Source organism: Triticum urartu, chromosome 7A (assembly GCF_056163025.1).
Source record: "Triticum urartu cultivar PI428250 chromosome 7A, HENAU_Tu73, whole genome shotgun sequence".
NCBI classification, from domain to species: domain Eukaryota; kingdom Viridiplantae; phylum Streptophyta; class Magnoliopsida; order Poales; family Poaceae; genus Triticum; species Triticum urartu.
Genome location: NC_141879.1, coordinates 358,370,542 through 358,442,630, shown reverse-complemented (window position 1 = coordinate 358,442,630; position 72,089 = coordinate 358,370,542). Strand labels below are relative to the sequence as shown.

General features: G+C 45.6%; 1 pseudogene; it reads left to right on the top strand.

Annotated features, from left to right (window-relative positions):
- The first annotated feature begins 37,131 nt into the window (after window positions 1–37,131).
- Window positions 37,132–40,035, top strand: LOC147959594 (uncharacterized; annotated as a pseudogene).
- The last annotated feature ends 32,054 nt before the right edge of the window (window positions 40,036–72,089 follow it).

Genomic DNA, 72,089 nt, shown 5'->3' with positions numbered 1-72,089 from the left:
TTATGGTGCTACTTTGAAGCACAAGTGTGGTAAAAAGGATAGTAGCATTGTCCCTTCTCTCTTTTTCTCTCATTTTTTAATTTGGACCTTTTATATTTTTTATGGCCTCTTTTTTTAGTCCGGAGTCTCATCCCGACTTGCGGGGGAATCATAGTCTCCATCATCCTTTACTCACATGGAACAATGCTCTAATAATGATGATCATCACACTTTTATTTACTTACAACTCAAGAATTACAACTCGATACTTAGAACAAAATATGACTCTATATGAATGCCTCCGGTGGTGTACCAGGATGTGCAATGACTCATGAGTGACATGTATGAAAGAATTATGAATGGTGGCTTTGCCACAAATACGATGTCAACTACATGATCATGCAAAGCAATATGAAAATGATGGAGCGTGTCATAATAAACGGAATGGTGGTAAAGTTGCATGGCAATATATCTCGGAATGGCTACGGAAATGCCATAATAGGTAGGTATGGTGGCTGTTTTGAGGAAGGTATATGGTGGTTTTATGGTACCGGTGAAAGTTGCGCGATACTAGAGAGGCTAGCAATGGTGGAAGGGTGAGAGTGTGTATAATCCATGGACTCAACATTAGTCATAAAGAACTCACATACTTATTGCAAAAATCTATTAGTTATCGAAACAAAGTACTACGTGCATGCTCCTAGGGGGATAGATTGGTAGGAAAAGACCATCGCTCGTCCCCGACCGCCACTCATAAGGAAGACAATCAATAAATAAATCATGCTCCGACTTCATCACATAACGGTTCACCATACGTGCATGCTACGGGAATCACAAACTTCAACACAAGTATTTCTAAAATTCACAACTACTCAACTAGCATGACTCTAATATTACCATCCTCATATCTCAAAACAATCATCAGACTTCTCATAGTATTCAATGCACTTTATATGAAAGTTATTATTATATCCCTCTTGGATGCCCATCATATTAGGACTAAATTCATAACCAAAGCAAACTACCATGCTGTTCTAAAGACTCTCAAAATAATATAAGTGAAGGACGAGAGTTCATCTAATTCTTCAAAACAAAACCACCACCGTGCTCTAAAAAGATATAAGTGAAACACTAGAGCAAAAGACAAACTACTCCAAAAGTAATAAGTGAAGATCAATGAGTAGTTGAATAATTATGCAACTATGTGAAGACTCTCTAACATTTAAGAATTTCAGATCTTGGTATTTTATTCAAACAGCAAGCAAAACTAAATAAAATAAAATGACGCTCCAAGCAAAACACATATCATGTGGCGAATAAAAATATAGCTCCAAGTAAAGTTACCGATGAACGAAGACTAAAGAGGGGATGCCTTCCGGGGCATCCCCAAGCTTAGGCTCTTTGTTGTCCTTGAATATTTCCTTGGGGTGCCTTGGGCATCCCCAATCTTAGGCTCTTGCCACTCCTTGTTCCATAGTCCATCAAATCTTTACCCAAAACTTGAAAACTTCACAACACAAAACTTAACAGAAAACTCGTAAGCTCCGTTAGCGAAAGAAAACAAAACACCACTTCAAGATACTGTAATGAACTCATTCTTTATTCATATTGGTGTTATACCTACTGTATTCCAACTTCTCTATGGTTTATAAACTATTTTACTAGCCATAGATTCACCAAAATAAGGAAACAACACACGAAAAACAGAATCTGTCAAAAACAAAACAGTCTTTAGTAATCTGTGACTAACGCAAACTTCTGGAACCCCAAAATTCTAAAATAAACTGCTGGACGTGAGGAATTTACCTATTAATCCTCTGCAAAAATAATTAACTAAATATCACTTTCCAAATAAAAATGGAAGCAGTTCTCGTGAGCGCTAAAGTTTATGTTTTTTACAGCAAGATTAAAAAGACTTTCCCCAAGTCTTCCCAACGGTTCTACTTGGCACAAACACTAATTAAACACAAAAAACACAACCAAAACAGAGGCTAGGTAAATTATTTATTACTAAATAGGAACAAAAATAAAATTGGGCTGCCTCCCAACAAGCGCTCACGGACTCGATTACATAGGTATGTGGTACGGTAAGTAAACCGACTCCAAAACAGTATTTAAGGCAATATTTCTCCATTTTGAAATATTTAGAAAAATAGAAAAATAAGAAGCAGTCCGGGAAGGACACGAGGGCTCCACGAGGGTAGAGGGCGAGCCCTACCCTCCTGGGCACGCCCCCCTACCTCGTGGGCACCTCATGCGCTCTCCAGACTCCGTTTTCTTGCACAATACATATTTTGGTCGGTAAAAATTCATTATATAATCTCCCGGGGGTTTTGACTCCCGTATCACGCAATTGTCCTCTGTTTGTGTTTCGAGCTATTGCTGCTGCAGATTAGAGCAAGATGTCTTCGCAAGAGTCAGTCGGGGAGAGCCGGGTGTCTCATCCGGCACCGAGATCAACGACAAACAACAATGTTGACCTCATTGGGCCAGCAACGGAGGAAGAGATGGAGGCTGATTTGAAGAGGATAGATGCCATGGAAGAGGATCAAGAAGTCACTTCCCGCTTTCGAGCTGGATTCACAATGGGAGAACTGCAGAGCTTGGCTATTCCAAACTCGGTTATCCCTTCCAATGTTAGATTTCTTTCTTATGAGAATATGAAAAATAGTGTCACTGGTTCTCCCGCAGCTATGCAGCACCCTTGGGTGCAGGGAGCTTTGGTTGTTACAGGAAAACTCTGAAAGGAAATAATGGACCTCAAGCAGCAAGTCAATAAGCTCGAGGAGGAGAATCGTATACTGAGGGGCATCATCGCCAAGAATATCACATCACCATCCCCGAAAAGAGAGACATAATCACATGGGTATGGGCACTCCCCTTGGCAACTGCCAAGCTTGGGGGAGTGCCCTGGTATCGTATCACCATCACTTTTATCTTTACCGTTTTTCTTAGTTCGATCCTTTTGGTAATATCTTGATCTAGTAGAATAAAGTTTATGATCCTTCTATGTAATCGAGTCCGTGAGCTATATATAATAAAGATTAGTGTTGAGTCAAGGGCTTGATTATTTTGCCATGATCCTAAGTGAATAAAATAAAAGAGAAAGAAATAAAAGGGAAACAAAGAGATCATATGGATCTTATGGAGAGTAATGAGCTCACATGGAAAAGGTATGATGAATAAAAGTTGTTGAGAGTTGACAAACATAGTTTTGGTCATCGTTGCAATTAATAGGAAGTAATAAAGAAAGATAGGTATTCACATATAAATATACTATCTTGGACATATTTTATGATTGTGAGCACTCATTAAAATATGACATGCTAAAGAGTTGACGTTGGACAAGGAAGACAACGTAATGGGTTATGTTTTCTTACATCTGAGATAAATTATATTGTCATGGATCATCCAACATGGTTGAGCTTGCCTTTCCCCCTCATGCTAGCCAAATTCATCGCACCAAGTAGAGATACTACTTGTGCTTCCAATTACCCTTAAACCAGTTCTGCCATGAGAGCCCACCATACCTACCTATGGATTGAGTAAGATCCTCCAAGTAAGTTGTCATCGGTGCAAGCAATAAAAATTGCTCGCTAAATATGTATGACTTATTAGTGTGGGAGAAAATAACCTTTATACGATCGTGTGATATGGAAGAAATAAAAGCGACAGACTACATAATAAAGGTCCATATCACAAGTGGCAATATAAAGTGACATTCTTTCGCATTAAGATTTTGTGGATAAAACCATAAAAGTGCATGACAACCTCTGCTTCCCTCTGCGAAGGGCCTATCTTTTACTTTTATCTCCTACCTTGCATGAGAGTCATGGTGATCTTCACCCTTCATTTTTACATTTTATCCTTTGGCAAGCACAGTATGTTGGAAAGATCCTGGTATATATGGCTAATTGGATGTGAGTTTTCATGAACTATTATTGTTGACATTACCCTTGAGGTAAAATGTTGGGAGGCAAAACTATAAGCCCCTATCTTTCTCTGTGTCCGATTAAAACTCCATACCCATAAGTATTGCGTGAGTGTCAACAATTGTGAAAGACTATATGATAGTTGAGTATGTGGACTTGCTGAAAAGCTCTTATATATTGACTCTTTCCTATGTTATGATAAATTGCAATTGCTCCAATGAGTGAGATTATAGTTTTTTAGTTTTCAATGAAGTTTATGATTCATACTTGAAATTGTGATTGAATTACTCTAGCATAAGAAATCATATGACAAGAATTATGTAAGTTGTTGTTCTAAGAATGATCATCATACCCTCATGTCCGTATTTTACTTTTATCGACACCTCTATCTCTAAACATGTGGACATATTTTTTGATTTCGGCTTTTGCTTGAGGACAAGCGAGGTCTAAGCTTGGGGGAGTTGATACGTCCATTTTGCATCATGCTTTTATATCGATATTTATTGCATTATGGGCTGTTATTACACATTATGTCACAATACTTATGCCTATTCTCTCTTATTTTACAAGGTTTGCATAAAGAGGGACAATGCCGGCAGCTGGGATTCTGGGCTGGAAAGGAGCAAATATTAGAGACCTATTCTGTGCAGCTCCAAAAGTCCTGAAACTTCACGGAAGACGTTTTTAGAATATATAAAAAATATTGAGCGCAAGAAGTTCACCAGGGGGGCCACACCATGCCCATGAGGGTGGGGGCGCGCCCTACCCCCTGGGCGCGCCCCCTACCTCGTGGGCCCCCTGGTGGCCCTCCGATGGCCATCTTCTGCTATATGGAGTCTTTCGATGAGGAAAAAAATCATAAGCCATCTCCTCGGACGAAACTCCGCCGCCACGAGGAGGAACCTTGGCGGATCCAATCTAGGGCTCCGACAGAGCTGTTCTGCCGGGGAAACTTCCCTCCAGGAGGGGGAAATCATCGCCATCGTCATCACCAATGCTCCTCTCATCGGGAGAGGGCAATCTCCATCAACATCTTCACCAGCACCATCTCCTCTCAAAACCTAGTTCATCTCTTGTATCCAATTCTTGTCTCTAAGCCCGGGATTGGTACCTGTCGGTTGCTAGTAGTGTTAATTACTCCTTGTAGTTGATGCTAGTTGGTTTATTTGGTGGAAGATCATATGTTCAGATCCTATATGCATACTAATACCCCTCTGATTATGAACATGAATATGCTTTGTGAGTAGTTACGCTTGTTCCTGAGGACATGGGAGAAGTCTTGCTATTAGTAGTCATGTGAATTTGGTATTCGTTCGATATTTTGATGAGATGCATGTTGTCTCTCCTCTAGTGGTGTTATGTGAACGTCGACTACATAACACTTCACCATTATTTGGGCCTAGAGGAAGGCATTGGGAAGTAATAAGTAGATGATGGGTTGCTAGAGTGACAGAAGCTTAAACCCTAGTTTATGTGTTGCTTCATAAAGGGCTGATTTGGATCCATATGTTTCATGCTATGGTTAGGTTTACCTTAATACTTTTGTTGTAGTTGCGGACGCTTGCAATAGAGGTTAATCATAAGTGGGATGCTTGTTCAAGTAAGAACAACACCCAAGCACCGGTCCACCCACATATCAAGTTATCAAAGTATCGAACGCGAATCATATGAACGTGATGAAAACTAGCTTGACGATATTCCCATGTGTCCTCGGGAGCGCTTTTCCTATTATAAGAGTTTGTTCCGGCTTGTCCTTTGCTACAAAAGGATTGGGCCACCTTGCTGCACTTTATTTACTTTTGTTACTTGTTTCTCGTTACAAATTATCCTATCACAAAACTATATGTTACCACGTATTTCAGTACTTGCAGAGAATACCTTGCTGGAAACCGCTTATCATTTCCTTCTGCTCCTTGTTGGGTTCTACACTCTTACTTATCGAAAGGACTACGATAGATCCCCTATACTTGTGGGTCATCGGTGTGCGTAGGAAATTTTTTGAAATTACTGCGTTCCCCAACATGACCTACATAGACGATGTGCATGCTAGGGTATACAGAGTGTGGATCCTGTCATAGACAGGTAGATATATCATTTGTGTGTAAGAGGAAGCAAGGTCAGTCGACACATATATAAAGAGAGAGAGAGAGAGAGAGATTGAGCGAGTGTGGGTCATGTGGTGGAAAGAGTGAGACAGGTTGGAGAGAGACCTAGATAGACAATGTGCGTGAGGAAGTATACAATATGTCGAACTGGGTCCAAACATGGAGATATTTCGTTTGTTTTTGAGAAAGTGTAACGCCCTCGATGCGGCTATAGCTCCCACGTGTCGAGGCACGACTTAGAGACATAACCGCATTGAAAGCAATGTCGCAAGTTAGGCAATCATCACAACATCCCATGTAATATAAATAATAAAGGGGAGATACATAGTAGGCTTACACTCACCACGTCAATCAAAGTACATAAATAGCATTACAACATTCAAACACTCATGGCCCGACTATGGCGCCAAAATAAAAGACCAACATGCGACACGGTCCCGATCACCCCCAACTGGGCACCACTACTGATCATCAGGGAAAGACACATAGTATCGTTGAGAGTCCTCGTCGAACTCCCACTTGAGCTCAAGCGCGTCACCTAGAGCGGAATCATCAGGCCCTGCATCTGGTTTAATAGTAATCTGTGAGCCACAGGGACTCAGCAATCTCGCACCCTCGCGATCAAGACTATTTAAGCTTAATAGGTAAGGTAAGGTAAATATGTGTGGAGCTGCAGCAAGCGACTAGCATATATGGTGGCTAACCTATTCGCAAAAGAGAGCGAGATGAGGAGGCAAAGCGTGAGCGAGAAACTAGAGGACAACCTGCGCAAGCATTACTCCAACACCGTGTTCACTTCCCGGAGTCCGCCGAGAAGAGACCATCACGGTAACTCACACTGTTGATTCATTTTAATTAAGTTAAGGTTCAAGTTATCTACAACCGGACATTAACAAATTCCCATCTGCCCATAACCGCGGGCACGGCTTTAGAAAGTTCAAATCCCTGCAGGGGAGTCCCAACTTAGCCCATGACAAGCTCTCATGGTCAACGAAGGAATAGACCTCCTCCCGAGACGTTCCGATCAGACTCGGTATCTCGGTTCTTCAAGACACTTCGACAGGTTAAAACAAGTCCAGCAACACCGCCCGAATGTGCCGACAAATCCCGATAGGAGCTGCACATATCTCGTTCTCAGGGCACACTCAGATGAGACATCCTACGAGTAAAACCAACCCTCAAGTTGCCCTGAGGTGGCCCCGCAGTCTACTCGGTCGGGCCAACACTCAGAGGAGCACTGGCCCGGGGGGGTTTAAATAAGATGACCCTCGGGCTCCGGAAACCCAAGGGAAAAGAGGCTACATGGCAGATGGTAAAACCAAGGTTGGGCATTGCTGGAAAAGCTTTAATCAAGGCGAACTATCAAGGGGTTCCCATTATAACCCAACCGCGTAAGGAACGCAAAATCCGGGAACATAACACCGATATGACGGAAACTAGGGCGGCAAGAGTGGAACAAAACACTAGGCGAGAGGCCGAGCCTTCCACCCTTTACCAAGTATATAGATGCATTAAGATAACATGGAAATATAATGATATCCCAACAAGAAAATAATGTTCCAACAAGGAACGGTCTCCAATCTTCACCTGCAACTAGCAACGCTATAAGAGGGGCTGAGCAAAGCGGTAACATAGCCAATCAACGGTTTGCTAGGACATGGTGGGTTAGAGGTTTGACATGGCAATTTGGGAGGCTCGAAAGCAAGTGGTAGGCATCGTAGCATAGGCATAGCAAAAGAGCGAGCATCTAGCAAAGCAAAGATAGTAGTGATTTCGAGGGTATGATCATCTTGCCTGCAAAGTTGTCAGAGTTGACTGGATCCTCGAAAGCAAACTCAACGGGCTCCTCGTTAGCGAACTCGTCTCCCATCTCTACCGAAACAAGACAAACAAGTAAACGGAACCCAATCAACCACGTGCAAAGCTCAAACAATATGATGCAAAGATGATATGCTATGCGGGATGCAATATGTGATGCATATGCAAGATTTGACAAGGGATGCATGAACCTGGCCTCAACTTGGAAATCCAAGTGTGCCACTGGAAAGATGAGATGAAATCGCTTGAAAACGATATAAAGAACGCCGGAATCGGAGCTACGGTTTGGAAATGGCAAGCGATTCAAATATGACCACGTTCTGCGATTTACAGCAAGTAGCCATCTAAATGCAACAAGATGAACATAGTACAGCACCCAAACATGGCATAAAAATACATGGCAGGGATGAACTCATGATGCTTAACAAAAGTCTAGCACTGAGCTACGGCCAATTCATCCATTAACAGGTTCAAACAAGCATGGCAAAAATGCATATGGTAAATAGATTTCAGACAGTGAAATTAACACTTGTCTGGAATTTCAGATCAGATAGCACTCTTCAGAGCATGGAAACTATATGCTACAGGACCTGAATATGGCAAAGTAAAGCCTGGAATGGAGCTATTCAAAGAGCTTAACAAAAGTCCCTTAGAGACCTTGAGCCAAAAGCGATCAGAAAATACAATTGCAAGCATGTGAACATGGCAAAAACATAAACAGATCACAGACTTAGTGAAAACTGGAGCATGCTGAAAACAGATATCAAGTAGGCATGTTTACGAGCTCGATGCACTCACTACAGAGCAAGTCATGATAATCTAAGCATACACCCATCAAGAATACACAAAATACAAGCTAGACATGGCAAGAACAATAACATAGCATGCACGGATCAACTACAACATCATCGGCAAAATCGCTAACAAATAGACAATCTGCCCAGATTCACGAAATAGCAAAAGTAGAGCTCGATTGACTCAAGCTAGGGTACTCCATAATTTCAAACAAAGACATGGATGGATAAAGCACTACAAGATTAACAAAACATCCTTACTGATCATCCTCAAAAGAGGCACGGATCACTAGGAAACAACATGAACATATGGCCATATGAGATAAACAGGTCAAGGACTTAGTGGAAATGCTAAGTCCCTGAAATCAGTATTTGCAAATGCCTCACTTTGCAAGCTTGTGCTAGTCACCACACACTTCACAAAAATACATGGGTTGCACCTCTGGAAAGATGGCAAAACCCTTAACAAAACACATGTAAAGCTCATGGGCATATCATGCACACAATAATCATGGCAAAAATGGCAAAAGTCTAAATGGAGCAGCAGATCTGACAATTATCTCAAGTAGCACTCTTCTATCAGCATTTCGGGCATCAAGATGAACTCAAATGAAAATGATGCAATGAGATGAAATGATGTACTCTCTGAGACGAACATTTTGATATGCTATATGCCCAAAACGGAGCTACGGATGCAAAGTTATAGCACGATGAACAGGGCAACATGAACTAGGGTTTCGGGAGAAAGTCAACCCGAAACGGATCTCAGATCCAGATCTGGGGCACGGACTATGAGATTCGCCGGAGAAGCACGGTAGCCGGCCGGAGCTTCGCGGGGTGTCGCCGGAGAGGAAGAGGCCAGAGTCGGGGACGAGGCCGGCCGGCGTCGGAAGAGGAAGGCGGGGCACACGGCGGAGCGGCGGTCGCCGGCGCGGTGCTGGCGGCGGTCGCCGGCGAGATAGCGGGCGGCAGGTGCGGCGGCGGTGCGGGCGGCGGTCGCCGGCGAGACAGCGGGCGGCGGGCGCGGCGTCGGTGCGGTCGGCGGTGGGACGGGCTCGCGGGGGCCCGGTGCGGGCTTCGCGGGCTGGAGGAGAGAGAGGATCCGGCGGGGACACGTGGCGCAACCGGGTTGGATGCGGGCGGCGGCGGCTTTGTCTGGCCTGACCGGACGTGTCCGGCGGCGGAGAGGAGCGGGGGCTAGGGTTTGGACTGCGGAATGTTCAGAGGGGATCACATATTTATAGGTAGAGGGAGCTAGGAGAGTCCAAATGAGGTGCGGTTTTCGGCCACGCGATCGTGATCGAACGCTCTAGATGATGGAGAGGGTTTTGGTGGGTTTTGGGTCAAATTGGAGGGGTGTTGGGCTGCAACACACACGAGGCCTTTTCGGTCCCTCGATTAACCGTTGGAGTATCAAACGAAGTCCAAATGGTATGAAACTTGACAGGCGGTCTACCGGAAGTAAACCAAGGCCGCTTGGAAAGTCTCGGTCCAATCCGGAAATGTTTAATCCCCACACACGAAAGAAAGGTAGAATTGACCATCGGAGGAGAATGAAGCGCCGGAATGCAAAACGGACAACGGGGAAAATGCTCGAACGCATGAGATAAACACGTATGCAAATGCAATGCACATGATGACATGATATGGGATGCATGACAACGATAACAACACACGGAGACAAAAAACCCGAACCCGAGAAAATAAAATAACTTAAGGCCAGAAATGGCAAGAGTTGGAATACATATTGGGTAAATCACATCCGGGGTGTTACAGAAAGAGTGAGGTCAATCGGGACATACATAGAGAGAGAGAGATTGAGCGAGCGTGGGTCAGCATGAGGTCGAAAGAGTGGGATGGCTTGGAGAGACTGACCTAGATAGACATCTGCATGAGAGAGTATAGAGTGTGTCAATCGAGGCCCGAATAGGGAGATATATCATTTGTGTGTGAGAGAAAGCGAGGTTAATCAAGACTTAGAGAGAGAGAGAGCGTTGGCCGCCGTGCAGATGAAAGAGTGAGACAGTCTTGAGAGAGTTACCTAGATAGACAATGTGAGTGCGTGCACGTGAGAGGGGGAGTCTAGATAGGCAATGCATGTATCTAGCGAGAGAGAGAGAGGGAGAGAGAGAGAGCTCGGCATGGAGTGCAATGGCGAGTGTGTGAGAGAGATACATTTGTTGACATAGTGGAAAAGGGGGGTTGTGTATTTGAGAGAGTTAGAGATCGAAACATGGAGAGAAGAATGAGTATTTTCCAGGAACCAATAGCTTTATAAGGTGGTTAGGGGAGGAAGATTGACTGATGGAGGAAGTATGTAGTGTGTGTGCCGAGTGGGGGGGGGGGGGCTAAAAACAACATTTGAATGTAGATAGTACTGGACTTAATATTGATGTTTCAATTTAGTGTAGATTGTAATTATTTCGAATTTGTGACATACTAAGTTTGGAAAAGTTGATGCACTAATATTGACTCAATTGTTGTGGTATTTTGTATGTGTGTGGTAATATGCTTGAATCCATCCAAAGTTTTATCACTACCATAGTGTTCATCTTATACAGATGAATTTGTAGTAAAAAAGTAGCATGGATACCGTGAAATGCGAAATCCATGTTAGAATTGGAGATCGCTATGTGACACTCTAATTCAAAGAACTCCTCATTAATTAATTTATAGTATCTTGTTTCGAAGGACTAATTATTTGCAAGGAAAACACGGGCATCGTAATACATATAGATTCATTTGCCAATGAAAGAAGATTTGTTTGCATTCTCTAACGTAGGCGCACAAGGCAGACCAGGGTTGTGTCGTGGTGGTTGCCTGTGTCGTACGGACGCTAGCACCCACCCCTCCCCCCCCAAAAAAATGACGACAAAAAAATTCGTGCTTCCATGTTTCGGGTTGAAATATCTGGCGGCCCCAATTTCAGCCCTGCAAAATCTCGCTTCTTCCCCGTCCCCTTCCGCGCCCAGAGCACTCAAATCCCTAATTCTCCACCAACCCAAGCAAAATTTGAATTGCCCCTCATCTCGTCTCTTTCCCCACCTCTGTATCGGATGATAACGACGAAGACGGCGGTCGAGCTTCACCGCCGCACCGGGGCTACCTCATCTTCACCCTCGTCCACCACACCGGGTTGTCCACCGACAACGTCGGACGCCGCAGCCGACAAGCCTCATAGACACCGACTTCCACTACATCAGGTGTGCTTCACCGATGTTGTCTCTGGCCTCACTAGGGCTACTTCACCGAGCACATCGTCGCATCTCCACCCTCCGAGGCCGTTGGTGCTTCACCAACGGCCTTGTCCACCGCATCGTAGTGCTCCGCTGCCACTCAAGATCTGCAACTATACGTGGCTATTCAACGCCAGTGCATCACCCTCAACAGCTCTGAAGTCACCCACACTCTAGGCGAGCATGCCCAAATGCCGGCCTGAACTAAGTATCCACATATTACTCCCATGTGCACTTTTCCGGTGATGTTTGGATATCCTTTTACTGCTCTCTTATCTTACATGCCTATGCAACTTTGACTTTAACTCTTATTTCTTCTGGAGATATCATCTGAAACAAGCAAAACCATTTTTAGCGAAGCATCACGGTGCTACGGGATCTGGTACACATCCTGCATGCCGGTATAACCTCGTAAGTACCTGTCCTCTGGTACTACAGCAAGGTCGACGTGCCAAAAGTGCATAGGGTGGTGGAAGGAGCATAGGGCTTGCACATCTAAGCAAGTGGTGACATGGACTTGTACATGGAACATTCCAAGCTCAAGCAGAGCTGTAGTGAGCCTGTACAACGAGCTAGTGTAAGTCCATGCATTTCATTTAATTCATATTGGCCTATGTGTATGATTTGCGTGCAGTGGCGGATCCACGAATTCAAGTTACCAGGGGCGAAAATCTAACTTAAAAATATGAAGGCACTTGCACTCCAGAAATCAACATAACTTGAGAAATATGAAGCTACATGCACTTTGAAAACCAGCTAACGATCCAAAGTAGTTCCAGATTATAAACAACTAGATGATGTAAGCACCAAAAACACAAAATACAACATGTTGGACAAGGACTAATAACATGGACTATACCTACTTCAATTATTCGTTCTCTAGCCGAAAATAACCATGTCTAATTGCACCTATAACCAGTGTGCAAATTGCATATCAATATATCTATCTTGCACAAGTATGCCAATGGTTTGAAACAACAAATTAGAAAATTATTTATGCTAGGTTGTCATGATACGGGGACGTTGTGGTAGATGGCCTCGGCATTTCCTCAAGCCGTGAAAATGTACTATAATTTGCTTGTCATCAATTCCTGCAAATATCTCTCTCTCAACATAACAGATCATCATTAGACACTAAATCCTTCAATGGAGCTTGCAAAATGCTTGCATTAGATCCCTCATTAGACATATATGTTCATCACGAAGAGCATGTAAAATGTTTGCATCAAATCCTTCATTAGAAGTGTGTTCATTACACACTTCAGGATCAAGAACAACATGAGATTTTATGTTTGCACCGAAAACTTGATTAGACACATCAGGTTCAGCCAGCTCAGTATTGATTGGGGTATTAATAAAATAAGCAGAAATTAGTTTCATTTTCTTATAGATTCCCTAAAATACAAGCAGTTTTACAACACCATTAGGTTTAACTATTGGCCAAAAATTGAACAGTTGAATTAGATATAATCAGGGATGTGATGTGCCTGCTCGTTGCGCATGCTACTCTTGTAAGCTATGACTGTCCATTTGTGCAAGTTCGATGCCATGCTTATGCTGCCACCGCTGCCTCCCACGTAGGCTACACCCAGGGTTGCATCTTCATCTTCTTGTCCTTCCATTCGCTTGAAGCCCAACAACGGCGTCCAAAGAGGGCGCGAGGAAGAGCTTTGTCAGTCTGTCCAGCGGCGGCTAGGTTAGGAGCGAACCAGAATGGAGGCTGGAGTGAACGAATTGGGGATTTTTCCTGATGTCGATCGATAAGTGAGGAGCTCGTTTGGGCTGCGAGCCTGCTATTGGGCATACCTTGCACTTACGTTATTGGCCCATCCAAATTAAAATGTTTTTCTTCATTTTTATACATTGCATGTTCATGCACTGGGCCAAACAAAACTAGCCTGGGCCAACCTGGATGACTAAAACTAGGTGCACACTTTCCAGCCACCCGAGGCGGCCACCCATACCAGTCCCTACGGTGGCGCCGCCCCTTTTTGCGTGTTTGATTGGGTAGTGAAAAATATTCTATTGGTGTTTTTGATTTGCCCACAGAATGTTTGAATTGCTTGCTTCTATGAACTGAATTTGCCAATAATTAGAAGGATCCCCGTCTTTTCATCCTATTGTAGATTGCTTAGATCTCAATATGCCAAATGTAATTGCATGAAATATATAGTAAAAGACAGTGTGATGTGTGTTGCTACAGCTAGTCTGACAACCCGTCCTCATATAACATATCAAGGACGCACCATCTTATCAGATTAACTATTCGACTTACCAATGCAGTGTGGGAAGAAAGAAGTATTTGGACTGCGTATCCAAGCAATTGATGCCATGGACTCCTTCATAGGACCTTGTAAGCGAAAAAGAAGTTGCGGTGTGCCTTTACAAAGAGCTAGCATAGGTTCAGTTACCTGCTTCTCGGAATTTTACTTAGCCACTGATTGCAAAATTGATCAATTACCTTGCTTGGCTTAATTTAGTTTGCTAATGATTACATAATGCCATAGCTTGTTAATCCTATATAGACTGCACCTATCTATATGTTTGATACTTACTGTTTATAGAATTACATGTTTGCTTGAACTTAAATAGCTACATAAACACGTAGATAGCTGGTCATATTTACTTTTAGGGTTCAGCAAAATTCATGTGTAATTTACCTTCTGACACCTTGTTTGTTTAAATGGTTTGCTGTTATGACTTGTAGCACTAGTAATGTTTGCATGTTCATCGATAGACAACTATCATGTTTATATGAGGGACAACGTCTTTGTAACTTATGTGTGTGTGTGTGTCAAAAACATTTTGCTTACATCAAAGAAATTTATAGATGTCTGTGCTGCTGGTAAATGGTACCGACTTGTTAGTTTAATATGTTGCCAAGAACTTGTTAGTTTTACTAGTTCATGTGTAATTGAATATGTTGCCAAAACTAGTTACTTTTATTAGTTTGATGTTAGTTGCTTATGGCTCTTGCAACACTTTATTTATGATTGCTAACATTCAAGTTTGCAGGATACAACTGAAACTTCGATGGCACAATAGGTATGTTTTCAAAAACTTCCTTGTTTACCTGGTTTGCTACTGTAACTTGTTGCTATAATCATGTTACGAACTTCAACTTTTTAGGATCCAATTGGAAGTCCAATTGCACAAGAGGTACATTTACAAAAATTTATTTGTGCAATAGGTTTTCTGTTGTAACTTGTTGCTCTAATCAAGTTAGTGACTAATCAACTTATCAGGATCCAAGAGAAACTCCAATGCCACAACAGGTGCATTTCACAAAACTTCTTTCTTTAACCACTTTGCTGCTACAACCGGTTGCTCTAATCTGGTTACTGACTACTCAACTTTTCAGGATCCAAGAGAAACTCCAATGCCACAACATTTACCTTTTGCAAAACTTGTTTGTTTAACTGCTTTGTTGCTGCACCCAGATGCAATGATGTTAATAACTTATACTTTTTAGCATCCAATCGAAACTTTGTAATTCCTTGTTTGTTTAACTGGGTTGCTGTTCTAACTCCCAGTTGAGATGTTTTGCTAACTTCAACTTTTCTGAATCCAATCGGAACTATAATGTCAAAACAGCTTAGCCCAAGATCAAAGAGCGAGGTCCCAATGGACGTTGTATCATCCTAGAGCAGTGGCACCGGCCCAATCGTGCATCATGAATTGCCAACTGCTGATGCTCTAGAGGCTAAACTATTGGTAGAAAGAGATTCTACTTCTACAGTTAGTGATGAAGTTGACATGTTGAGGAAGCAAACAACACAATCACAAGCAGTACTCGAGACAATTATTAAATATTTGGTGGATTTCACAATGAAGCAAGCTAAGACTGACCACATTTTTAACATCCTGAAGGAAAAATGGAAATTAAAATCACACTTGGTAAATCATAGGTGAAATGTTTTTTCCATCGTTGAATAACCTTTGTGTTGTTTGTTCATGTAATCGATCAAACCATTTGTTTTAGAGATCATGTAATAATTGTTTTTTGTTTTTTGATCTGTATCTTTTTAGCATGAGTTTGTATTAATTTATAAGACTGTGAGACATTTCTTTTTTAGGCAAAGATATTTCATTTTGTTTACTATGCCAGACCTACAAATATGCCAATCGGGTTGAATGTGCATTCAGCAATAGTAGTAGTATAGATGGTCCTTAAGTGGCACGCATCTGAAAGAGCCAAGATGTTGTACGAGCTTTGCTAAAAAATGATGCTCTTCTAGAAAAAAAGTACGGTGGCCTGGCTTATGTATGTTAGTTGGTATTATTGATCCATATACTCTATAAGTGTTTATATGTTTGTTAGTTTTCTACATTATTGGTTGATTGACTCAGTATTTTGAATCTTGAGACGTCGCTTGTGTGCATATCTAAATGGGAGTACACTATATGTTGTGTGTGTCATACATGTTACACTTGAGTTGGACATAAAGTGGTTTCAAATATTCGAATTCACCTTAAACTGGATTCTACCTCAAGGTGGACTACGTCTTTACTGTGCTTTTGAAGATATATAAAAAACATAGAATGTTTTATAAAGATTTGTATAAGAATACAAAATGGATTCGAATTTTGTTGCCATGGTAAACATGAATGCTTATTGTCCCAAAATGCGAAAGAAGCAGCAAAACATCCACTCCCACGTCGGCTACCCGAAACCAGTGTTTGCGAGATGGAAATTACTATCTACCCCTTACACGGACAACCCATCGGCCCGATTTCCACTACTCTCAATAGGGGTAGGTTAGAACTTCAATCAGACGTAACATGACCACCTCTCAGTCCATTCAGAAGTGGTGGGCGGCAAAACAGATTTGATTCAAGCTCGTCCGAAAGACCTCTGTCTCTCCCTCCATTTCCCCATTTATACACGGTGGACGGCAAAACAAACTCGACTTGGCCAAAATCGACGTAGGCAAAAAAATAATAGGGGCAGGTTTGTAACTTGACTCATATGTGACACAACCACCCCACCTATCAGGCCCGTTCATACACCTTGGGTGCCAACTGTGAGCACCAAAACACCCTATCCTCGCCCGAAATCACTCTGGGCAAATGTTGGGGAGATGTGAGATTACCGTCCTATCCCCAACCGACGATAAATCCAAATTTTAAATGGGGGCTAATTCCATAACTTTCCCATGTTTCAGACAGGCGCGTCCCAAAGACATGGTTCCCCATACCTTTCCCTCCATTTTCCCATTCATACACCGTCAGCGCTAGAACACCATCCCCACACTAGCCTCCTCTGTCCGCCACCCCATCCATCATTGTCGTCCTCCACCATGCCAGAGCGCCTACCAAGACCGCGCCGTCCACTTCTAGAGATGGACGTTTCTCATCCACGGCGATGGACCGGGAGCCTTGCATCGTGTCCTCTCATTTCATCGGCGCCATTCTCCTCGTTGTTGGGGCCGCTTTGACGACCTTCTCATCCACTGCAATGGGACTTATCCCCCGATGCCTCCGTCTACCATCTCAGATCTGCATCCATGCCACCGACAGCCATCGCACCCCCGATGCCTACACGGCACCGCAAGAGAGGTGGTACTACCTCATATCTGCTCAACTTTTTGATCTCAACCAGAAAATAGATCGTAACTTGGTTACTGTACTTTCTTTTCAGCTCTTAGAATCTTAGTTCTTAGTTCGAAGAAAACAATGGTTGCTAAGTAGCACTTCTGCGGTTTACAGCTTCAAATCTGCCATGGCACAGTCATAATAGGGTTTAATTGATCATGCTTAGGGTTTCCCCCCTTTTATGATCACTATACGATCGGCCTATGTGCCTCATGTCACAATAGCACTGCTCCACCTGTCAAGCTAATCAAGCTTAGTTGTTCAAATACGAATCCGATATGATGCTGATACTATTAAAATAGAGTCATTTAATTGGTCAACTAAATGTTCCTAATTTGGTTTCGAAATGCATGTATGCCACTGGGGTGGATCTACAGGGTGGCCATAGTGGGCCCCGGCCCACCCTGGGATTTTGGGTCAGCTCAGGCCCCGATTCCCCTCCATTCTGCTATGCTTCTGATCTCTACTCGCCCCCATCCGCTTGCCTCACTGACGACTTGCCGTCCCCGGATGGCATGACTTTAGGAGGAGGCGTCGGACTAACAGGAGGTCAGGAGCTGCTCGCCCAACAGTGTCACCGCTACCCGGGCGCACCGACGTGCCTACCTTCCTAGCCCTTTTAGCGCTTAGGCGTGCAGCACCCACTCAGCCAACCTGATTTATCCTGAGATACGTCCTCAACACTCAACAGCCACTCCCCATCACCCATTTTCTAATTGATTCATTACTCATTAGGCGGGATTGTCAATAGGGTTTGTTGTGTACTAAGTGCTACCTACACTTAATGGTTCAGATATTTCATTAATCTTTAGTATCCGTAAAGTTCAAAGGGTTTCAAAATTCCGGCCCTAGGAACAAACACTAGTCTTGTTGGATTGGTGGTCATAGTGACATTGACCCAGATAACTACTGCAGGCCAGGTTTGTTGACAATTTTACTTGTATTTCTTACTCATTCGATATGATATCCAATTATTCACTTCAATTAGATGCAAACAATAAGTGCTAGACCAACTTCTTGATTCAGATTTTGGACGGTCTCTTACTGCAGTTACGATTCTACATACTTGTCCTAGTAAGCTCACAAGTAATGATTGATTCACTACCTCTATGCTTGCCTTGTCATATTTGTTGTCAATAATCTTTTAGGGTAGACCACCCTGTTTCAAAATACTAGAACCACAGACATTAGTGAATAGTATTTTTCTATGTGATCTCTTGCATTATGTGTGGGCAACGAACACTGCATTGTATAGAAAGAAAAGTGTCATATCCACCTTTTACATAGACTATGATCTTTTACATGGAATACAATATGCCTACTTGTTTTGTGTTGCACTACCAGCACTCCACCCTTGAAGGTAAACATTATGCTAGTCATAATTCTGAAGTTTATTTGTTCAAATATGAATTTGATATTATTCTAATGTTCCTACTTTAGTTTTGAAATGTGTGTCCGTCCCTTATAGAGACATCAGAGGTTTGTATTTCTGTGTGTGGTCTGGTCAGCATGGTTGGCGGATGAACTTTATATACGCAGGGGTTTCTAGGGAGACACAATTTGAGTAGAATCGGCCATGCATTCCATAGATAATCTGACTACCTTTTTATGTTTTCATGAATCTCAGATACTAAACAACATCATAATGATTATGACCTTGCATGCATGAAAAAAATAAAGTAGAACAATGCCATGGTTGTCAAAGTTGGCATTAAGGGACTGAGATCCATTCTGGATGCAATACAATGCAAACGCTCTCCACCTACAATTCGTGTTCAGAATATGATCCTAACAATGATACTGAGCTAGAGGGAGACCTAAGTCAATGTAGCTCCCTGGTGGAGGAGTCAGAGGTAGATGCCCTATCTTATTCACCCATCAAGGTGCTTGCTCTAACTTTGCAAGGTTATATTGGTCGCACATATCTTGCAAATGATGCTTTGCATCGCTTCTACTTTGTTGCACTGCCATTTGCTTAGTTTACACATCGTCTATGTGAATACGCCCTGCCTATCCATTTTCAGTACATATTCCATCTGTCATCATACCATATTTATCCATTCAAATGCTGTTCTTGTGTATAAAATGATCAAAAGGAAGAGGCGATTACTGATCGTGAAGGAGCACGAACAAAGTATTTAGAAAAGGTAGTGACACCTGATAAATCAAATAGCCCATTAGGTGTAGTGGCAATATCACTAGACCCACAAAACACAGCCCTAACTCTAGCAGACTAGCCCTACAACACTGGCCATCTCTAATGCCCCAACTCACCAGACCCAAAACGTAGCAAACAATATGATGATGCCAGTTGACATGGCACTAGCTCTACGACGCAAAACTCCCATTCCAGCAAAGAGTACACCAAATCTAGTTGCCAAATCCCTTTTCAAATGAGAGAGAGCCCCAATTGCAGCAATTAGGACCCCTGTTCCACTTCTTCCCAGTTTAGAAGATGAAGCTTATATTGTTGTCAGGAACTTTGTGCGCATCTTTCCTTCATGGAAAGATTATACCACAAAGAACAATTTCCAATCTTCCTCCGCAACTTACGTGTAAGTAATGTACTAATTTTATTCATGGTAATTAGTGCATATGTTTCTGCTGATAGAAGATAAAAGATTTCATTCTTTTAAATAGGCGAGGACGAAACTGGATAGTCAAGACGAGCAAGGCTTGGTTGCGCTTTTCAAGCACGCGTTGATGAAGTATCGTTCCTACTTGAGGCAAGCGCACTTCGATGATAAGGCTCTAAATGAAATTTCTGTAAAGTTTCCGGTGCTACATTTAGTAGACTGTGACTTGAATAATCTTGTTACACATTGGTATCGTCTGCAGTGTAAGGTACTGTCTATGATATCACATCATAATTTGAACTAAATTTCTTCATGTGCCTTACCATCTCACTTGTACGAAAATTGTTTGCAGAAGAATATTCATTCTCAAGGGACCATAGAATCTCGCAACTATACTACACACTACATTTCTCTTATGAGTACCTCTTACCCTGTATCACCATACTTGCTTTCATAGCTGGTTGATTATGTAGCATCATTGCACATGTTAGCCTCCATATCCTCCAGTTGGTGGACATTATAAGATTCGTATCGACTCTTACATAAATTTAGAATCAACCCAATGCTTTTGAAGAGGTTTAGCTCTGCAGTCCTCTTGTAAGGCCCGGACGTCCTGTATCACTGTACTTACATGAACACTACCCCCTCCGTCCCATAATATAAGAGCATATTGTACATTACACTAGTGTACAAAACACTCTTATATTATGGGGAGGAGGGGTTGGTTCATTGTCTGGCATTACTCTACATCTTATCTCCCTCGCCCACCATTTACTAAAAAATATCAGATCTATATTTAATCTTACCAAAAGGTTGAATACACAGACAATGTCAGTACAGAAGTGTAACCCATTGCTCTTGTTAATACATTTTGCCATGTAGCTCTTCTACTTACATGGATAGTAGTTGATTATGTAGCATCAATATGCATCTAATCTTCATTATCCTCTATCACTTCCAGTATTATCATATCTATAATTACTCTCTATAAAATGTAGAGTACAGGCAATGCTTATGAAGAAGATTTCGTGCTGAAATTCTTGAATTATCCTTCCCTTGACATGGAGAAGCGCATTATAGAGTCGGTGTTAACTGTTATTTTAAGTCAGTCCTTCTAAAGCCTTTATCCTCAACTACTATTTAATTTGCTCGTACGCCCTATCATCAATTGTTGTTTAGTATGTTATTTCTTTTAAAATGCATGTTTGCAACAACTGTAAGTTCCAAGTTTTAGTTGTAAAACCAAATTCCCTATTCATACCGTGCACATTACTCAATAAAGATCCAATGCTTTTATTTAGCCCTGCATGTATGCTTGTTTTTGTTGATCTGTAATCCAGTGTGTGGTGAAGTAGACCACATTTGCACCTTGTCATTTCCTGCTTTATCTTACTGATGTGGCTGGTGATATGAACAACATGCCATGCACATTAACCAAAATAGATACAATAATTATCTTTTGCCCTTCATATATACTTGTTTTGTTGATATGGTAATCCAGTAGTGTGGTGAAGCTCCCCGCATTATGAACAATGCCAAATCATTCTACTGACATTCTGAACTGTCTCTTTATTTTCTAATTTGAAATTGGATGGAATTGACATCACAGTTACAATCTTTGTTTATATACATGTAAAACTTGTCATAATACATGTAAAACTTGTCATCTCTCTGCTTGTTTCAGGGTGATATGCCCGATGGCATGCACAAGTCTGCTGAAGGATGTGAGACAAACCCAACATATATTGCAGCAAAGAAGGCAAAACATCTTGAAGATAGCGAGAAAACCCCAAAGTCATGTCTTGATGCAGTGTTTAAATTACTTGAGACTAGCAGTCACACAAGCTCACGGAATTTTTTACCTGAATCAATTCAACTTTTTCAGTATCAACTTCAAGTAGAAAGGCATTCTGCAACTCAACTTCGACTTGAAGTCCAATCTCTAAGGAAGATCACGGAGAACTCCAATGAGAACCTCATTGCTAAACAACTACAGCTGGAAGCTATGACCGACATGCTAGGCTAGTCTCGCAGCCTTGCTTAGCTTCTTGCGTAGCAGCTCCCGCGCAAGGCTAACCTTTATTAAACTGTCTTGGAAGCGGTCTTGGTTCAGTATTATTTTGTTTCGCTGCAATGGCTCCCAGTTTTTTTAATCTGCTTCTTCATTGCGCTTTATGGCCACTGGTGGTGAAATTTGATGCCTAGTGGATGTAATATACCATAAATCCTTTATTGTATAGTGTAGGTTTATTCTCAGTTACTATGTTGTAATTTCTTTATTGCATAGAGTAGGTTTGTTCTTAATTCCTAGTTACCATATCTGCCATCATTCATATCTGGAAAAAATAGCAAAAAACTGATGTAGGCGACGAGGCCGAAACAGTCGCCTCTAATGGGCTTGCATTTCAGCGGGCCACAATTGGGTCGGCCCGCAACTTTCTTGGGCCTGCGCTGACCATTCATTTAGGCCCTTCATGGACACTATGCGCCAGGCCCATAACTTACATGGGCCTTCATTGGGCCCAATGTTTAGTCGGGCCTTTAGTGGACCCAATGCTTAGTTGGGCCCATGTAGCTTCGGGCCATTAACATGCTGAATATTCTGCTGGCATGTTACGGCCTAGAAGATAGCATGGGCCTTTAGGAGGCCGAAATGCATATTGGGCCTTAATTTTCAATAGTCGTCCATGAGCCTTTAGCAGCCTGAAATGTACACCAGGCCATTATTGGCCCAGTTATATGATGGGCCGTTACCAGGCCGTAACATATCTCGGGCCTTGGTTGGCCCACTGATATCATGGGCCTTTAAGAGGCGAAAGCTTAGTAGAGGCATCAATGGGCCGAATTATACGACGGGCCTTTAACAGGCACAAAGTCAGGTTGGGATGAACTGTTGCCACAGTGATCATGGGCCGTTAGTGGTCCGGATGTCACGTCGGACCATATATGGCCCATGGGCAGCACAGGCCATTACCAAACTGAAAGAAACACCGGGCTGAAATGTGCCCCTATTTGCATCGAGCCTCTAATAGGCCAAAAACTCATTGGGCTGTAATTGGGCCCAAAGACTGGGTGAACAATTAACGGGCCAAATCTGGCGGTGGGCCGTAAATGGGCCATGTTTAAGCAGGCTGTGAGTAGGCCAGCCCACTAGTACCTGAGTAAATCATACGGGCCTTTGACTGGGCCAGCCTTTTTAACCTATATGGGCCTCTATAGGCCCGTGCAACGTGTCGACGTATCATAGGATGGACGACATCTGGCCCATCGCGGAGCTGACATGTGTTCCTCGTGGGTGTTTAGCCTTTCCATGATATCAGCAGAGTTGAGAATTTTGAAATCAGCTCGTTCCCTAATCATCAGAACTAGTGTGTCGAATGAGCTGTCCAGAGATCTGAGCAGTTTCTTCACAACTTCGTGATCAGTGTTGTCTTTGGCGCCCATACCTTGCAAGTTGTTTGCAATGTCACTCACACGATCGAAATTTTTTGATAGCTTTCATTTCTGATTCGCTTGAACCGATTGAACTTCGCCCGAAGAGTATCAATGCGAGCTTTGTTCTAAGTTGAAACACCCTCATTTATGTTTTCGAGAATGTCCCACAATTCCTTTGCAGTTTCACACTAACGATAGCGAAGAAATTGAGCATAAGAGAGATGGCCACCAATTTCATATTTAGCTTGAGTGTCCATCTGAATGAGTTTCTTCTCGTGGTTAGTAGGGACCTGGGGCACTTCAACCATGAATCCAGCATGCACCACATTCCACATATCATCATCAATAGCTCGGAGACGGATCTTCATCTTCTCTTTTCATAAGGGATAGTCCATCCCATCGAAGATGGGAATCTTGAGGTGCGACTTGTAGCTCACTGAAGACATACTTAAACTCCTAGGTGGTTAGACCAAAATGAGCAGAGTCAAGGAGTACCTGCTTTGATACTAATTGTAGAAATGAAGTATTTCTACCAGAGGGGGCGAATGGGAGTTTTAAATTTTCTTTGGAAATATCAAAACTCTCGAAACTCAGGAGCGAGCGAATGAAAACAGTGTACAGTGAGCGAATACAAACTAAGAATGGAAACTAAAAGCATGCATCAAGACAAATCACATGATAAAAACAGTTTGGATGTAAACAGGAGAAGCAGAGGTAACCGATGATGCTCGATGGAGACAAGGAATTTGGTAGACCAATTCGCCCTTCTACAAAAGGACTACGTCTGGTTGGACGGGTTGTGATTTAACACAAAAGATAAACTCTCTTTGCCCTATTCTCCTCAACAATTGGTTTGTCAACCAATGTCGATCACTCATGGTAGATACTTGAGGCAATCTCCGAACCATTACAGACTTCTTCTTTGAGAACCACAATTACTCTTGGTCTCTGAAGAAATTGACACCTATCTGTATAGAGAGTTTTCAGCTCTCAAGAGTAATAGGCGGAGCGTACTGGACTTAGATTCGAGTAATGCTGAACCACTATCTAAGTTTTCGGCTCTGGGGTTTTCTCTCGATGGATTTTAAACTCAAATCACTCAGGAGAGGGGGTTGCTTAACAATCTTCTCACAATCAAATGGAGCAGCCACCGGACAACGCTGGTGTGGGGTGGCTATTTATAGCCGCAGCCTTCCCTGGTGGGAAATGGCCATTTTGGACACGTGGTCCAGCTAATGGCCAACCAACACGTTCACAAAGGTCAGATTTTAAGAGCAACTGCAACATTACTTGAGGATCAAGTAATGCTAACGCCTCGGTCAGAGACAAATCTCTCACAGCGAAGAAGATCACAGTCTCTTGCTGGCAAGTATTTGCTCAGAACACAAATAGATTTCTCTCGCAACTTTCATAGGGTTTGGGTTTAGCATCAGAGAAACAAAGGTTCGAACACTACACTCCTCTTAGTAGCACAGTGGTTATGTTCAATCTTCTTGGTCGCAGTCACTTCCTTCGGACGAGCACCGAACCAATTGCTTTGCGTTAGCAATTTTTGAGGGGTCACTCTTGTTATCATAGTCTTCGGTGATAACCTTCACTTCCACGCAGGGGATTATCTTTGGCGTTTGAATCAAACTCCTGTTGACTCCAGGGACTTGTTATTTTGTGTGCACTAGCAAACACAGAAGTCCCTTACTGTTTATGTCAACAAACTCCAAAACATAAGGAGGCAAATTATTGCACCAACCGGTTCCGTAGCGCGTCATGAGCACCGGGCAAAGGGACAGTTGAGCGACTCAAGCGAACCGCCCTACTTGACTTTGGATAAAGATAGAAAGGAGAATGTTGTGAAGGTGTCCTCGTTATCCACACATCTGGTTGGAGGACAGACCTGGGTTTTCATGAGCGTAGGCGGGTCCTAGACTGCACGTCAAGGGCGCTAGCGCATACCCCAGGGTGATCATCACCACCTGCACCTCACATCTCGGCACAGTTGAACGTGTAGCCCGCCTGCTGTCCAGTGGTGAACCTCTCATTCATCTTCAGTGCTCTCTGAACCGTGCGGGAAGGTACGAAACTTTGAATTTGTGTATGATGAAACTTTGTGTGATGTAAATAGTGTCGTGCTTTAGTTAATTAGGTTGGGTACGATGAACTTTGTTAATTATGTTTACTATATGTTTCTTCCTTCTATTTGCTAACTCTTTCTATTCATGTTGCTCAAGTATATTATGTTGCATATTATTGTTGCTGATATTTTGATTCTATTTGCTAACTCTTTCTCTAAGTGTTGCTCATATATATTATGTTGCATATTATCGTTGAATTCGCATGATGACGATGCTTCTCAAATAGGTACACAGATCATCGATGTCAAAGAAGTGGTATGCCATGTACATAGGGCATGTTCCGGGAGTGTACGATGATTGTCTAGAGTGTCAGGCCCAAGTGTATTGTGTAGCGCCCAAGATGCGATTCTAACCCAATAACATGATGAATTCATGATTGGGGCACAATCGCATTTCGAGCGCATAGCAAGGTGGATATCATTACAACATACCATGTAGTGAATAGATGAGAATACAAGATAATGTCTTACACTCGCCACAAGCTATAACCTAAATACAATAGTTCATCAAAACATAGCAATCATCATACAGAAGAGCAGGATCCGACTACGGATGAAATCAGACGAAAAAGAAGAAGAATGACATCCACCCTGCTAATCCCAGGCTCCCGACCCAGAACCTATCCCTTGATCGAAGAAGAAGAAGAAGCAGAAGAACTCCAAACAAGCAAGCATTGCACTCGTGTCAGACCATCGCATTACATGTACCTGCAACTGTTGTTGTAGTAATCGGTGAGCCATGAGGACTCAGCAATCCCATTACCATGGGTATCAAAACTAGCAAAGCTTAATGGGTATGGAATGGATAAGTGGTGAGGTTGGAGGAGGACTAAGCATTGTATGGTGGCTAACTTACGAGTACAACAGTAAGAAGAGTAACTACGCATACGGTCGCAAACTAGTAATGATCAATAAGTGATCCTGAACTATTTACGTTCAAACAGAACCCCACCGTGTTCTCTTCTCGAACTCATTCGAAAAGAGACGGTCATGGTTACACAGGCGGTTGGTGTTCGCACACGAACACGTCACGTGTACCCTCGACGCCGGGGGTGATGCACAACATCTCACGTCGAAGGATTCTCACCGGAAGCGCGATTCGCAAGTCGACCAATGAGAGCTTTTGAGGACCTGAAACCCTACACTCCTAGGAGGGACCCCGTCAGGGAGTGCGGCGACTATGGGCTTCCCTAGGTCGGCCAATCCGCCCCTAGAGCCTCGCGGTTCGCAGCTCTCCAACACGAAGAACGACAAAGAACGAGGGAGCAAGAACGAGGGAGGGACAAGACATAGATGAAAAATTTGTAGATGCGTTTGCGATTGTGTGTTGTTGTTCAATCGGCCGTCACCCCTTAAGTATATAAGAGGCGGCTGGACTTCCCGTGCAAGGAAAAGGCTTCAATTCACGTCCAAAACCCTAGTCCAATTCGGATTTGTTTGGTCCGAACTTTCCAAAACTGTTCGGTAAAATCTAGTTGCACCTTGCGGGCCATGTTTGGGGGAGCAAACGATCTCAGATGGAAATGAGCCCAAAAGCAATCTTGACCGTTTCGACGAGACGAACAACATTCATGTTGAACGTTTTTTTGATATGAGGCCATCTTGAGGGGGTTTTCGGCTGTTTTCCGAAGTCTGTAATAGCGAAATTCAAAACCAGGACGAACATACCCGGAGTGTCCGACCATCCACAGAGAAAATCAAAACCCGGATGGTTTTCCCTGGAGTGTCTGGCCACCCAGTGTAGGAGCGTCTTGTACTGGCTATAACTTTTGCATACGGCCTCGGATTAAGACGATTTTCATATCAGAAATTTGTGTTGATCATTTTTCCATATGAGGAGGTCTTAATTGGGTTCCAAGCCATTCTTTAATCTGGTGTCAACATGAGCATCTCTGAACTTGTCATAACTTTTGCATCCGAGCTCCATTTTAGACCATCTTCATATCCATCTTAATCTTCTCAAAAAGAGCCATCCCATGATGACCTCCAATCATAAGTTTGAATTAATCTTGACATAGCTTAAAGCAACTTTTACCATTGTGCCACTTTTGAGCGTCAACACATGCCCCCCTGTTTTTCGGCAAAGCTAGGGTGCCGAAAAATAACTTGTACCATATTTTTTCTAAGGACGATGTCAACACTCCATCGGCCATTTATATGTTCTTAGGGCGATAATTATATATCGGCCATGTTTATGCTAAGGGCGATAGTTATATATCGGCCGTTTGCCTATCTAGGCTTCTTGCCCACACTTGGGTGATACTTCTTTAAATATTTGCCATTTAGAGCTCGAGGTAATAATGTGCCTTGTACGGATTCCACCAAATATGAGTTTTCGGGAACCACTCTTGTAATCTTAAAAGGACCTTCCCAACTTGGAGACCACTTCTCGAATTTTCTATCTTTTGAACCAATTGGTAGAATCACCTTCCACATGAGATCGCCAACTTGAAAATTCTTCAACTTGACCTTCTTATAGTAAGCTCTTGCCACCCTCAACTTATCTCTCTCTATGGCATTCAAAGCAACCAAACATTTATCGGCAACTTCATCAATATTGTCCCTCATCAAGTTATAGAAGTCTATCACCGGTAAATCATTTTGTTTGGCTATCCTCAAAGCATTCAAATTCACTTCCACTGGTAAAACGGCCTCTTGACCATATACGAGCTCATATGGAGTTACCTTTGTAGCACCATGCATTGAGATTCTGTGTGCCCACAAAGCTTTGGACAATAGCTCATGCCATCTCCTTGGATTATCCTCAATCTTGTTCTTAATGAGCTTGATTAATACTTTATTACTAGACTCAGCTTGTCCATTGGTTTGGGCATAATATGGAGAGGAATTGAGCAACTTTATCTTATATGATTCGGCAAATTCTCTGACTTGATGTGACATAAAGGATGAACCTTGTTCTTAGTTAATGTTTGAGGAATGCCGAATCTATGAATAATATGCTCAGTTATGAATTGAATTACCTCTGTATGCGTCATATTTTTGAGTGGTATTGCTTCAGACCATTTAGTGAAATAATCAGTTGCCACCAACACGAACCGATGCCCCTTTAAAGAAGAAGGATGAATCTCTCCAATAAATTCTAATCCCCAACCTCTAAAAGGCCACGGCTTGATAATATGATGTAACATAGCAGCAGGAGCTAACTAAATATTAACATTTTTTGACAAGCTTCACATCCTTTATAGTACCGGAAGCAATCACTAACCATTGTCGGGCAACATCTCTAAGTCGAATAAAAATGCTTCATATTCGGCTTGATTATTTGTGCAACTAAGCGGCATGAGGCTTCAAAAACAGCACCATGAGGAGATATATAAACAATACCAACACCATGGCCATTGCTACAAACTGAACCATCAAAATATAATCTCCATGGTACTAACGAGACAAGATTTATATCAATATCATGCTTGTCATCAATCCGATGCTCAACAATAAAATTAGCAACGATTTGGCCTTTCATGGATTTCAGAGATTCATAAGCCAAATCATATTCAATTAAGGCATAAGCCCATTTGCCAATTCTACCACTAAGAATTGGCCTATGCAACATGTATTTGATGACATTGGTTTGACAAGCTATAATGCAACTACTAGGCACTAGATAATGTCTCAATTTTGTGCAAGCATAATTTCTCAATAGATGTATACTTTGTCTCGGCGTCCAATAATTGTCGGCTCAAATAAGTAATAGCATGCTCCTTTCCTTTGGTCTCTTGAGTCAAAACAGCACCAATAACACCTTCCTCCACCGCAATATAAAGCTTAAAGGGCTCTCTATGTTTGGGAGCTTTCAACACCGGAGGAGTGCACAAATAACTTTTTATCATATCAAACGCTTCTTGCTGTTTTGCCCCCCAAGTAAAATTGGCATCATCCTTTAACCGAAGGATGGGGTGAATGCATCAACCTTCCCTGACAAGTTGGCTATGAATCTCCTTAATAATTGACTTTGCCAAGGAACTTTTGTATATCTCTCTTGCATGTTGGAGCCTCCACCTTTTGTATAGCTTCTATCTTTTTGGGATCAATTTCTATGCTATCTTGATGAATAATGAAACCCAAAAACTTTCCAGCCGATACACCAAAAGCAAACTTCAAAGGATTCATATTTAGTCCATATTTTTTCATTCTCACAAAAGCTAAGCGCAAATCGGCTAGATGGGATTCAAAAGCATCCGATTTGACAACAATATCATCAATATAAACCTCAAGTATAACACCAAGTAAATCGTGAAAAATTAAATTCATAACCCTTTGATACGTGGCACCGGCATTTTTTAATCCAAAGGTCATCATTGTCCACTCAAATAAACCAATGAAACCAGGACGTCGAAAAGCCGTTTTGGACATGTCCGCTTCGGCCATAAAAATCTGGTTATATCCCGCATTACCATCAAGAAAGCTAATGACCTTATGTCCAGAAGCATCATTAATAAGCACTAGTCATCAACCCGTGCACTTGCACGAGCTAGTACTTTTTTATTTACACATTTACGCAAACAATCACAAAGAAAGTATTGTATGTTGCGAGTGAAATATATAGAAATAATACAGAAGAAACTTGCATGTTCATTATTTCGAACCACGTGATTTTTGCTCAACCATAGGACTAAAAGGAAGTAGATTCCTTCAAATAGTTCCTCATTCATAGTTTCCTTAAATTAGTGCTCTCTTCCGTTGAATGGTACTAAGTGAACTGCGTCATTGATGAGCTTTAAGAGATGGGAGAGAATTGGCCAAAGTTCTATGCCCAGCCCACGTTTACACATGATGTATTATTGTACTATAACATATTTTGAAACTTACTTTTTCCCATTGATACATCAATATGTTCTCTCCCTAGTGAAAAACAAAACCAATATATTTTTAGGCATTAAAAAGCCATTTAGTTATATAAATGCCTAAAGTAGAGAATAATAATGTTTGAACCAAGGGGGTGTAAACCAATAAAAAATTAGATAAAAAAACTGTATTAAACCATAATTACTCAAGGTAAATATGCTGAAGTGTAGACAGACAGAGAGACAGAGAGATAGATAGATAAGACAGAGAGACAGACAGACAGACAGAGAGACAAACAGAGAGACAGACAGAGAGAGAGACAGAGAGACAGATAGACAGATAGACAGATAGATAGATAGATAGATAGATAATGGACTATATGGCAATAGTCATAAATCTATATGTATCGACGTACGACTGCATAATGAGTCCTCAAGATACAACGGTTCCTAAATCTCAACCACCTTGCCATCTTGAGTGCTACTCGATCATCCAGTCTCCTGCAACATATATATTTGATGAAAAACTTGGTATATGTATGCAAATTGCAAATACAATGCATCAAAATAGGTAGATGCTAACAATAATACACACGTCACATGCTATTCCATGATCCTTTTTCCAACAATATAAATTTGATGAAGTCAAGAATTTAGAATAGAAATATACTGTTCATCAATAATACAAAGATGCTGGCAAAATATATACTGTGATAACTAATGAAGTATATATGTGGAAAGGTCCCGCCCATGTCACCTGATAAAGCCCGCTTTACCATTGCATACAGAGTTCACATTCATGCATGTAGATAAGAGCCTGCAACATATTTGTCCTCTAATATGTGAACGCATGGATGTAAAATATATTGGAAAATGAATTCAATGTAAAAAATAATCATGCATATGCACATCATGGATATCTTATCATATGCAACAAATCAAATTGTAAGTTAGGCACTGGGGAAATTACTCTTGGTAAGGAACAACAGCAGGCAATTTATTTGCCCTTTTTCATAAGCTGATGGTTGCCCCTCTAGATCCACCATGTGATGTGCTGGAGAGGATCATATCTACTGAGGAGCTTTTTGGGTGTTAGCTACAACCTTTTGGAACAGCATCTACAGAAGAGTTAAATAAGATATAAGAAACTTCATACGCGTATGGTGTATAAAATTACAAATAGCAGGAACTTCCTTCTAACTTCGATAGAAATTGATGTATAGTTAACTGTTTCGTAGTGGGCTATTGCATTCAGAAACATGGTGTGCATAAAAGGGTAGCATAATAGAAGTGAACATTAATTATGTTAAGAATACTACAAAATAATATTTTACAGCAAAAGGAGATTAGACAGAGGCTTCAACTTTGATTGATATTATGACTGTTGCCTCATAAAGCACCATTCAGCCATGAAAAAACGACATCCCTCCTTTCATGTGAGACTTGCACTAAGAATATTCCAAACAGACCTCTGGCTTCACTAAATACACTTATTGGTTTAATTCTTTAAATTTTAGTCTTCGTAGTATTTATAAAAAGTAAATTAATAAAGTAGAGAATTTGAAGATTGACACTTAAAACCTAAGATATTCGTAGGGATAACATAACTAACTCAGTTCTGAAAAAAGCTTGGAGTAACTCTTATTTGTGTGCTGGCTCGCTTGGGGGAAGGAATGTTTTTTCGCAATAGAAAAATAGTTGTACATGCTTCACATTTATGAGAAAAAGAACAGTCCGTGCAATTTATTTCTGTTAATTCGCATGCATAAACTGTAAGAGCGTACTAAACATATAATGAAATCATAAAACTTTCCGCATCAAATGACTAATAATCATACATAGACTGGAAATTAGATCCATTTTACTCCATGGTCCTCAAATAACGAAGCATCAGGCAAGGCCAGTAGATCACGATGTGTTGTTTCTACTATCTCAAATCTCACAAATTTAGAGGAATATGCAGCATACCATGAAGTAACTATTACCAAACATCAGCTATTTGTCGTCTCCATGATAGCTAATAATGTACGCACATCAGGGACAACTTTCAACATGATGGGAAAACACAAAATTAGTCTAGCCCAATAACATCAACATCCAGTGCACATGCAACAAATCTAGCTTGATGAAGTTTTGCTTGTAAAATCTATGTTGTGTCCAGGATATCAGAGATAATATTAATATGATTAAATGTTAACTGCAGCATGGAACTTAAGATACACACTTCCTTACCTTCAGAGTGGTCGCATGAGTAGCAGGCAATGAATGTCCATGGTGTGAATAGATGCGCCATCGACCCATCGCAACTCTTTCCCTCGGGATCCTTAATACTCTCATGGATGGTGCCATGGCATCACCTGTGAGAATGATTTTAATCAGAATAATGATGTCTTTCATAGTTTAGGAAAAGTTTTTTGTTTCTCTTTCAAATTAGTCATATATCAGAAGGATATTATGTAGCTGATCAACAGCGTGCAAAAAGGAACATTTAATAAGATAGCCTCAATCTCTATTGTTGGAAATAATTAGGTTGTTATAAACAGGGTAAAAAATATATTGCCTTGGTGTTGTTTCCTGAGATGAAATAACTATGGAAGTACTACAATATGCAAAAGTGGAATATCAGTTGAACTGACAAATACTCATGGGGTGCCTTGGTGTTGTTTCCTTGGAGGAAAAAACTGTAATAAGCAGCACAATATAAAAATGTAATTTGGAATATCGGTTGAACTAACATATATTCGATAGGCATACAAAAATGTTTTAATTTAACATCAACCAAATGGTGAAGAAACCATTTTTCCACCATAAATAGAATAGAAACAAAAACAAAAAAGATTAATGTATCATGTAGAGTAAATTGATAATTTACTCTGTAACATCTGATATACCATAATATTCAGAAACATTTGTCTATAGTAAGCCTATCACAAATTTAACATTTACGATGTGAATTAGTAGATGCTTGATTGGAGATATGCTCAGAGAAGGCAGCTCCAGGAGGATCTTACTGGGTGTCAACGTCAACTTCTAGCAATAGTATCTAGACCAATGCAGATCATAAATTGAACCACAAACTTTAGATATCTATGGTGAATATTATTATAATCAACAGGAAACTTCCAGTGAAATGCAATTGTAAAAATAGCTATGAATTAATATGACTCGTGATATTTAGTGTGCTTGTTCGCCTTGTCGTACAGTCTCCGTTCATTCAGCTAGCTGATGAATAATAGGAAATTTATTGTAAAATGCTTCACGCATGTAAGAATTAATGCTTGTTGCAGTTCTTTATTCTGTGAATCATGTGCACAGTCCATCACCATAACTAAAACTAAAAGCCTAAAAAAATTATAGGTAGCTCATAATAAGACTAATCTATACAGGCTGGAAACTAAATCATGTTGAATGCTAAGTCATCCATACGAAATTATCTGTAGATAAGAAAAGAATATCTTGGACTGAATTCGCAAAAGAAAAAAGAATGTATCATACTATTTTCTCTACCAGATTAGATGTCACAAATTTTGTTGAGTATCTAAAATATAGCAGAATGGATACCCTGAAGTAATTTTTATCAACCATCGTATATATAAGTTGCCAGTTCATACTATATATGTGATAAGGACCATTTTTCTGTTGTAATAAACATTGATGGAAGATCTCAGAAATAGCAATGGACGTATTAGAGATATATTATGCAATGCACTTGGCACAAATCTGGCTTACAAAATTGCAGAAATAGCACTAACAGATAGATACTACCTGTTGAGTTGATACAGAGGTGACCATCACCAAAAAACAAAACGAAGGTAGCAGCAATATTACCTCAAACTTCACAGCCTCGTTCAACAAATTTGGCTCGGCAGCCTCGTTCTCTGTACATATTACCTCAAGCATGGACGGATCAAAGATTGGAGCTGGGCAGGGGAAATAAAGGGCCACTTTGCATAGGTTAGTGTTGTACTGGAAGGAGTGCCATTGGATCACCACCTCCTGCTGAAGCTCCTCAGACGTCTCAGCCGCCACCCATGTGTGTTGCTCGAGGCAGGGCGCGCCGTAGGACTATAGCCGCTACGCAAGGCGGTGGCTCAGCACGCACCACATGGGCGCCAACACATGCACGGCTCCGTCATTCCTACCTCCCTCGACGGTGAGAGGCACAAAGGCGCTGGATCTTTCAGCAGGCGGCCAAGCTAGGATCTGGCAATGACAGCTACCGGCATGATCGATTCGAGATGAGGACGGACGGCGGGAGAGCATGCGATGGAGCAGGGCGTCGATCCAGCTGGGGCGGCGTCGTTCCGCGTGCCAGCGGTGCCTCGGGTCCCTGTGGATGCGAGGCAGAGAGAGGTGAGAGAAGTGCATGGAAGGATGGGAAAAAGGCAAAGTAGGAGGGCAGCGCGGTGGCTACTGCTCGATGGAGAGCTCATCGGCATGCGAGGGATGCGCCGGCGTCGCACCCGATGCAGAAGAGTCGAGGTGGCGGCGGGGTGAGGACGGATGGTAGGAGAGCAGGCGATGGAGCAGGGCATCGATCCAGTTGGGGCGGCGTATTTCCGCGTGCCGGCGGCGTCCCGGGGTCCCCGTGGATGCGTGGCAGAGAGAGGTGAGAGAAGTGTAGGGAAGGACGGGAAAAAGGCAAAGTAGGTGGGCGGTGCGGCAGCTACTGCTCGATGGGGAGCTCGCCGGCATGCGACGGATGCGCCGGCGTCGCACCGGACGCGGAAGAGTGGAGGTGGCGGCGGGGTTCGCAAGTTCCAGCGGCGCGACAGCTACTACTCGATGGGGAGCTCACCGGCATGCGATGGATGTGCCGGCGTCGCACCGGACGCGGAAGAGTCGAGGTGGCGGCAGGGTTCGCAAGTTCCGGCGGCGCGGCTGCTCGGGGCCGAAGGAAAGACGCATGGATTTTTTTTCTTTTGTTTCTATGGAAGGATGCGGCTGTAGCATATGAGCTGGTACAATTTTTTGGTCGTGAAAGAGATCTTTAGTTTTTTGAAATTTAAAGATTTGCTTTAGTTTTTTGAAATTTAAAGATTTGCTTTAGATAGGGCAGAATAATCGGTGATTAGTAATAGTACAATCGTGTTTTAGATGGATTCATTTTCACAGCCGATGTAAAAAAATTGTGTGCTTCGGAGCGTTTTTTTTACCACGGAGCAAAATGTTAACTGAATCTACACCGTAATAATCTGGTCCCACCAGATTAACGGCTCATAAATTCTAATTAACGTGATAATTTATTGGGAGTCTGTAATTAGTAGAGGTATAGATAGATAGATAGATAGATAGATATCAGCTATTGGCATAGGATACTCATCTTTAGGTGTAGCTCTATTCAAATCTCTGAAATCAATGCACACCCTCAACTTGCCGGAGCCTTTCTTCTCTACTGGTACAATGTTAGAAATCCACTCGGCATACCTGCAAGGCCTAATAAAATTAGCTTTAAGCAAACGACCGATCTCTTCCTTGATCCGGTCTTACGTTTTTGGATTAAACTTTCTGGTCGATTGTGTGTATGGTCTAAAACCGGCCTTTATAGGTAACCGATGCTCCACTAGCTCTCGGCTTAAACCTGACATCTCATGATATTCCCATGCAAAGCAACAAACATATTCTTTCAACAGCTCGATCAACTTAGCCTTATAATCGGCTCTTAAATTTTCGTTTACAAATGTCGGCCTAGGAATTGAACCATCTCCTATATCTATCTCTTCTAATGGATCGGCTGATGTAAAACCTTGTCCTAATTTATCCATATCATCAAACTCTTCTATGGACTCATACATATCGTTCTCATTGGACCAATATTCTACAAGACGCTTTTGTAACCACTGTGAGTTAGGATCCATTTAAATACATCATACCTTCGAGCCGATTATCACCAACTGGCTTTAAAGAAACGGGCATGAAACCACATTTTGTAGCGCTAAGAAAATCAAATTCTGATAAGTCACGCCCCATCAAGCAAGTAGCATTGGGATGTTGCCAATCCACCGATGCATCGGCCAAAGCAACACAAGCCGAATTATCCGCATGAGTGACCTCCACTTCATCATCAACCCATTGAATCAAAAACTGGTGCATAGTAGATGGCACACATTGGTTTGCATGGACCCAATCACGGCCTAATATCACATTGTAGTTACCTTGCACCTCGGTGACAAAGAATGTGGTAGCCAAAGTTTTTCTTCCCACCGTAAGCTCCACATACATTACACCTTTGGCTTCAATTTTCTCTTTGCCTTCAAATCCTTTAAGCACCATGTTGGTCTTTATTAACTCTTCATCACGCAACCCTAATTTTTTGAAGACTGAATATGGCATAAGATTCACCACAACACCACCATCGACAAGCATTCTAGCAACCGGCGATCCATTAATATGACCTTTAAGGAACAATGGCTTCAAGTGCTTCACCGGTTCTTTTGGCTTCCCGAATATAGCATTTTTAGGACCAAAATCTAGCTGAGCTACTTCCCCTTCTTCATCTATAGCACGAAATTCAGCGGGTAAGTAATACACCATATTAATATCCATACCGTCATGAACCGGTGTAGACTCATAATCAAGCATTTCATCTCCTTCTGCATGTTAGGGAACGTAGTAATTTCAAAATTTTCCTATGCACACGCTTAGGAAATGGTCCCAAAGGCCTCAAGAGGAAGGATGGAACAGAAAAGTGACGTATGGGAAGGGCGACTGGAAGCGGCGCGGGAGGGGCGACCACGGGGCCTTCGCCTCCATCCTCCGGTGACCATCGGAGGGTGGGCGGCCGGTTCTGGGCCTTAGCCGACGATGACGAGGAAGATGGAGAAGAGGGCGTGGATGAGACGTCGCCACCTCCGCCATCGCCGACGCCGTTCGACTTCTTGTGTGAGTTTTTGAATGAAGGTTACGATGAAGATGAAGTGGCAACTACGATCGACAAAGTTCTGCCCCCCCCCCCCCCCCCGATGATCCGGCTAGGGTTGGGCTAGATGCGGGAGAGAAGACGGAAATGCTTCGACGCGTGGTTCATCGGAGGACGTCGGCGGCGACGGTCCGGCCATGGAAGGGCCCCATTCCTAAGGTACGGCTCCCTAACCTCACGCTTTTTGATCTGATCCGGCCGGAGTCGTGGATTACCGTCAAGAGTAGAAGGAAGCCATGCCGGGCAGGGCCTAGATCGGCACCGGAGGTGGCCGCGGCGGCGAAGCCAGCGGCCATGGCGATCTCGATCCAGGCGGCTCGCCAGGAGCGTTTGAAAACGCTCCTGGGCCGAAGTGGGTTGTGTGTGGGGGATGGGCTGCAATGTTTTGGTGGGCGGGGAACTGCTGGGTATGAGGCCCAGTCAGGTCCAGTCCAGAACGGTTTTGTGGGTGACGTAGCATGCATAGATCGATCGACGTCCCCAGCCTCTCCCTCGAACACTAGGGTTTTTCGTCACCGGAGTCCACATCGCCGTTCTGCTGGGGGAGGACGTGCTCGGCGAATTCTTCCACTTGGGGCCATGGCGGGCCGCAGTGATGCGCTGCCGCCCGGGAAGAAGCCCGCAGTGCCTTCCGGGTCAGGATACGTCGGGGCTGCGCCGCCGCCGGGCGCTGGCGGTGGCCTCGGCGCGTTGCCGCCGTCGGTCCCTGGGTCTGGCCGCGGAGGGGTGACTCCGGTGGCTTCGGTCGCGGGTCGGGGCACGGCGACGGCCGGTGCGGCTGCGGGCCGTGGTGGCGCGTTCCCCGGTGCCCGCCCGCCGGCGACTGGCTCGGTTGCGAGTCCTGCGGTCGGGCATGGTGGGCTGCTTCCTGGGCCCCGTCCACCGGCGCCTAGCTTGGCCGGGAATGCCGTTGTAGGTGGCTTGCTTGGGCATGCCGCTACAGGCCATGGCGGTGCCGCGCCGAGGCCGCCTGCGCCGGGGAACGCAGGGCTGATGATCGGGCAACTGCCACGGCCGGCCCCGCCAGCTCATCTCGTCGCCAAGCCGTCGCAGAGTAGGGCTGGGACGGTGCATTCACAGGCACCGCCTCCACCTCAGAACTCCGGTGTTGGCGGTTCTTCTGCCGCACCCCGGGGTCAGTGGGGAGATGATGGTTTCAACACATATGGGGTTGGTCAGCACTGTGGATCCTCGTCGATGGGTGGTGGTCGAGGATATGCTTGGCAGAGCGATGGCTCAGCGAAGCGACTGTTTATGGGACCCCCGGGAGGTTTTGTTGAGGGGAAGACTGGCCCAGACTATCGACAGTGGTGTGGTTTCTGCGGTCATCGTGGTGGTCGCGGTGGTCGAGGTGGGCGGTACCGCCCACGACAGCCGCCTTCGCCCGTTGTCGAGCACACGACCGTTGATGGGTCTGTTGCGGAGCCGGTCTTGTCTGGTCAGGCTATGGAGGTGGTGTCGGCACTAGCTAACGCTGAGATTCCCAAGAATGAGTCCGTGTTGACAGCGTCAGTGGAGGCGACAGACAGGGCTGAGTCAGAAAGGGCGTCCAAGTGGGCGCGTAAGAAAGAGAAAATGTTGTGGTACCGCTATGGTGGGAAGGGTCATTTTATTGCTGAGTGTGTGGCTGAACTTTGTGGTACTTGTGGCAAACCAGCTCATGATACGGGGGATTGTCCGTTTTTGCGAGATCAGGCACCGTCTCTCATGATGTATGGAGTGTACTGTGCTGAACTCACATTGTTTGAGTCTCCTACTGAGAGGGAGGTTCCGGACGAGACCCTGAGTTTGACCACTGGGATAGTAAAAATTACCAGAGGAGAGGTTTCTGAGACACGGGTTGTGTAGAGGCTGAAGGAGTTAGCTCCAGGGGACTTCCAGTGGGAGCTTGTTAGGCTCGAGGAAAAACTGTTTAGGGTCGAGTTTCCTTCGGTTGAGGACTACAGAGACTTCTGAGTTTTGGGATGTGCAAAGTGCCGGGTACTGATTGTGTCCTTGAGTTTCATGAGTGGAAGAGGGTTGAGCCTCAGGGTAAGCCTCTAACTCAGGTTTGGTTGCATTTTTTTGGGCTCCCTCGAAGCCGATGCAAGATGCCAGGGTTGTGGCTAGCTTGGGTATTATGGTGGGGCGTCCGGAGCGAGTGGATATGGACTTTACCAGAGCTCACGGGATAGCACGACTGCTGGTCAGTGTTCTGGATATTGAGTACGTGCCTGAGGTGATCAAGTGGGCATATCGAGGCCAGATCTATAACCTCGTGATTGAGTTTGAGGACGAGAGTCTGTTCGCAGAGGCGGTTAACGGAACTGATATTAATATGCATGAGGGAGATGACAGTTCGAGGCTTAAGGAGGCGCTGGTTCATGGTACTGGATGTGAGTCGTCCACTGCACCGGGAACCATTTCTCAGACGTCAGGGGATGGGACGGTACCACCCTCCTCAGTGCCTACGACTACTCTGAGTTTTGGGTCCTTCAAGCCGGTTTCTGTGCCTCTGAGGCTTTGGAGTGAGCGGGTGGAGTCTGTTGAGGAGTTTGAGCACATGTTACCTGTTTTGGATTTTGAGGATGTTGTGAGTCCACTACTTGGGGTTTCGCCGATCCCGATCAAGAGGGAGGAGGAGGAGGTTCTCTCCCACCTTCTCGTTGATTCCCCTCAGGTCGAGGGCCCGGCGATGGAGGTATTTCTCCCGGAGGGGGTCCGGGGATGGTGATCTCGGTTCCCTCTCCTTCTATCGCGATGCCGGAGCTGCAAGAGGCGGTTCCGTCTTCTGAAGGGGGCTCGGGGCAGGCGGCCTCGGCGCCCTCTTCTTCTCTCGCGGTGGACGTGGTCTCGGTGGTCGAGGTTGTTTCTGCGGGAGGGGATCCGGGGCAGGTGGCCTCGGCACCTTCTTCTCCTTCCGCAGGGCCGATGATGCTGGCGGCAGCTCCGCTGTCCAGAGGGGGCTCAGGGCAGGTGTCTTCGGGGCCCTCTTCTCTTGCGGCGCCTAGGGGGGCCGGCCCTCATGGGGCGCCGGTGATCCCTGCTGGCTGAAGGGCTGGGGTGGACGAGGAGATCGGGTAGGTGGCCCGGGTTCCACCTTCCCCCGGCATGGTGGAGTCTCTTGGTGGGGGCGCGACCAACGTCGCCAGTGCCGCTCAGCGCCCCTTCACTTTCCGGCGGTCCAGCTGGTTCGTCGATGGAGGTTGACCGGCTGCGTGTTCGGGGTGGGGCAGGAGGCCCCACAACGAGCAGGGTTACTCGGGATGAGGTGATTGCGTTCGGTGGTATTCCGGATCCGGTCTCTGTGGGGCGACGGGTGAGTAGCCGTCTCCAGGATCATCCGGAGGTGGATGACATACAGCATCGGTGCGCCATGAGGGCGGCCACGCTTTGTGGCGTTGAGGTCACTACTGGTATGTCCGTTAATACCTCTAATTCTATTTTGCATTTTTCTAATGATGAGATTATTAGTAATGCAAACCAGCTAGGAATTTCACTAGGTAGTAATGATAGTGAAATCTCAACCTCGGTTAATGATATGCTGGATTTAGAGGCAGAGCGGGCGTTAGAGATGATTCGCAACTTAGCTGTGGTTAAACCCATGAATGATTTCGATATTGATGCTTTGGGGGTCCGGGTATTCGACAATTTTTGTGCGGATCTTGCTCCTCCTCTTCCTGGGCCTGAGGAGGAGGAGGAGGAGGGTGTGGAGAATGTTGAAGTTCGAACTTCTGAGCCTGGTCGTGAGGACCGGCTAGAGAGTAAGAACATGTCTAAACGCAAATGGAAGTGGAAGATCTACCTGGATTCCGCAGTGCGTAGGAGTGCTCGGATCCGAACGGCTAAAAAGTTCCATGACGAGAGATGAAAGGAATCTTTTGGAATAGCAGAGGTCTAAAAGACTTGGCTAAAAGAAGGTTTCTTGCAGAGGCATCTATTGAGCATAGGTTGGACTTTATCGCATTGTCGGAAACTGGTAGAGACAACTTTTCTCCACAATTTCTAAATACTCTTTTGGGCAGTATTGATTTTGACTGGCATTGTCTGCCACCGCGAGGAAGATCGGGAGGGATCTTACTCGGGGTTAGATGTGATCTGCTAGAAGTCCGAAGTGTGGTCATGGGAGATTTTGCTGTTAAGTTTAGGGTGCGGTCGAAGGCTGATGGGTTTAACTGGGCTTTGGTGGCGGTATATGGTGCCGCACAGCCCAAACTAAAGCCGGATTTCTTGGCAGACCTGGTGAGGATTTGCGGTTCTGAGCAACTTCCTATCCTGATGGGGGTGACTTCAACATTATTAGAAGGCATGATGAGAAGAATAATGATAATTTTGACGGAAGATGGTCGTTCATGTTTAATACTATCATTGAAAGCTTGGATCTAAGAGAGATAGAGCTTTCGGGCAGAAAGTTTACCTAGGCTAACGTGATGCCAAATCCGACGTTTGAAAAGTTGGATCAAGTCCTGGCTAGTGTCGAATGGGAACAGAAATTCCCCTTTGTAACAGTTCAGGCACTATCTCGTGGTATTTCTGACCACACGTCGTTATTTCTTGACTTCGGCGAGGCCACCCACTTGGGAAATAAAAATTCATTCTCTTTCGAGCTTGCTTGGTTTGAGAGAGAAGGCTTCTTTGATCTCATAGCCAGAGAGTGGGTTAAGGATGCAGGAGGTAGGTCCGCGCTTGAGCGTTGGCAGAATAAATAGGCACCTAAGAAGTTTCCTACGTGGGTGGGCTAAGCATCTGAGTGGGATTTATACGGTAGAAAAGGAACAACTCCTTACACTTATTCAGTCCCTAGATGTTAAAGAAGAAACCACGGTTCTGCCAGCCTCAGAGCTTCATGCCAATCTCGACGCCGAGATGAGACTGAAAGAGCTTCTTCGTGAGGAAGAATTAAAGTGGGCGCTGCGGGCCAAGGTCCAACGAGTAGTCCAGGGGGACGCGAACACTCAAATCTTCCACATGATCGCTAATGGAAAGCATAGAAAGAAGAGGATCTTTCAGCTTGAACAAGATGAAGGAACGATTCTTGGTCAGGAGAACCTAAAATTATACATTACTGAGTATTACAAGCAGTTGTTTGGGCCTCCAGAGGATAACTGTGTGTCGCTGGATGAGTCTAGAATTGAGGATGTGCCTCAACTTACTGTTGTTGAGAATGATATTTTAGCTGCTCCTTTTTCTGAGAAAGAGGTGTTTGAGGCTATTTCGCAGATGAAAAATAATAAGGCACCCGGCCCGGGTGGATTCCCGGCTGAGTTTTATAAGAAATGCTGGCATATTATTAAAGGAGATTTGTTGCCATTGTTCCATGATTTATTGTCTGGCCAGCTTCAGCTTTTTCAACTGAATTTTGAAACGATAACTTTGCTTCCGAAGAAGACAGAGGCAGTGAGAATCGAGCAATTCAGGATCATCTGTCTTCTTAATGTTAGTTTCAAAAAAATTACCAAGGTCGGGACGAATAGGTTCACACAGATTGCGCATGATGTGGTGCAGCCTACTCAAACTGCTTTCATGCCGGACAGGAACATCCTCGAAGGGGTTGTGGTCCTTCATGAAACGCTCCATGAGATTCACATGAAAAAACTTGATGGAGTTGTTTTCAAGGTGGATTTCGAGAAAGCGTACGATAAAGTCAAATGGCCTTTCCTTCAACAAGCCTTATGCATGATGGGTTTTGATGAAGCTTGGCGACGCCAAGTAGAATCTTTCACGCAAAAAGGGAGTGTTGGAATTAAAGTGAATGACGACATAGGTCATTATTTCCAGACACATAAGGGCCTGATGAAGGGAATATGCCCTAGAGACAATAATAAAGTTATTATTTTATTTCCTTATATCATGATAAATGTTTATCATTCATGCTAGAATTGTATTATCCGGAAACATAATACTTGTGCGAATACATAGACAAACTAAACGTCACTAGTGTGCCTCTACTTGACTAGCTCGTTAATCAAAGATGGTTATGTTTCCTAACCATAGACATGTGTTGTCATTTGATTAACGGGATCACATCATTAGGAGAATGATGTGATTGACATGACCCATTCCATTAGCTTAGCACCCGATCGTTTAGTATGTTGCTATTGCTTTCTTCATGACTTATACATGTTCCTATGACTATGAGATTATGCAACTCCCGTTTGCCGGAGGAACACTTTGTGTGCTACCAAACGTCACATCGTAACTGGGTGATTATAAAGGAGCTCTACAGGTGTCTCCAAAGGTACATGTTGGGTTGGCGTATTTCGAGATTAGGATTTGTCACTCCGATTGCCGGAGAGGTATCTATGGGCCCTCTCGGTAATGCACATCACATAAGCCTTGCAAGCATTTCAACTAATGAGTTAGTTGCGAGATGATGTATTATGAAACGAGTAAAGAGACTTGCCGGTAACGAGATTGAACTAGGTATTGAGATACTGACGATCGAATCTCGGGCAAGTAACATACTGATGACAAAGGGAACAAAGTATGTTGTTATGCAGTCTGACCGATAAAAGATCTTCGTAGAATATGTGGGAGCCAATATGAGCATCCAGGTTCCGCTATTGGTTATTGACAGGAGACATGTCTCGGTCATGTCTACATTGTTCTCGAACCCATAGGGTCCGCACGCTTAACGATATGATGACAATTTCATTATGAGTTTATATATTTTGATGTACCGAAGTTTGTTCAGAGTCCCGGATGTGATCACGGACATGACGAGGAATCTCGAAATGGTCAAGACATAAAGATTGATATATTGGAAGCCTATGTTTGGACATCGGAAGTGTTCCGGGTGAAATCGGCATTTTACCGGAGTATCGGGAGGTTACCGGAACCCCCCCGGTAACCTAATGGGCCTTAATGGGCCTAGTGGAGGAAGAGGAGAGGAGGCCTAGGGGCTGCCGCACGCCCCTCCCCCCCCCCAAGTCCGAATTGGACAAGGAGGGGGGGCGGCGCCCCCCCCCCCTTTCCTTTCTTCCCTCTCCTCCTTCCCCCCAAATCCTAATCCAACTAGGGAAAGGGGGGGAGTCCTACTCCCAGTTGGAGTAGGACTCCTCCGGCGCGCCTCCTCCTAGGGCCGGCCGCACCCCCCTTTTTCTCCTTTATATACGGGGGCAGGGGGCACCTCTAGACACACAAGTTGATCCTCGTGATCGTTTTCTTAGCCGTGTGCGGTGCCCCCTTCACCATACTCCTCGATAATATTGTAGCGGTGCTTAGGCAAAGCCCTGCGACGGTAGAACATCAAGATCGTCACCACGCCATCGTGCTGACGGAACTCTTCCCCGACACTTTGCTGGATCGGAGTCCGGGGATCGTCGTCGAGCTGAACGTGTGCTAAAACTCAGAGGTGTCGTAGTTTCGGTGCTTGATCGGTCGGGCCGTGAAGACGTACGACTACATCAACCGCGTTGTCATAAAGCTTCCGCTGTCGGTTTACGAGGGTACGTAGACAACACTCTCCTCTCTTGTTGCTATGCATCACCATGATCTTGCGTGTGCGTAGGAATTTTTTTGAAATTACTACGTTCCCCAACAGTGGCATCCGAGCCTGGTTTTATGCGTTGATGTTATTTGCACGAGTAGAACACAAGTGAGTTGTGGGCGATATAAGTCATACTGCTTACTAGCATGTCATACTTCGGTTCGGCGGTATTGTTGGATGAAGCGGCCCGGACCGACATTACGCGCAAGCTTACGCGAGACTGGTTCTACCGACGTGCTTTGCACACAGGTGGCTGGCGGGTGTCAGTTTCTCCAACTTTAGTTGAACCAAGTGTGGCTACGCCCGGTCCTTGCGAAGGTTAAAACAGCACCAACTTGAAAAACTATCGTTGTGGTTTTGATGTGTAGGTAAGATTGTTTAACGCCCTCGATGCGGCTATAGCTCCCACGTGTCGAGGCAGGACTTAGAGGCATAACCGCATTGAAAGCAATGTCGCAAGTTAGGCAATCATCACAACATCCCATGTAATATAGATAATAAAAGGGGAAGGTACATAGTTGGCTTACACTCGCCACGTCAATCAAAGTACATAAATAGCATTACAACATTCAAACACTCATGGCCCGACTACGGCGCCAAAATAAAAGATAACCCAACATGCGACACGGTCCCGATCACCCCAACTGGGCACCACTACTGATCATCAGGGAAAGACATGTAGTATCGGCGTGAGTCCTCGTTGACCTCCCACTTGAGCTCAAGCGCGTCATCTGGAGCGGAATCATCAGGCCCTGCATCTAGTTTGGAAGTAATCTGTGAGCCACAGGGACTCAGGAATCTCGCACCCTCGCGATCAAGACTATTTGAGCTTAAAAGGTAAGGCAAGGAAAATATGTGGAGCTGCGGCAAGCGACTAGCATATATGGTGGCTAACCTGTTCGCAAAAGAGAGCGAGAAGAGGAGGCAAAGCGCGAACGAGTAACTAGAGGACATCCTGCGGCAAGCATTACTCCAACACCGTGTTCACTTCCCGGACTCCACCGAGAAGAGACCATCACGGCAACTCACACTGTTGATTCATTTTAATTAAGTTAAGGTTCAAGTTATCTACAACCGGACATTAACAAATTCCCATCTGCCCATAACCGCGGGCACGGCTTTAGAAAGTTCAAATCCCTGCAGGGGAGTCCCAACTTAGCCCATGACAAGCTCTCACGGTCAACGAAGGAATAGACCTCCTCCCGAGACATTCCGATGAGACTCGGTATCTCGGTTCTACACTTCAACAAGTTAAAACAAATCCAGCAACACCGCCCGAATGTGCCGACAAATCCCGATAGGAGCTGCACATATCTCGTTCTCAGGGCACACTCAGATGAGACTAACTACGAGTAAAACCAACCCTCAAGTTGCCCCGAGGTGGCCCCGCAGGCAGCTCAGTCAGACCAACACTCAGAGGAGCACTGGCCCCGGGGGGGGTTTAAATAAGATGACCCTCGGGCTCCGGAAACCCAAGGGAAAAAGAGGCTAGGTGGCAAATGGTAAAACCAAGGTTGGGCATTGCTGGAAAAGCTTTAATCAAGGCGAACTATCAAGGGGTTCCCATTATCACCCAACCGCTTAAGGAACGCAAAATCCGGGAACATAACACTGATATGACGGAAACTAGGGCGGCAAGAGTGGAACAAAACACTAGGCGAGAGGCCGAGCCTTCCATCCTTTACCAAGTATATAGATGCATTAAGATAACAAGGCAATATAATGGTATCCCAACAAGTAAATAATGTTCCAACAAGGAACGGTCTCCAATCTCCCCCTGCAACTAGCAACGCTATAAGAGGGGCTGAGCAAAGCGGTAACATAGCCAATCAACGGTTTGCTAGGACATGGTGGGTTAGAGGTTTGACACGGCAATTTGGGAGGCATGATAAGCAAGTGGTAGGCATCGTAGCATAGGCATAGCAAAAGAGCGAGCATCTAGCAAAGCAAAGATAATAGTGATTTCGAGGGTATGATCATCTTGCCTGCCAAGTTGTCAGAGTTGACTGGATCCTCGAAAGCAAACTCAACGGGCTCCTCGTTAGCGAACTCGTCTCCCGGATCTACCCAAACAAGACAAACAAGCAACAAGGACACAATCAACCACGTGCAAGGCTCAAACAACATGATGCAAACATGGTATGCTATGCGGGATGCAATATGGGATGCATATGTAAGATTTGACAAGGAATGCATGAACCTGGCCTCAACTTGGAAATCCAAGTGTGCCACTGGAAAGATGAGATGAAATCGCTTGAAAACAATATAAAGATCACCGGAATCGGAGTTACGGTTTGGAAATGGCAAGCAATTCAAATATGACCACGTTCTGCGATTTACAGCAAGAAGTCATCTAAATGCAACAAGATGAACATGCTACAGCACTCAAACATGGCATCAAAATACATGGCAGGGATCCATTCATGATGCTTAACAAAAGACTAGCACTGAGCTACGTCCAATTCATCCATTAACAGGTTCAAACAAGCATGGAAAAAATGCATTTGGTAAACAGATTTCAGACTTAGTGAAATTAACACTTGTCTGGAATTTCAGATCAGATAGCACTCTTTGGAGCATGAAAGCTGAAAGGATCGATATGGTTGACTAGAGAAGGGTGGGTGAATAGGCAACTACCAATTTTTAGCTTTTCTTTACCAAATTAACCTTCGCATCAAAGTAGGTTGTCTAGATGTGCAACTAGGTGAACAACCTATATGATGCAACAACAACAAGCACACAAGCAAGCAAGGGAACAAACACTAAAGATCTTGCGCAAGTAAAGGTAAGATATAACCAAGAGTGGATCCGGTGAAGACGAGGATGTGTTACCGAAGTTCCTTCCTTTTGAGGGGAAGTATGTCTCCGTTGGAGCGGTGTGGAGGCACAATGCTCCCCAAGAAGCCACTAGGGCCACCGTATTCTCCTCACGCCCTCACACAATGCGAGATGCCATGATTCCACTATTGGTGCCCTTGAAGGCGGCGACCGAAACTTTACAAACAAGGTTGGGGAAAACTCCACAACTTAATCGGAGGCTCCCAACAAGACCACGAAGCTTCACCACAATGGAATATGGCTCCGAGGTGACCTCAACCGTCTAGGGTGCTCAAACACCCAAGAGTAACAAGATCCGCTAAGGATGAGTGGGGGAATCAAAAATCCCTTGGTGGAAGTGTAGATCGGAGCCTTCTCAACCACTCTCGAGCAAATCAACAAGTTTGATTGGCTAGGGAGATAGATCGGGCAAAAGGAGGGTTGGAGTATTTAATGGAGCTTGAGCAATAAATGGTGCTTGGGCAATAATGAAGCTTGGGGGAAGAGGTGGGTCAAAGGGGGGAAGAAGACACCCTTTTATAGTGGGGGGAACAAACCAACCGTTACCCCCCACTCAGCCCCGCAGAGAGCGGTACTACCGCGGGGGCAGGGCGGTACTACCGCTCAAAAGCGGTACTACCGCTCCCCCTCAGCGGTACTGCCGCGCTAGAAGAGAAGGGGCTGGGGCTGGGACCCAGAGCGGTACTACCATGGAGGTAGGGCGGTACTACCGCTCACAAGCAGCACTACCGCCACTACTACCGCAGCTAGTACCGTAAAACCCGACACGAGAAAATGCGCACTCGAGTCGAGGCGGTAGGAGCACGGAGCCGCAGCGGTACTGCGGCTAAGGCCATCAAGCGGTACTACCGCTCCGAGGAGCGGTACTACCGCTTACTGAGCTTCAGCCGTACTACCGCTATACTGCAGCTAGTGCCGTAAAGCCCAGACACGAGAAAGAGCGCACTAGGGTCGAGGCGGTAGGAGCACGGAGCCGCAGCGGTACTGCAGCTGAGGCCATAAAGCGGTACTACCGCTCCGAGGAGCGGTACTGCCGCTTAGTGAGCCTCAGCGGTACTACCGCTGTGGCCCGCGGTACTACCGCTGGGTCCAGGAAAAGACAGATAGGGGAGAAAAGAGAAGCTCCAGAGAGGCGGAAAGAAACGGTGGGTGTGAGAAGGACGTGTACGTGTTGATTCCACCCAGACCATACCGAAGAAGATCCCCTCTTGATAGTACAGTGACTACTATGAAACTTAGTCCACCAACAATGTCACGAAAGAAGCTACACCGTCTTGAGTAGAGCGCCGAAGGGAAATAATCGTTTCGTGCCGAAAGATGAATATCTGAAAGAACTCAAAGCACCCGATTAGTCCGCAAATGCATTGTCATCAATCACCAAAACATCATAGGGATAAATATGCCCTTACAATCTCCCCCTTTTTGGTGGATTGATGACAATATGGGATTTGCACAGAAAAGAGTAATGACATAGAATGCAAGAGAACCCACGCCTCTTAAAATATAGACAGGCTCCCCCTAGATGTTGTGCACACTAGATAAGTGCTTTGGACTGCACGGCACACATACTAGGATCACGGCTCCCCCTATATTTTAGAGACCAACAACCTAAGCAAGATATATGAGAACACATATATGATAGGATAAGCATGCAAGTTATAAGGTACTGAGGTGCATAACACATAGATAAGATAACAAAGGTAGCATATGTCTTACACCATATGTCTGGAACTTAGGTCTCACAACAAACCAAACCAGGAGAAACGCACAGGAAACCAGGAGAAACGCATAGGAAACCACAAGACTAAAACAAAGCACGACACAAGAGGCAAAACAAGCAGCACGACACAAGAGGCAAAACAAGCAAATCTACACTCTCTCCCCCTTTGGCAGCGAGACACCAAAAAGGGCAGAGAGGGACACTACGACTCCAGGTGATCATCACATCTCTGCATCTGCATCGTGAGTTGAAAACTGCTCGGCAACGGAGTCGGTCCAGTGGCAGTTCTGATGAATCCAGTCCTCTTCTTCAGTGATCTGTCCCTCAGACCCACTGACAACTGTGGCGCCCAACTGACGCATGATCTCCTTGTGGCGCGTCCTGGCATTCTTCTCCGCCACATGAGTCAAGTACTGACCATGGGACTCCATGCAGAAGAGATTCTTCATCTTGCGCTTGAGCTTCTGGGCCCATGATGGTTCTGCACTGGAGTGGCCAAAGTCCTCATTGTGGGCATCAGTAGCAGCCTCACCCTCAGTTCCCATGGCAGCAGCAGCAGCAGACGGGCCCCCTGTGGCAGCAGTAGTAGAAGGACCCCCTGTGTGAGGCGCTGTCTAGTTGTCCTTCTTCCTCAGACGCTTGATCTCATGAGAAACCAAATCTCCAGTTTCTAGCAGCACTCTGGGATAAGTCTGTGCCCAGGCCCTCTCAATGAGCCTCATGATGAAGGGACCATAGATGGGACACTTGCGCTCAGACACGGCAGACAGAAGTTCAGACCACATGACATGAGAGATATCCAGGCTCTCTCCAGTGTTTGCTTCCTTCTCATGCTGACAGAAAAGGAGCATGTCCACGAGGTAGGAGTGGACCTGATCCAGATTCCCAATGCGAGGGAAGAGAGTCTCACGGAATATGCGATGAAGAATGTCCAGATACGGATACAGCTCGTAGGTCTTCTTCTCAGTGACAGGGTGAACCTTCACAGTGTAGTAGGGCCAAAGGGCTTGCTTGTGGGTGGATGTAACATTGCGGTGAGGACAGAAACCGACAGGAGTCTCAAGCCCGTTATCCACCACATCAAGTAACTCCATGAACGCCCACCACTTGACAGAAAGCAGCTTGCCATTGGTCATCCAAGTCAGAGTCCTGTCGCCATCTGTTCCAAGATGGACGGTGGCATAGAATTGAGCCACCAAATCCGCATCGAAGTCCTTGTTGAACTGCATGATCCTGAGAATGTTCAGCTGAGTGCACATCTGAAGGGCTTCTCCAAAGTACTCTGGGTCCTTCTCCATACATCAGTGTCAATGGAGCGAACATCAACAAACAGATTCTTCTTGGCCTTGATCACATCAAAGTAGATGGCAAACTGAAAATGGTTCCAGAACGGGCGGTTGACCAAAGTGGGTTCTTGGTCCACCGCATAGGGGTTGCGGCGACGCTTCTCCCAAAACTCCTTGTTGTTCATCTCAGACACAGTCTTCCCTTTTGGCTTGTTGGTGGCTCGCTTCGATTGTTGTGGAGGTGGAGGAACACTTGCAGAAGCACTTGCTGGAGGCGGTTGGGTGCTCGAGGAACCACCGGCAGGCTCTGAGGTCCGGTAGCGCTTGGAGGTGGCACGCCCGGGGTTGATACAGCGACCTTGCTGCTCGGAAATGTCATCACCGGCATCCATGGCAAAGGACGTGGTGGGGATCGACTCCACCGAAGGAAATGGAGAGGAACGCCCCGGAGGAGGAGATCCACCGGAGCCCTTCCGCGGCGGAATGGTGCTGGAGAGAGGGAGAGACACGAGGGGGCGAGCAAATGGGTATGAGGGAGAAGAAACCTCCCCCTGCCCCGATAAAAACCCCTTGGCCCCGCCCCGCAGCAGTAGTACCGCACTGGTGGGGCGGTAGTACCACTTACCATGGTAGTACCGTCCACCACCAGTGGTAGTACCGCTTAGCAGCGGTAGTACCGCTCACCAACCGCGGCAGTACCGCCCAGCACACCGCGGCAACTAGACAGCATGGCTTAGCTCAAAAAAAACGGCGCCGAAGCCACCCGCAACGAAAAGCAAGAGAACACACCAGCAAGAGGTCAAGAAACCGCTCATCAAGAGAGGGCGGTGGCCGAAGCCACCTATGTTTGAGTTTAAGAGGTATGGCGCCGCGAAGATTTTAACCTTGGGCCCATGACCAAAACTCGTCTTTTAAGCACACATGCCATCAACAATGGCTAAAGTGAAAGACTTGATCAATTTATGCATAATGGGGGGAGGGAGAGTTCATTGAGAGAACAACACTCCCCCTATGTCCATGCCTACACCTAAACTAGACAACAAATTGAGCGAGGTAGGGTGTGCACGGGTTCAAGCAACATTGCTCGAATCAATGATATTTAGCTCATGCCTTAACTCGCGAAATCTTGCTTCATCCAAGGGCTTCGTGAAAATATCTGCAAGGTTGTCATGAGTGTTGACATAGTTGAGCTCGATCTCTCCTCGCCTAATGTGATCCCGGATGAAGTGATACCGAATCTCAATATGCTTCGTCTTGAAGTGTTGCACCGGGTTGAGAGAAATCTTGATGGCACTTTCATTGTCACACCAAAGAGGCACTTCGTCACAAGTGACACCATAATCCTTTAAAGTTTGCCTCATCCATAAGAGTTGTGCACAACAACTACCGGCCGCAACATACTCCGCTTCGGTGGACGAGAGAGACACACAACTTTGCTTTTTGGAAGACCAACTTACCAAAGAGCAACCAAGGAATTGGTACCCTCCGGAAGTGGACTTCCTATCCACTTTGTCTCCCGCCCAATCGGAATCCGAATACCCTACAAGCTTGAAATTTGATCCTCTTGGGTACCCTAAGCCAAAGTTTGGGGTATGAGCCAAATATCGAAAGATTCGTTTGACCGCCACATGGTGACTTTCCTTAGGTGCGGCTTGAAACCGTGCACAAATTCCCACACTCAACATGATGTCCGGTCTAGATGCACAAAGGTAAAGCAAGGATCCAATCATGGAACGATATACCTTTTGATCCACCACTTTACCATTGGGATCTAGGTCAAGTTGGCACTTGGTGGGCATTGGGGTGGAAGCCGGCTTGACGTCACTTAGCTTGAATCTCTTGAGCATGTCTTGAGTGTATTTGGACTGATTGATGAAGGTTCCTTCTCTTCTTTGCTTCACTTCGAACCCTAGAAAGAACTTCAACTCCCCCATGGAGGACATCTCGAACTTTGAGGTCATGAGAGCGGCAAATTCCTCATTGAAAGCTTTGTTAGGATAACCAAAGATAATATCATCAACATATAATTGGCACACAAACAACTCCCCTTTGACCTTCTTAGTAAAAAGAGTGGGGTCGATTATCCCAACTTCAAACCCACGGTCTTGTAACAACTCGGTAAGGTGGTCATACCACGCACGTGGGGCTTGTTTAAGGCCATAGAGTGCCTTATCGAGTTGATACACATGATCGGGAAAGTAGGGATCCTCGAACCCCGGGGGTTGCTTGACGTACACCAATTCATTAATGGGACCATTAAGAAAAGCACTCTTCACATCCATTTGATGTAACTTAAAGTTATGATGAGAAGCATATGCAATCAACATGCAAATGGATTCAAGACGAGCAATGGGAGCAAAGGTTTCACCGTAGTCGATACCCTCGACTTGGGAGTAGCCTTGTGCTACCAAACGAGCCTTGTTGCGAATGATAATCCCATGGGCATCTTGCTTGTTCTTGAATATCCACTTGGTTCCAATGACATTGTGGGTCCCCGTTGGCCTTGGCACCAATCTCCACACTTTGTTGCGCTTGAAGTTGTTGAGTTCTTCATGCATGGCATTGAGCCAATCCGGATCTTCTAGCGCCTCATAGACCTTGTGAGGTTCCACACAAGAGACAAACGCGTGATGCTCACAATAATTTGCTAATTGTCTACGAGTGCTTACCCCCTTTCTTAAGCTTCCAAGCACATTCATCATGAGATGATCCTTGGTGGAGAGCTTGGAAGCAACTTTGGCGGCACGACGCTCTAATTCCTCCTCGGTGGTGAGTTGAGGAGCGGTTACTTGATCATCTTGAGCGTTGTCATGAACTTGTTCTTGGTCTTGAACTTGCTCGGGGGAGAGAACTTGACCTTGGGCATCACTTGGTGTGTCAACACCGTCTTGAGTATGATCTTGCCCTAGGTCTTGTTCACGAGGTTGAGGGCCTTCACTTTGTTCTTCAGAAGCGTGTGGGCCTTGGGTTGGTGATGGCTCCACTTGAGTGGAGCATTGTCCTTCTCCTTTGGCCACAAGGGGTTCCTCAATGGGTAGGATGAAACCAACACCCATTCTTCTTATGGCTTGAGGAGGAATTTCATCACCTACATCACAAGTGCCACTTTGCTCCACTTGGGAGCCATTATTCTCATCAAACTCCACGTTACACGTCTCCTCAATAAGTCCCATGGATTTATTGAGGACACGGTAAGCATGAGAGTTTGTAGCATAACCAACAAATATGCCCTCATAAGCTCTAGCCTCAAATTTAGACAACCGAACACCTTTCTTGAGAATGAAACACTTACACCCGAATACCCCGAAGTACTTGAGGTTGGGCTTGTTACCGGTGAGTATCTCATAAGGAGTCTTGTTCAAACCCTTGCGGAGGTAGAGCCGATTTGATGCATGACACGCGGTGTTGATGGCTTCGGCCCAAAAGTTGTACGGAGACTTGAACTCTGCCATCATGGTCCTTGCCGCATCCATCAACGTCCGGTTCTTCCTCTCGCAACACCGTTTTGTTGAGGGGTGTATGGTGCGGAATATTGATGCTTGATTCCCTCATCACTAAGAAATTCATCCAAGGTGTAGTTCTTGAACTCGGTGCCATTGTCACTTCTTATTGTCAAGATCTTTGCATTGTGTTGACGTTGTGCTTCATTGGCAAAGTCAATGATGGTTTGTTGGGTCTCGCTCTTCCTCTTGAAGAAATACACCCACGTGTACCTTGAGTAGTCATCCACAATCACCAAGCAATACTTCCTACCTCCAAGACTATCAAAGGATGGAGGCCCAAAGAGATCCATGTGAAGGAGCTCCAAAGGCCTCTTTGAATAAATGATAGTCGTGGGAGGGTGAGCCTTCTCATGTAGCTTTCCTTCGATACAGGCACTGCAAGCACGATCTTTAGCAAAACTAACATTCGTTAGTCCACGGACATGGTCCCCCTTTAGGAGACTTTGCAAAGATCTCATATTGACATGGGCTAAACAGCGATGCCAAAGCCATCCCACATCAACTTTAGCCATTAGGCATGTCGCGGTCTTAGTGGGTCGCTCCGAAAAGTTAATCACATATAGACCGTTCTCGACATGCCCAACAAAGGCTACTTTAAGAGTCTTGCTCCACAAGAGGGCCACGGTATCGATATCAAAGAAAGTGGCAAAGCCCATGATTGCAAGTTGACGAACGGAAAGTAAATTGTATGCAAGGGACTCAACAAGCATGACCTTCTCGATCGTGAGATCATGAGAGATGACAACCTTGCCAAGTCCCAATACCTTAGAAGATGAGGCGTCACCCCACTCGACATTGGTGGGCATAGATGGAACCTTGTGCACGTCCACCACCAAGTCCTTGCTTCCGGTCATATGATTTGTAGCTCCACTATCGAGCAACCATGATCCACCACCGGAACCAAACACCTACAAGAGATCAATGCTTGGTTTTAGGTACCCATTTTGTAATGGGTCCTTTGATGTTAGTAACAAGGGTCTTAGGAACCCAAATAGACCATTCAATGTACTCATGAAGAGAACCAACAAATTTGGCATAAACATGCCCATCACTAGCACGGCACAACACCTAAGAAGGATTAAAATCGCCGGCTTTGTTGGGTGAGGTGACATTGCCCTTCTTGACTTTGTTCTTCTTCTTCTCCTCGGGGACACTCTCTCCCGCCCTCACAAAGGTTTGCATGAGGGGAGGAGGTCGTTTGGTCTTGTCATTCTTCTTCTTGTTTTTGGAGTCGGGGACGTACCCAACCCCTTCCTTCGCCACACCTCCCTTTTGGTTGATCAAGAGATCATTGAGTTTCTTCTTGCCTTGTATGCAAGTCGCAAGGCCTCTCTCAAGTTGCTCCTTCAACTTAGCATTTTCCTCAACAAGATGTATATGCTCACAACACGGGTTAGTAGCATTTGCATTATCAATTAAAACCATATGAGGAAAAGTTGCTTTCTCCTTAGTTAGCTTCACTTGGAGTTGATCATGAGACTCCTTGAGACTAGCTGAATACCCTTCAAGGCCTTGTGGGCCTTGTCAAGTATATCAAACTCCTCTTTGAGTCTAGCAAGATCAACTCCGAGTTTGGCCTTCTCGGAATTTAGCACACGAGAAACAACGAGGGCATGATCATAATCTTTCTCTAACTTAGCATGATCAACGTTGTATGACTCCTCAAGAGCCAAACGAAGACCACGCTCTTCCTCAAGAGCATTGGAAAGATCAAAAATCTCATCGGCATAGTCACGACTATGCCCTTCCATCCTTGAGATGGTGTCTTCGTGAGCCTCGATCATGTCATTGGCCTCACCAAGTTGTTCCAAGAGAGCAACAAAGTGCTTCTTGGATTTTCCCTTGAGTTTGCCCATAAAGGCCTCAAACTCGTTAGCCTCCACATTAGCTCCCTCAACTTCATTAATGCTCTCCGATGGGGAAGGATGATTAATGATGGTAGTTTTGATGTTGGAGTTTACCTTGTTGGTGCTTTCGCCATGAGGCACTTGGCGTTGATGCTCTCGTTAGGTGAGTCGAACAGAGACACTCGTGACATTGTGGCAATGGCGACGGAGGCCATGGCAACCGACTCATCATCTTCATCATCTTCATCATCCTCATTTTACTCTTCTTGCACAACTAAGGCCTTGGGAGGAGTCTTCTTGGTGAAGTTGTTCTTGTTGGGGAACGGCTTGGCCTTGTCCTTTCGGATGAGTTTGCCACCATTGTCTTCCCTCTTCTCATACGGGCATTCCGCAACGAAATGACTCACGTTGCCGCAATTGTAGCAAGTCCTTACACGTTGCTTGCCCCTCGTGCCACTCGAGGTGTTTTTGCTAAAGTTGGGCCTCGAGTTTTTCTTGCTCCAAAATTGCCTTGAAGCAAGTGCCATGTGTTCATGATATGCATACTTTGTATCTTCGGGGTTGCTCTCTTCCTCTTCCTCTTCTTATTATTCCACGGTGAGCTTGGCCTTCAAAGCAAGGTTAGGCTTCTTTGCCCGTTGAGAACGGAGCACCGCATTGTCGGCGGTCTTGTCCAAAATGTTCATGGCCACAAACTCATCCAACACCTCGCTTGAGGTCAAAGTGTGGAAGTCCGGTCTTTGGCGGATGACGGAGGACATGGCCTTGTGGTAGGGCATCATTGCCTTGAGGAATTTGCGCTTGATCCAATTGTCATCCGTGTCCTTGCTCCCGTGATCTCATAGTGAGACCGCGAGTTTGGTGACTCTCCGATAAAGCTCACGAGGTTCTTCATCTTCCTTCATTGCAAACTCATCGGCCTCATCTTGTACCACTTCATAGTTGGAGCGTTGAATGCTTACGCTTCCCCGGTAGAGAGACACGACACAATGCCATGCATCTTTGGCCAAGGCGAAGGGACGAAGATGAGGTAGGTCTTCGGGTGGAATTGCATCTTGAATGATGAAGAGAGCATTCTCATTGAATTGATTGTCCGCGGCTTCTCGAGGAGTGAAGTTGCTTGGATCATGTGGGTAGAAACCTTCTTCAATGATTCTCCAAAGGTTAGTGTTCACATGATTTAAATGACGCTTAAAGCGGTAAACCCAAGAATCAAAATCCTCATTTTTCACAATCTTAGGAGGAGGACCGGCATGATTCAAATGAGTAGAAGGAACCGGTCCACCATACACAAGTGGTGGTTCCACATGGGCAAAGATGCCGGTGCCATTCTTGCCACTAGAAGAAGGAGCCTTTTCACTACTAGCTTCCCCCTTGTCGGGGATAGCATCCGACACCTTGTTGGTGGGATCCCCCACTTTCAACGGTGCGGTGGATAGTTTAAGCCCCTCAAGAAATTTAGTAAACATGTTTTCAACTTCAGTCATCATGGAGGTTTTCAATGTCTCTAAGGCTACATTGAACTCCTCACAAGAGACCGAAGTTCCCCCATCGCCCGTAGACGAGATCGGATTCACACCGGAGTGTTCCTCCACACCGTCTACGGTATCAACCATACTCTTTGGACGGTAAAGTCCTTAATAAAGAGACGAGGCTCTGATACCAATTGAAAGGATCGATATGGTTGACTAGAGGGGGGGTGAATAGGCAACTACCAATTTTTAGCTTTTCTTTACCAAATTAACCTTCGCATCAAAGTAGGTTGTCTAGATGTGCAACTAGGTGAACAACCTATATGATGCAACAAAAACAAGCACACAAGCAAGCAAGGGAACAAACACTAAAGAGCTTGCACAAGTAAAGGTAAGAGATAACCAAGAGTGGATCCGGTGAAGACGAGGATGTGTTACTGAAGTTCCTTCCTTTTGAAGGGAAGTACGTCTCCGTTGGAGCGGTGTGGAGGCACAATGCTCCCCAAGAAGCCACTAGGGCCACCGTATTCTCCTCACACCCTCACACAATGCGAGATGTCGTGATTCCACTATTGGTGCCCTTGAAGGCGGCGACCGAACCTTTACAAACAAGGTTGGGGCAAACTCCACAACTTAATCGGAGGCTCCCAACAAGACCACGAAGCTTCACCACAATGGAATATGGCTCCGAGGTGACCTCAACCGTCTAGGGTGCTCAAACACCCAAGAGTAACAAGATCCGCTAAGGATGAGTGGGGGAATCAAAAATCCCTTGGTGGAAGTGTAGATCGGAGCCTTCTCAACCACTCTCGAGCAAATCAACAAGTTTTATTGGCTAGGAAGATAGATCGGGCAAAAGGAGGGTTGGAGTATTTAATGGAGCTTGAGCAATAAATGGTGCTTGGGCAATAATGAAGCTTGGGGGAAGAGGTGGGTCAAAGGGGGGAAGAAGACACCCTTTTATAGTGGGGGGAACAAACCAACCGTTACCCCCCACTCAGCCCCGCAGAGAGCGGTACTACCGCGGGGGCAGGGCGGTACTACCGCTCCCACTCAGCGGTACTGCCGCGCTAGAAGAGAGGGGGCTGGGGCTGGGACCCAGAGCGGTACTACCGCGGAGGCAGGGCGGTACTACCGCTCACAAGCAGCACTACCGCCACTACTACCGCAGCTAGTACCGTAAAACCCGACACGAGAAAATGCGCACTCGAGTCGAGGCGGTAGGAGCACGGAGCCGCAGCGGTACTGCGGCTGAGGCCATCAAGCGGTACTACCGCTCCGAGGAGCGGTACTACCGCTTACTGAGCTTCAGCCGTACTACCGCTATACTGCAGCTAGTGCCGTAAAGCCCAGACACGAGAAAGAGCGCACTAGGGTCGAGGCGGTAGGAGCACGAAGCCGCAGCGGTACTTCAGCTGAGGCCATAAAGCGGTACTGCCGCTTAGTGAGCCTCAGCTGTACTACCGCTGTGGCCCGCGGTACTACCACTGGGTCCAGGAAAAGACACACATGGGAGAAAAGAGAAGCTCCAGAGAGGCGGAAAGAAACGGTGGGTGTGAGAAGGACGTGTACGTGTTGATTCCACCCAAACCATACCGAAGAAGATCCCCTCTTGATAGTACGGTGACTACTACGAAACTTAGTCCACCAACAATGTCACGAAAGAAGCTACACCGTCTTGAGTAGAGCGCCGAAGGGAAATAATCATTTCGTGCCGAAAGATGAATATCTGAAAGAACTCAAAGCACCCGATTAGTCCGCAAATGCATTGTCATCAATCACCAAAACATCGTAGGGATAAATATGCCCTTACAAAAACAATATGCTACAGGACCTGAACATGGCAAAGTAAAGCATGGCATGGAGCTACTCAAAGAGCTTAACAAAAGTCCCTTAGTGACCTTGAGCCAAAAGGGATCAGAAAATACATTTGCAACATGTGAACATGGCAAACAATATAATCAGATCTCAGACTTAGTGAAATCTGGAGCATGCTGAAACAGATATCAAGTAGGCATGCCTACGAGCTCGATGCACTCACTACTGAGCAAGTCATGACAATCTAAGCATACACCCATCAAGAATACACAAAATACAAGCTAGACATGGCAAGAACAATAACATAGCATGCACGGATCAACTACAACATCCTCGGCAAAATTGCTAACAAGTAGACAATCTGCCCAGATTCACGAAATGACAAAAGTAGAGCTCGATTGACTCAAGCTAGGGTGCTCCATAAATGCCAACAAGGACATGGATGGATAGAGCACTACAAGATTAACAAAACATCCTTACTGATCATCCTCAAAAGAGGCACGGATTACTAGGAAACAACATGAACATATGAATGAGATAAACAGATCAAGGACTTAGTGGAAATGCTAAGTCCCTGAAATCAGCATTAACGAAGCACCACTTTGCAAGCTTGTGCTAGTCACCACACACATCACAAAAAATACATGGGTTGCACCTCTGGATAGATGGCAAAACATATAACAAAACTCATGTAGAGCTTAGGGGCATATCATGCACACAATAATCATGGCAAAAATGACAAATATCTAATTGGAGCAGCAGATCTGACAATTATCTCAAATAGCATTCTTCTAACAGCATTTCGGGCATCAATATGAACTCAAATGAAAATGATGCAATGAGATGAAATGATGTACTCTCTGAGACGAACATTTTGATATGCTATATGCCCAAAACAGAGCTACAGATGCAAAGTTACGGCACGATGAACATGGCAATATGATCTAGGGTTTGAGGCAAAAGTCAACCGAGATATTTTTGGATCTGAGATCTGCACGCCTCCCGAGGTCGCTGGAGCTGTTCGCCGGAGAAGAAGCCGAGGTGGCCGGAGTTCGTTGAGGAAGAGGCCGGAGAGGCGCTCCCGGGCCGGATCTCGCCGGATCCGGCCGGCGGGGAGCCGGAGTGGCGGCGGGGCGGCGCCCACGGCGCGGTGCGGCGCGCAGGATGCCGGGCAGCGACGGCGCCGGCTGGTCGGCGGCGAAGGCACTGCGGCGGCGCGGTGGAGACAGGTTGAGGCGGCGGCGCGCTTCGGCCGGGGCGAAGGAGGCGCGGGCGCGGCGGATCGGCGGCTGGGCCGCGGGGGCCCGCTGCGGGCCGGGCGGGCCGCGGCGGTGGGAGGAGGCGGCCAGCCACGTGGCGGCTCCTGAGTGGCCGGGCGCGGCGGCGCGGGCGTGTCCGGCAGGAGTGGACACGTCCGGCGGCGGAGGAGACGAAAATTTTAGGGTTTGGAAGGGGAGATCCGGAATTTCGAGAGGGGGAGGTATATATAGGCATAGAGGGAGCTAGGAGTGTCCAAATGAGGTGCGGTTTTCGGCCACGCGATCGTGATCGAGCGCTCTAGATGATAGAGAGGGTTATGATGGGTTTTGGGCCAACTTGGAGGGGTGTTGGGCTGCAACACACACGAGGCCTTTTCGGTCCCTCGGTTAACCGTTGGAGCATCAAACGAAGTCCAAATGGTATGAAACTTGACAGGCGGTCTACCTGTAGTAAACCAAGACCGCTTGGAAAGTCTCGGTCCAATCCGGAAATGTTTAATCCCCAAACACAAAAGAAAGGTAGAAATGACCACCGGAGGAGAACGAAGCGCCGGAATGCAAAACGGACAACGGGGAAAATGCTCGAATGCATGAGATGAACACGTATGCAAATGCAATGCACATGATGACATGATATGAGATGCATGACAATGATAACAACACACGGAGACAAAAACCCGAACCTGAGAAAATAAAAAAACTTAACGCCGGAAACGGAAAGAGTTCGAGTACATATTAGGAAAATCATATCCGGGGTGTTACAACACTCCACCACTACGGAAGGATCTCGTCCCGAGATCTAGGACTGAAAGAACGCCGGGTAATCAGAACGGAGGTGATCCTCGCGTTCCCAGGTAGCTTCATGGTCGGAATGGTGTGACCACTTGACATTGAGGAATTTGATTGACTTGTTGCGAGTCTTGCGTTCAGTCTTTTCAAGAATAGCAACGGGGTGCTCACGATAAGAGAGATCTTCTTGGAGCTCGATGTCCTCGAAGTTGACGGTGCGGTCAGGAGTCTTGAAGCACTTTCGGAGCTGAGAGACATGGAACACGTCATGAACATTTGCAAAGTTTGAAGGAAGCTCGAGTTGATAGGCGAGATCGCCTCTCTTGCTGACGATCTTGAAAGGTCCCACGTATCTGGGGGCAAGCTTCCCTTTGATACCGAAGTGACGAGTACCTTTCATAGGAGAGACGCGGAGGTAAACATGATCTCCGATCTCGAAAGCCAAATCACAGTGCTTACTATCATAGTAGCTCTTCTGGCGGGATTGGGCTGCTTTGAGGTTATCTCGAATGACTTTGCACATTTCCTCTGCCTCTGAGATTAAGTCATTACCCAAAAGTTGGCGTTCACCGGTTTCAGACCAGTTGAGAGGGGTACGGCACTTCCTGCCATACAGAATTTCAAATGGGGCCTTGCCCGAACTTGCTTGAAAACTGTTGTTGTAGGAGAATTCAGCGTATGGAAGACAATCCTCCCACTTCATGCCGAAGGAGATCACACAAGCCCTGAGCATATCTTCAAGAATCTGGTTGACACGCTCGACTTGACCGCTAGTTTGAGGATGGAAAGCTGTGCTGAAGTGGATGTTGGTGCCCATGGCCTTCTGAAAAGAATCCCAAAACTTGGAGGTAAAGATGCTGCCACGGTCTGAAGAGATCACTTGTGGAATACCGTGTAGAGAGACAATTCGAGAGGTATAGAGCTCCACCAATTGAGCTGCAGTGATTGACTCTTTGATAGGCAGAAAGTGAGCCACTTTAGTGAGTTTGTCGATGACCACGAATATAGCATCATTGCCACGTTTGGACTTTGGAAACCCAGTCACTAAGTCCATCTCAATGTGGTCAAACTTCCATTCTGGAATGGCAAGAGGTTGGAGGAGACTAGCTGGCCTTTGGTGTTCTGCCTTCACTCTTCTGCAGACATCACATTCATTCACGAACTGAGCAATCTCGCGCTTCATTCGAGTCCACGAATAAGCCTGCTTGAGGTCTTGATACATCTTTGTGCTCCCAGGGTGGATGGAGAGGAGAGAATTGTGAGCCTCGTTCATGATCACTTTACGAAGGTCACCTTTGGGCACAACAATACGATCCTCGAAGAAGAGAGTATCCTTGTCATCAAGGCGGTAGCACTTGTACTTGGGTTGACTCTTGGCAATCCCAATCTTCACCTTTTTCACCATAGCATCAAGAAGCTGAGCTTGGCGAATCTGGTCTTCTAAGGTAGGAGAGACTTGAAGGTTGGCAAGGAAACCTTGAGGAACAACTTGTAGATTAAGTTTGCGGAAAGCTTCACAAAGCTCGGGTTGATAAGGCTTGAGAATCAGACTGTTGCAATAAGCCTTTCTGCTCAATGCGTCAGCAATCACATTGGCCTTGCCTGGAGTATACTCAATACTCGGATTATACTCTTGAATCATTTTGACCCATCGAGTTTGCCTGAGGTTGAGATTAGGCTGAGTGAAGATGTACTTGAGACTCTTGTGGTCAGTGAAAATGTCCACTTTTCTTCCCAATAAGAGATGTCTCCAAGTCAAAAGAGCATGCACAACTGCCGCCAACTCGAGATCATGAGTGGGGTAGTTCTTCTCGTTGGGCTTCAACTAGAGAGAGGTATAAGCCACAACTTTCTTCTCTTGCATCAACACTGTGCCAAGACCTTGGAGAGAGGCATCACAAAAGACCTCGTACGGCTTGGATTCATCAGGCGGAGTCAGAACTGGAGTAGTGACCAACTTCTCTTTCAAAGTGTTGAAAGTAATGTCACACTCCGGAGACCAAACGTACTTGACGTGCTTCTGGAGAAGATTTGAGAGAGGCTTCGCGATCTTTGAAAAGTTTTCAACGAATCTTCGACAATAGCTTGCAAGACCGAGGAAGCTACGGAGTTGCTTCACATTCTGAGGTGGTTCCCAATTCACAATTGCAGACACCTTCTCAGGATTCACCGCAATGCCCTTGGCAGAGATGATATGACCAAGATAAAGAACCTCATCGAGCCAAAATTCGCACTTGGAGAACTTGGCGTAGAACTTGTGTTCCCTGAGCTTATCAAGTACCAAACGCAAGTGCTTGGCATGATCTTCCTTGTTCTTCGAGAAAACCAGAATGTCGTCGAGATAGACCAAAACGAAGTCATTGGTGTAGGCGTTGAAGATGAAGTTCATCATGCGAGAGAACGTTGGAGGAGCGTTGACGAGGCCAAAAGACATGACAGTGTATTCATATGAACCAAAGCTTGTCCTGAAAGCCGTCTTGGGAATATCTTGCTCGCGGATTCGAATCTGATGATAACCCATACGGAGCTCAAGCTTGGAGAATACTTGGGCACCTTTGAGTTGTTCGAACAGCTCATTGATGTTGGGAAGTGGGTATTTGTTCTTGATGGTCTTCTTGTTCAATGGACGGTAATCAACACAAAGTCGGTCTGTTCCATCCTTCTTCTTCACAAAAAGAACACCACAACCCCACGGAGAAGAACTAGGTCAGATGAGGCCCATTCTCTCTTGAACATCGAGTTGCTTCTTCAGCTCCTTCAACTCTTCAGGTCCGAGCTTGTAAGGACGCTTGCACACAGGTTCCGTGCCGGGCTCAAGATCAATGACGAATTCAACTGGCCGGTGCGGAGGCATTCCTGGAAGCTCTTCTGGAAAGACGTCTTGATATTCGCAAACGACTGGAATTTGCGAGATAGCGTCCAGTTCACCCTTCTCACTGAGAGAAAACAGACGGATTGTATTATCCCGAGCGGCAAAGACAATTACATCCTCAGACGAATGAGTCAATTGAATCTGCCTGGCTACACAATCAAGCTGAGCCTTGTGCTTAGAAAGCCAATCCATCCCGAGAATAAGATCAATATCCGAGTTACCAAGGATCATTGGAGAAGCCAGAAACTTGAAATCACCCATCATGATAGAAATATCCGGAATCATCATACTAGAACTCAGACGCTTAGCCGGAGAGACGACTTGCATAGCTCTAGGTAATGCCTTAGTACTAAAATTGTTCTCCAATGCAAATGGGAATGACATGAAGGAATGCGATGCCCCCGAGTCAAAAAGTACTTTTGCAGGAACATCGTTAACAGGAAGGTTACCCATGATGACATCTGACGAGTCCTCTGCCTGAGCTGCGTTCATCAAGTTGACCTTGGCGTGCTTGGGGTTATGCTTGACCACAGCTGTACTTGCCGATCTCACAGGAGGAGGGGGAGGAAGACGCCTCTGATTGAAGCATTTTTTGGCATAGTGACCCTTCTATTAGCACTTGTTGCACGTGATCTCTGAAAGCAGACGGTGATACGGAGCACTCGATCTTGGAGCTTGAGACGAAGTCTTGTTCTGAAAGCCAGGGTTGGGTGGGTGGGAAGATCCACTGCCACCTTTGCTCTTCTGATACGGCTGACGGAACGGAGGAGGAGGAAGCCAATACTTCTGTTGCTTGGCCACTTGAGTAGAGGAAGAAGGAGTAGTGTCTCTGACTCGCTTCTTGGAAGCATCACACCTCAGTTGAGCGGCCTCTTGCTTCAATGCCATGTTGTAGAACTCATCATACCTCAAGGGTTCAAAGAGAACAAGAGCTAGCTGGATTTCTTCTCTGAGACCACCCCTGAACTGGTATATCATGCTCTTCTCATCAGGGACGTCCTGCTTAGCAAAGCGGGCGAGCTTCTGAAACAGCTTGTTGTAGTCATAGACAGACAAAGAGCCTTGCTTCAGGTTGCGGAATTCCTCACGCTTGCTTTCAACCACGCTCTGAGGAATATGATGAGCTCTGAAATCTTGACGGAATTCATCCCAGGTAATCGCACGACCTCCTCTGGAATCCTTGTACTGCTGGAACCATTCTGCAGCTTGATCTTTGAGTTGGAAGGAAGCGAACTTGACGAAGTCCTCAGGCCTGACGTTACTGCACTCGAAATGCTTGCACAGATCCACGAGCCAATCGTCAGCATCAGTTGCCTCAACACAATTGCTGAAAGTATTTGGCCCGTTAGCAAGGAACTAGTTGAGTGTAGCAAAGTGATTCTGATTGTTGCCTTGGTTGCCTTCGTTCACTTGATTGCGCTCTTGAAGAATTTGCATGATCAACTGTGTGTTTGCATTGGTTGCGGCCATCACAGCTTGCCATGCCTCCGGAGGAGGTGGAGGTGGTGGCGGATCCTGATATTGATTCTGATTGGTGCTCTTAGCGGGAGCCATCCTGAAGAGGGTGACAATCGTTAGCACATTGACAGATAAAATGAAGCTGAATCAAACAGGTTGAAATTGCAACATATAGTCTTCACATCCGAACAAAATGAACGAATGCATTCCACTTGAAATGGTCACATATCCATAAATTGAGAAGCCACTTAGAATTTAGGTAGAGGAATAAATCAACAAGGTACGGATCAAGAACGAATACTCGGTAAGAAATCCCAATCTCAAAGCAAATATCCGTGGAAGAAAAGCTAGAGCTACAAGAATTCCCACCTATGAAACTCCCGAACCTTTCCGGTTATGCAATCAGGTGTTGGGGATACAGGGGAAGCATAATATCTCACCCAAATCTAGCAATTCCTACATCCAACTGTATCCATCCTTCAACACATAACCGAGAAAAACTTCGGAAACCATCTACCTCAACCTTCGAAAAGCATCCGTTATACAAGTTATGGCGATACTCCCGAACTCCCGCCCCAGTACTGGGTGGCGTCGAGGTTATCTCACCAACGAACTGCATAAAAGAGATTTTCGATGTCGGCATACTAAACTCAGGTATTCCAGAACTGTAACGATAAAATTGTGACGACAACACCTCGGAGCTCAACTCCCCGGGACATTGCCACAACCCCTAAAGACAGGAGGCACCAAGAACAATATTCTCGTCACAAAACCATCGGAACGATTCCAAGATACCCGCGTGATCCTAATTTTTTTTTTGTGAAATTTGAGAAGAGAATAGTCAAAACTCTACGTCAGGATGCCTTACCAGAGCGACGCGGAGACTAGGGAGTAAAAAGAATTCCTAAACTCTCCGATATATAATTCCTAAATGACTCAAAACATTTTTCTAGACACAACTCGGCCGCTAATAATGATCAAGCAATGGGGGCTCCTAGGGTCGGGGAAGGCTCTGATTACCAACTTGTAACGCCCTCGATGCGGCTATAGCTCCCACGTGTCGAGGCACGACTTAGAGGCATAACCGCATTGAAAGCAATGTCGCAAGTTAGGCAATCATCACAACATCCCATGTAATATAGATAATAAAAGGGGAAGGTACATAGTTGGCTTACACTCGCCACGTCAATCAAAGTACATAAATAGCATTACAACATTCAAACACTCATGGCCCGACTACGGCGCCAAAATAAAAGATAACCCAACATGCGACACGGTCCCGATCACCCCAACTGGGCACCAGTACTGATCATCAGGGAAAGACACGTAGTATCGGCGTGAGTCCTCGTCGAACTCCCACTTGAGCTTAAGCGCGTCATCTGGAGCGGAATCATCATGCCATGCATCTGGTTTGGAAGTAATCTGTGAGCCACAGGGACTCAGCAATATCGCACCCTCGCGATCAAGACTATTTGAGCTTAAAAGGTAAGGCAAGGAAAATATGTGGAGCTCCGGCAAGCGACTAGCATATATGGTGGCTAACCTGTTCGCAAAAGAGAGCGAGAAGAGGAGGCAAAGCGCGAATGAGTAACTAGAGGACATCCTGCGGCAAGCATTACTCCAACACCGTGTTCACTTCCCGGACTCCGCCGAGATGAGACCATCACGGCAACTCACACTGTTGATTCATTTTAATTAATTTAATGTTCAAGTTATCTACAACCGGACATTAACAAATTCCCATCTGCCCATAACCGCGGGCATGACTTTCGAAAGTTCAAATCCCTGCAGGGGAGTCCCAACTTAGCCCATGACAAGCTCTCACGGTCAACGAAGGAATAGACCTACTCCCGAGACATTCCGTTCAGACTCGGTATCTTGGTTCTACAAGACACTTCGACAAGTTAAAACAAAGCCACCAACACCGCCCGAATGTGCCGACAAATCCCGATAGGAGTTGCACATATCTCGTTCTTAGGGCACACTCAGATGAGACTAGCTACGAGTAAAACCAACCCTCAAGTTGCCCCGAGGTGGCCCCGCAAGCAGCTCAGTCGGACCAACACTCAGAGGAGCACTGGCCCCGGGGGGGGGTCTAAATAAGATGACCCTCGGGCTCCGGTGTCACATCCCTAGTTCTGGTATGACCTAGGCTAGCTAGTCATGTGTGCATCACGTTTAAATTTCATTTAAATTTGAAATGGGGATTTGTAAAACCCTCAGAAATCATTTCTGGAAATGACCCAGATAAAAATTGCTCCAAAAGGGTCCAAGAAAATGTTCATGTCTCTCTCTGAAAATATTGGGCAGAGGTAAAATTTCAAACCAATATTTTTAGGAGCTCATAAATATTTATTTTGGCCATTTGGAATTAATCCAATAATTATTTGCGTTGGATAAATATTTATATATATATATAATATTGTCCAATAATTCTGAATTTTGGTGAGGGGCTTTGGAATAATCCTTTAGGCCCCTACAAAAATTTTCAGAAGAAAATAACTTGATTTAGTATTTTTATTAAATCAAAACAAAGGTCAGAAAATAGAAAAGAAAACAAAGTAAGGGAAAGGCTTACCTGGCCTTACCTGGCGGCCCAGCTGGCCAGCCCACCAGGGGCAGCCCCGTCTTCTACCTCTTGCCAGTAGGCAGAGGAGAAGCCGGGCACGACGCATGACGTGGCCACGTCTCCCCGCCACCTCCTGCTTCCCCTCCTCGTCGCTCTGGCCTCCCTGGACGACGCCACGCGCCGCCCCGTTCCCCTCTCACTCTCCCGTGCCCATTCCTCTACTCTCCCTCGCTCTCTCTCACCGTGCCCGAGCGCCATCGCACGCCGACGCGGCCACAGCCTCCCTCTCGCCTCTCCGTCGTGCACGCGAGCTCCGCGCCATCGCCCTCGTCCTCTCCGTCAAGCCGGGCATCTCCGAACGCACCGTATCGTCATCATCGCCGTCGTCTTCATCCTCAGCCACCCGAGATCGCCGGCGACGTTCCGGCTGCCCCAAGCCTTCCCCGAGCTCGCCGACCCCGCCGTTGGATTCGCCATGAGCTCCCACCTCGAATCCCCCTCTCCCCCTTGTCTTTTGCACGCTGCAGCCGCGATTCCGGTCGAGGCCGAACTCCGGCCGCCGCAAAAGCTGCCGCCGCCGTCGATTTAGTCCACTCCGGCGCGAGTCGTTGCCTCCTTTAGATGCGCGAGACCTTCAGCTAACCGTAGATGCAAACCACGCGCAAAACCGAGCCCCATAGCTGTTTTCCGGTGAGTTTCCGGCGCGGTTGAGGTCGTCGCCGGCCGAACTCCGGTGGGCTGACGTGGACGTTTAGTTAGGTGCTAATCACCACTAACCCCTCTCTAACAGACACTGACGGGCGGGCCCCGCAATAGGTCAAATCCCAGTCAACACGGGATTAACTCCCAGTTAACAATGAGCCAATGACATGTGGGACCCGGTCGTCAGGTTTGACTCGGATAGCTCCTTTGACCTGCTGACACAATGCTGCCGTCATGCTGACGCAATCATTTTCTGGTATTAAAATAAATCAGGAAATTCCAGAAAATGATATAAACTTCAAAAATTCATAGAAATTCAACCGTAGCTCAGATTGAAATAATTTATATATGAAAAATTATCAGAAAAATTCAATCTATCCATCTGTACCATTTTCATGCATGACAAACCATCTATACATGCTGTATATATGAAAACACACTTATGGCATATCTAAGAGCTTATGTTAAAGGTGCATTTGAATCTTTAGTTCAAATGGACTTTAACCAAATGAATGCTAGTTGCATTAGCTCAACAACATCACATACTCATGCCATGTTCATGCATCATAATGTTGCATATGCTTGTGTTTGATTTCTGACACCGTTCCTTCTCGATAGGTCCTGCTCCGGAAAGTGTTCGAGAGTACCTATCAGTGGAGCAGTGCCCCCCTGTTGATCTACTAGGCAAGCAAACCCCCTTGTTCATTCTGATACAATCCTACTCTCTCGCTCCTGCTCTCATTATTGCATTAGGACAACAACGATTCAACTGCTACTTTATGCTACGGTAGTCGAACCCATTCCTCTGCATGACCTGTCATTGCCACAGTAAATAGTTAAAACCCACTAGCATGTGTAGGAGTTGATTGAGCCATGTTGTGTTCTTGCCATGCCATGCCTGCTATTGCTTAGAGTTGTGTCAGGTCTGATTCATCAGGAATGAATTGGAGTGGTACGATATGTTCTGGTGCTGAGAGTTAAGCGTGTGAACACGATTTGGTAAAGGTAGCGGTGAGAGGCCATGTAGGAGTACATGGTGGGTTGTCTCACTGGAACCGTCCTTAAGCACTGAGTTCTGTGTATGTTGTCCAATGACTAGCTACTACCACACATTGGGCTCTGGGCATTCCAAGCTCTCTCGACTTATTAACCAACTTGATCTTTGTCCAGGAGTTGCAATTAGTTTCTGGTGGTTATAGGTAGTGTTAGTAGTCTACCAAGTGGCACCCCGCCAGGTGGGCTTGGGACAGACTAGGCACAAGTGGCACGGTGTACCAAGCGTAGATCCATCTGGCGAGGTGGGCTTGGGAACCCTGCACACATCGTTTGGGGCCGTGAGCGACACCCCGGCCGGATCTCCTTGCGGATGGAACTCGAATAGGCGATAAACCTGGACTAGAGTCCTGTGTGGTTAGTCAGGTCGTGGCCGACACCCTCGCCAGGCTTCCGCTTGAAGGTTGCCGAGGTACATGACGTGTACATGGTGATAAGTGGTGAGAGCGTGTGTGAAGAAGTACACCCCTGCAGGGTTATCATGATCTATTCGAATAGCCGTGTCCTCGGTTACGGACTTCTTGGATGCTTACGTGGTACATAGACAACTTGAAGTGGGTACTCTAAAATGCTCAAGAAAAGTGTGAATGCTATGGATGGCCTTCTCGTAGGAAGACGGGAATGAATCCATAGTAGTGTATTGACGTGGTGATTAGTGGACTCGTGTGCGCCACCTCAAAAGAGTTACCAGCAGTCGTAGTACAGGATAGCCACTGAGTCAAAGCTGGCTTGCTGCAACTAAACTCCACATTACCTTCTTGATACAAGTGCATGTATGATAGGATCTGATGTAAGTCTTGCTGAGTACCTTTGTACTCATGTTGCTTTATTTATGTTTTTGCAGTGGAGACTTCGGTCTTACTAGTTTGCGTGGACTTCGACAAGTAGCTTGTACCTCAGCTACGATCTTGATCGGATGTTGTAGATAGTCGGGCTCCTCAACCTTTTTCATTTGTAGTTGTCTGTACTCAGACATGTAATGCTTCCGCTTGTTGCTTGTATGCTCCGAATGATGGGTCATGTGACCCTTGCTTGTACTTAATGCTATGTGGCTCTTTTGGGCCTTTATCTATATGAGTTTGCGTTATGTTGTGATGCCATGTTGTATAGCACATACTTGCATGTTATGCGTACGTGTAACGTGTATTGCTATGTGTGGGATCCGACAATATGGTTGTTTATCCTTGGCAGCCTCTCTTATGGGGAAATGTAGTCTAGTGCTTCCTTGAGCCATAGTAGTCCGCTACAGCCCGGTTCACCGGAGTCCTGCTAGCCCAGCACTACTGCTCAGGACACTTGACTGGACGACATGTGTTTCACTTTGTTCCTGTGTCTGTCCCTTCGGGGAAATGTCACGCGGTGACTTCCGGAGTCCTGCCTAGCCTGCTACAGCCCGGGTTCCCCGGAGTCCTATTAGCCCAGTGCTACAGCCCGGATTCATATGCTGTTGACTGACATGCTCGATGTGATTCATGTATGCCTGTCCCCATAGGTTAGCACCGCTTTGGGTTCACGACTAGCCATGTCGGCCCGGGTTCTTTGTCATATGGATGCTAGCGACACTATCATATACGTGAGCCAAAAGGCACAAACGGTCCTGGGCCAGGTAAGGTGGCACTCGTGGTAATACCGTGCGTGAGGCCGCAAAGTGATATGATGTGTTACATGCTAGATCGGTGTGACTTAGGATCGGGGTCCCGACATCCGGAAACCCAAGGGAAAAAGAGGCTAGGTGGCAAATGGTAAAACCAAGGTTGGGCATTGCTGGAAAAGCTTTAATCAAGGTGAACTATCAAGGGGTTCCCATTATCACCCAACCGCGTAAGGAACGCAAAATCCGGGAACATAACACCGATATGACGGAAACTAGGGCGGCAAGAGTGGAACAAGACACTAGGCGAGAGGCCGAGCCTTCCACCCTTTACCAAGTATATAGATGCATTAAGATAACAAGGCAATATAATGGTATCCCAACAAGTAAATAATGTTCCAACAAGGAACGGTCTCCAATCTCCCCCTGCAACTAGCAACGCTATAAGAGGGGCTGAGCAAAGCGGTAACATAGCCAATCAACGGTTTGCTAGGACATGGTGGGTTAGAGGTTTGACACGGC